The sequence below is a fragment of the Cibotium barometz genome, chromosome 28 (assembly GCF_041138505.1).
Source record: "Cibotium barometz isolate CiBa-2024 chromosome 28, ASM4113850v1, whole genome shotgun sequence".
NCBI lineage: Eukaryota > Viridiplantae > Streptophyta > Polypodiopsida > Cyatheales > Cibotiaceae > Cibotium > Cibotium barometz.
This window is the reverse complement of record NC_141073.1, coordinates 35,468,130-35,540,218: the sequence shown is the minus strand read 5'-3', so window position 1 is coordinate 35,540,218 and position 72,089 is coordinate 35,468,130. Positions and strand designations below refer to the sequence as shown.

Sequence of the window (72,089 nt, the reverse complement as noted above, 5' to 3'; positions counted from 1 at the left end):
CATGGGCGATACCCTATTATAAAGAGAAGCCAAGTAGAGAAGCCAAGTGCTGCCATATGCCTCTGGCCAGCGTCATATGCTTTACATGATTGATTACTTGCGGTGTGCAATTGAGGAAGATAAATGAACAGACCCTAGCGTTGACACGATCCCACAATTGTGCCTGTGCCCCGCGGTCCTTTCTGGTTGACTGTAACTCCCCTTCCTCTGCTTCCGGCCGTGGAACCCCGACAACGATGAAATCAACAAGGTCATATGACTCCAGCACAGATTCCATCATAACCTTCCATATGCCGTAATTGTTTCCGTCCAAATGACGGTCCACCGGGAACGTGGGAAGTGTTGGGATCTTCACATGCTTCTCAGCCATCTCTAACAAATCTGCCATTGCGGGGATGTAACTGAAAAGGGTGGGTGGGTGGGAAAAAAGACTTACACCTGCAAGTGGCTGTCTAGCAAATCAGCCCGCCGTCCTCTTGCTTCTTCTCTTCCCGAACAGTCCTGAACAATCCACCAATCAGCAACGCAACAGTCCCCCTCTTGCTCACACAACTCCCAAGATTTATCAAGAGCCTAGGGCTCTGATACCATGTTAGAATACGCAGCGGAGATGATAACCAAATCTGAGACCGCAAGAGCAAGTAGAGTGCAGAAAATAGACAGCACAAGAGAAGGAGAGAGATAGGCGTGTAACTCTGCTCTATATACACAAGATCCCGGAACGATACAAGATGATATGACAAGGGAGCAATGGGGCCATGCTATATGGCCCCCATACTACAGTCGGCCTGCATCAGAAGCAGCCGGCAGCCCTAAACCTCCATGACTTGCTGAAGGCACCCAGTCGGCCAGCTCATAGGTGAAGTCATGGACCTGATGCAGTAGTCGGCCAGAATCTATGAGCTCCAGCCACCAGAGGGCACCCAAGCCATAGAAAAATGGGAAAAATGGGGAAAAATACGGGGAGTGAGGAAAAATGAGAAAAACACCTACGAGGGCGGGCACACCCATAACAGAGGCCCTGGTGTCTCAATAAAGACAGGAGATGACTTCTAACAGACGAGCCTCTTCACCAAAAATCATGACCCATAGGCCTTTGGCAACCAGCAGAAGGTGCCTCATCATGTATTCCCACAATGGGTAATTTGTCCCATCCAACTTGTCCTCAGCAGCCAACATTGCAAATACATCATTGCCTGCCATAATAACCTGCAAAAAATGATGTGTCCCACACATTGCAAAGCCAATGCCCACTGAGTGCAACCTTGATGGTTGCTAGGTGGCTCAACGATGGTTGAAACTTGCAAAATGTAATAAAAATGCAAGTGTCAAACCCCTAAATCTGTGTGTGCACAGTAGCTTTAATTGTTCAAAAATCGAAAAAGCCCCAATCTGTGTTGAAACCCTAATGTGTGTGCTACATAAATGGTTCAGCAAGTACAAGCGGGTATTGCAAGTACACACGTGTATTAGGCTTAACTAAACTGCACTTAATAACACTTAAGAGATAGACAATGGTGTCAATGCAATGCAATATAATTGTAAGTACAAATAGTATGAATGACAAGTACAACGATTGTAAGGACGTCGTATGGAGATACACGGGCATGTGCAGACGCCACACGTGTACAAACATGTATGGGTGTCGTGCATTTATGAACTGCATGACAGCGGAGAATGTAAGGATGTGGAAAACATTCAGGGCAGAATCAACCTAGAGATCTGATACGGAACGTTGGAACTTGTAGGTTAGGGTTAGTAGCAGCAAGACACTCACAATAGAGCTCAAACAGAGTGAGAGTGAGGCACACAACTCAATGATGATTACCAAGTAGAATGAGTGATACAAGGTACAAAAGATATGTACATGTCACCAGCCTAGACATTTTCCAGTATGAAATGGGTCTGGTGGACTCCAAGACGTCCAAATATTTGGAAAGAACAAGCTTTGGGAATGGGGATTATCTTGGAATACAAAGGATCACACTCCTAAAATTTAGGAGAGTTGCTATTTTTGGCCCGACTCCGATAGAAATTCTGTTCACGTCATTACGTTTGGAATTGAGCGCCAAAGTACCTATGACAAATGGGCTACCAGTTGAGATATTTTTAGAGATAAAGATTATGGGAGAACCTATCTCTTAGATTGGGACATGTATTAGACAAGTGGCCTCATTGTAGACCCTAATCGTACTGTGTACTAGGTGAAAGAAAAGGTTACAATGAATGTGCTTACGTACATAATATTACTCAAAATGAATTTCCTTGATCTCAACCTAACAATGTTGTGAAATCAGCGTAATGTTGACATGCTGTGCGTTTTCTGATGGAGAGATCCTGAATGCATGGACATCTGACAATAATTTGACAATAAACTTAACAACCCTATTTATAGGGGGCTGGGGGGCTGGTCAATCTCCTTCCGCTACCTGGAAAATCCCCTTTATTTCCTTAGTTGTGTTCGTCTATGGCTGCCCAGAACGGCCCACACTTGGGCGCCCAAACTCTGCTGTCCAGGCCGCCCAAACACCTGTTAAACAGGTGGAGCAGTAGGGTAGAGGCAGGTGTATGAGAGAGAGAGAGAGAGAGAGAGATTGATGGGAGTTTGTTGTGCAGGATCGAATCCGAAAAGGCCCCTGCCTCTATTTGAGGTTTTACACAATTGGGATAGCCAATACTCTCTCTGGATCCACACGGTGGGGTCGAAAATTCCCCGTACCTTCTTGCAGGCACTTGAATACTCTGGTGATGGCCTTTTTTGGATCCCTGCAACAGCAGCTATGTGTTGGGCACCAGCTTTTACAGCTCAACCCTTCTTCAAGAGTCTGTTTGTAGGATTTATATTTGACTTGTTTTTCATTGGCACTATCAAGGCTTTGATCCGCAGGCCTCGTCCGGTTTACAACAGAGGGATGTATTTAGTAGTGTCAGTTGATCATTACTCCTTTCCTAGTGGTCACTCATCCCGAGCCTTTCTCATCCTCATTTTTGTATTGGAATATGCTTCTCTTTGGAAAGACACCATCTTTCTAAATTTAAGGCCTTATGTCGAAGCCAAAGTGGGTAATGTGTCGGGGCATTTTGAGATGTTGGGTTACTCATTTATTGCCTTCATGGTTGTTCTTTGGGCAATAGCAACAGCAAGCTCTCGGATCCCTCTTGGAAGGCACTATTTGCTTGATGTTGTGGTAGGATCCTTTCTAGGTATCTTGGAGGGTTTGTTTGTCATTAGAGTCATCCTAGAGCTTCAATTTCTCACAGAAAATCATCAACATTGGCTACTTGAATGCGGGCACAACCTCAAAGAAGCCATTTTGAACCTTCTTTGATTGATTCTATTTTGTATTTGTATGTATGGACATGATTTTTCCAACAACAAAGTCCCAACTGTGGTAAAAGGATGCTCTGCTCTTCAGTCAGCTTTTATTTTTGTATCCTGAAGGTTATTAAATAGGTGAAAGGAAATGTTTGGCCTTGGACGTAGCCTTTTTGTGTGGTGGGTGACCTTAAGTTGAATATACTAGCTGTAGACAATGAAAGTATCTGGTATTGTTGAGAATATGCTGGTTGTGTATGACATCGCAGATGGCTAGCACTGTAAGGCCATAGCCAACGGAAATCGGATATCTCAAAGGATGTTTTCCTGTATGCGCTGGACCTTCAATTAAGGGTGGGTTAACTTTTGTTTAAGAGTGGATGCTTCCTATATTGATGTTGGAAGTCTCGGCATGAACAAATCAACAGGTAATGTATTTTATTGTATCAGCTAGTGTTTCCAATGCTATAGCAGTGTGGAAAGGTGCAGTATAGAGTGTTTTACATCTTGAGAGCGAGGATGTGGCATGTCGTAGTTCGTTGTGCAGTGTACTCTGGGTATCCATCCGGGGTTAAACTGTCCCTTTTGGGAAGCATGGTTTAATAGCCTCTCAGGCAAGGCCCACATTGTATTGTTAGACATGCTTTCCAGCATCTTTGCATGGTGCCACCTCCTTAATTGCAAAGATCTATATTTAACAAATGCCTACCATCCCTTGAAAAACGTTCCCTCTAAATTTAGAATGTGTCCCAACAAGGTCTCTTCAGCCTAAACACCACCTTATTGAATCTTTGCTTAAACTTTCTTAAATAATTGTAACATGACGTCAAAACTTTCATGTCAATGATTTACCATACAAATGATGAAGGGAACCAATGTTATGAAGCCTTTTGCAAGAGCATGATGAACTGTTGCATTGGGAGTTGGTCTAGTCTATGTGCAGGTGGGTTGAACACATAAATACCTCCGTATATACATACATACATGCACGCACACGATATACATGTGTCTTCATGCATGTTCATACTTACATACATATGCTTGCGTATATGTATGTACGTATGTATGTGTATGGAAACACGTGTCTTCATGCTTGCACACACATACATATGTATGTAAGTGTATGTAGACGTATGTAGGTAAGCATATAGATGCTTCTATGTAATTCATAACAAGTTAAAGTAAATTTATTATTATGTGCTATTGTGAAAATACAATCCATAATAAGGATAGATAACTAGATAGGAGAGCTTTTAATTAACAATAGAAGGATTTCTCTACAAGTGTCTACAGGTGTTTGAGACCATGATAATACAATCAAAGTATAGTTACAATACACAAGGTCAAGCTCAAAGATGTCACATACCCTAACAAGCAATGGAAAGGTAGAATCATAGAGTTCAGGAGACGCACAAATGGTATGAGTACAATAATAAAAGCTTTCATTCAACATGTTTATATACACAAAGAGATTTGAGTGCATCATGATAATTTCAGTGAAAGACATAAGCCTAACAATAAGTTTATATCTTTGCGCTTTGTGTTCTTGTGCTTTGAGTCCATTCACTCTGCATGTTATAATACAAGCATGTTTGTTGCTTACAGCTTTATATCCATCCACTCTGTATGAATGATAGAATGTAGAATGTTTTAGTGGAAAGCTAAATGTTTAACATGCAAAGTTAGGTGCCTTGATCTATAACAACAAAAGTGTAAGCGAATTGGCATCTCATAATGTTTACTTTTATGATTCAGTGTATGATATGGAGAGACATAGTTTGGAGTATATTCCACTACCACCGTTGTCTAGCTAAGAATGGTATAATCCTAGCTTAGACATGTCAGAAGCATGTACGGCAAAGATAAAAACTGATGTTCATGCTACCATGAAACCATCCACAGGCTCTAGAGATGTGCATCTAAGTTAGTTTGTACCATTTGGTTTGTTTGCACATTTGTTTGGATTTTGTGAAGTAGTTAAGAAAACTAAGGTTACTTATCAATGCAAGTGCCCATCTGAGGATTGGATGACTCAATTACTCGGTGAGTCATAACATCTCAAGAGAACTCACCACGATGATATCATTGAGTGTAGAATTACTGTGTCAGATATTACCTTTAGGTAAGATTGCTGGCTACCCTGATTGATGCGCCTTGCTCTTGATTTGTGGGATAAGGGGGGTCTCATGGGTACTAAATCCGCTCTTCTCTAATGCCAAACTTTAAAAAAAAAAAGATTGCAGAATTACTGTGTCTGTTTATTGTTGATGGTTTTTATTCATAAGTACTTCATTGTAAGATACTGATTTTGTTGATTGTTGATTTGTTGATTTTATGTTTTTATGTTGGTTGTTTGTTTTTCTTGACAGGTACTTCATTGCAAGACAAACTTTGTGCATTCGCTTCAAGTATAGGAGGTAGCGACTTCTACAAGGAGAGTGGCTCAGCTTGGATCAAGACATGTGAGATGACACACATTCAGCACTCATTGATGTGAATATTCTTTGGGAGGGTCATGACCCTTTTAGCGTTAATGTAGAAAGTCATTGGTCCCTTAGTTTTCTGAGGCTAGAAATTCAACTCATGTCCAATGACCCCCCTTGTAATTTTTATTTTAAGTTGGATGGTAGGAAGGTTGGGAGTCGAAGTGAACATTACAAAACATGCAAATAGTGTGTTGCTTCACACATCCTTGAAATTGTAGAGTCCATGTAATTCTTATTCTTTCAAGTGAATACTAAAAACTATTTCTCTAAAAGTGTTGTAAATTTAATTTTGTTTCATTTTCATAAATTATAGTGGTTTTTTAAAGTCTTCTATGTTTCGAACCCATTAATCTGTAAGAAAATAAAGATAAGTATAAGTAAGTACAATTGTAAATATAAGTATAAATATGTATTTAAGTGTAAACAATAATATAATTAATTATTCTAAAAATATAAATATGGTTTATGATTTCTTATGTTTTAATGAAGTGTCCTTAATTTTAAGTCTATGGATATAAGTATAAAAATAAATATAACTTTAAGTATATATTTAAGTGTAAATAATAATATAAGTAAATTTATAAATAATAAAATATAATAATAATATGTAAAAAGAAATAGAAGTATGATTTATTATTTATTATATTTTATTAAAGTGTCCTTTATTTATAAGTATAAGTAGGGCTTATTTTCATTCACTTCTATTGCATTCTCTATCTCACTTTCTATTCACCTTGCTTGTTGCTCTCTTTACGCCTTCATCATGGCTTCTCATCATGATGCGTTCGCACAGTGGATGAGTGATTACGGTCAGATGTGGGATCATATTTATCTTAGGTTTTGTCAGAGTGTTGAGCTAGAGAATATATTTAGGACTCTAGAGACTCTCTTGGCATGGATAGCTACGGACACTGTGTCACCATATATGTCCACCAAAAAAGCTTCAGCAGCCTCTTGAAGAGCTTCCAAAGCTACTGTTGTCCACATCGTGTGGGAGCGTCACTATTGTCGACCCGACGATGCCATTGAGATAGCCAACTCGTGTTCAAATCATCCATAATCTCCCTAACGAGGCGATGAAGAGGCCTCCTTGGGATCAGAAGGTGTATCGTCTTTTGATACTTTCTGATTTCCCAAAGAGCGATGGTACCGGGTCTCCACAGACATTTGCAATGTGTGGGCGGTGGTGGGGGCCTGACCTTCACGGGATCAACCCCTCTTGGCAGTCTGCTTCGTGCAATGTTCTTGTTGAAGAAGATAAAACAAGAATAGAATGAAAACGAAATACTCTCAACTTGAAAATATAACTTATAAAATATAACTTATAAAATATAACTTATATTTATATTTTTATAGAATAAAAATAAATAACTCTTAAAAGTTACTAAATCTAGATAGTTGAGAGAAACAGTTGATAAGCTAGATGAATATGAAGAAGAGATCTAAAATTTGAAAGCAAATCATGAAGAATATACTCATTTAATGGAAAGCAAAGCTAAAAACTCGCGTAAAAAGATGAGGTTCAGTTATTTGACTATATGGTCAGAGTAATAATCTGGATATAGCAAGATGTAGATTGAAGAAAATCTGAAATCCAACAATCCAAAAAATAAAAAAACTCTAGTTATTTATCTTCTTTAATAGATTTGTATAGGCAAATTCATCCTTTTGCTATTATAGATATTGATTTTTGACAACCATTACATTGATCCATATTAAAATACCATTAGTATGTATATACTTAAAAAATTATAGAATCAAGATTTATTATTACTTATTCAAATAATCCTCATCATCAAGTGGGCTCAACATTTGTCTACGAGGGGCGGACTACCCACCGAGTGTGCCAGGTGTAGCTTAGGAAATAACCCACCTTCGTTTTATTGTTACTTTTACGTTAGCTTAGGGGTAGCTTAGTCTCAACAAGCATGTTAGATCGGAGATAACACTTTGTTTCTCGATCTAGATAATTATTTATATGCTAAAAGCAACATTGATGTATAAATATATGGAGAGATATGTAGAAGAAGAAATATATAGAGTCAATTATGAATCTTTGTTTGTCTTGCAATTCTATGTTCTATAATTTGTGTGATAATCATATGAATGTTCATTAATGTCACAATTCTATTTAATGTTACACTGTGTTGGTTTATTTGCTAACACACATGCTTATAAAGATCCTTTGTCATGTCATTGACAAAGACCTTTCCCCCGATGCCTCACCTAGTTGTCTTGTGATGCCTTGTTCCATTGACACTCCTAAGTCCCAACCCAAACATGAGCCATCCTAGACTCCATATGTTCCTTCCCCAAGGCATGTAGCAGAGGAACCTTCAACCAGCCACTTGCTATTTTAGCCCTAGCCCAATCACACGAGATCAGCCACCTATTACCAGTTCCATTTTCCCAAGTCCACCAAAGAAGAAGAAGCTCCACTTGGATATGCTAGAAATATGATTAAGCCTCATGACTTCTTCACCCCTAACCCACATCTAGGGAGGTATGTGGAGACCAAGTTGTCATGCCCATTAAGAGAGTCACCCCATGACCCACGAGAGTGCTCCCATAACCCTCCCTAAATATGTCACACATTCCCACTTCATTCCAACCTCCACCACATATGCTTTGATTGGCCTTCCAATTGTGGGAAGCATCCCATACCCAAATCTGTGACACCCTCAAGGATGCTATTGATTGGTCTCTCATAGACCATCTCTTTTCCCTGGAACTGACCCAGGATTTTGTAGCTCCCGCAATACTTTTAATGTTGACACCCATCGGTGGGTCGATCTTATTGGCTATGTTATCAAAACCTCTAAGTGTCCTATACTCTGGTAATAATAAGATCTCAAGAGTAGGATGCATACATATAGGAAGAGGGCTTAAAACATAGCAATGCCTAATAACTACTTCAGGCTACCCATGAGAAGAGTACAATGCTTAAAGTCAAACTTTAAAAAGCCATCCATGAAATCCATCAGCTTTAGCATAAACTTGTGGTAGCCAAGCACATGTACAAATGCTCTAGGTATAGAGAAGCTCTACAAGATTAGGAGCTTAATTGGAGTGCAGTGTGTGTGGAGTTGAGCTTAAGAAGGAGTGTTAAGATCTCAAGATTTATTAGTGTGACCTATGCGTGGGTGATAGCTTTTGTACTTATGCCAGTGGCACAATTGGTGAGATTATGATTGATATGCCACCACAATGGATAACAAGATATGTGACAACCATATTTGGTGAGATTATGGTTGATATGCCACGACAATGGATAACAAGATATGTGACAACCATATTTGGATTATTAGAATATGGCATAGTTATAACACTAGCTCATACAGATGGGTTCACACTATGGACTGGCCATTATATATTATAGTAGTAGGAGAGTAATTTCCCTTATAGTATGTACTCTGATCTCTTTAGTTTATGGTTGTAGAGAATAGAAGAATATAGAAGAAAATTCAGCCATCCATCTCTCTCTTGTGGGGGTTTAGATGGTTGAGAAGGTTGAGACTTAGGGTTTTAGTGGTGAAAGAGTAAGGCTGAGACTTAGGGTTTGAGTGGTGATAGAGAAAGGGTCTCTCATGGGGAAGATGTTTCACATTACTTGATGCGGGAGGGTTACGTGTGGGAGTTGGAATTGGTGAAACAGAAAGGGGATCCCATGGAAGATGTTTCATGTTACTTGATGAGGGAGGGTTATGTGTGGGAGTTGGAATTGGGTCAATTAGAGAGGTGGTTAGTAGGCTTGGGTTTGGTTGCTCTACAAGATTTTCTTTGTTATCCATCATCATAGATAAGGGGGCTTGATTGGTTAGGGGGGTTTCTTCACTAGAATACTCATGCTTGCCCTGGGTTCCTTTGTGAGAACTCTTTGAGGTCATCCTCCTCATCTTCATGCATTTGGCTTCAGAAAAAGGTGAGAGCCTCCCATGCCTCATCCATGGAGATATCATACGATAGGTAAGCCACATGGATTATATGAATGGTAGCTTTATCAATGGGCTTAGTCAAGGTAAGAGTAGACTATATGATATAGTTGAAGGAAGACTAGTAGGTTGTACTGATGATTGGGCATGCTACAGAGAGCTAGCAGAAGGTAGACTTCGTTGCATGAAAAACAAGGGTTTTCATGTTGGTTATCATCATGCCCGAGTGAAGTGGGTTTTCATGAATGGGGTAGTTAAGGCTGGGTAGCATCATGATGTTGAGGAAATAGTATATGGAATTGACGAACAAATGACACCATGTGGTGAGGTTAGATAAAAGTGGATGGGACTACATGGAGCATAGTAGTGTAGTATCCCTCAAAAAGATGGATTGGTTAAAGAAGAATAGGGTGATTAGGGTGGGTTGTCATGCGAACTTCCATGCTTGGAAATTCTTATCTAGATTCTCATTCACAATCTGGGATAGACTATTAAAAATCTTACCTGCAACTAGTTCTTATAAATACTTCTTCACTTATAGCAATAGCTTACCACATAGTTCTTACAAATACTTTTCATGTATAAAAATAGCGCTTATAAATACTTCTTCACTTAGAGTAACTTTATAGTGGTACCGCACACTTGTTATGTTGCAATTGTATATGAAATAGTTACATAAATATATATTTAACAGTCACCTATTCTACAACCAAATTTTCATTGTGTAACTTTGCACCAAACCAAAAATTGGGTATACACAATCAAAATCAACACTTTCTTAGAGTGCTACGAAAAATGTGTAGAGCCAAAATGGGACCCAAAACACATCCGAATAGTGTGGGAATACATAAAATTTTAGTTAATAAGGTCAACTCCACACAATAGGGTTGTCTTCTTGGGAGGACACTTCAATCTAGACAATGACTTCCCTATCTATCTGTAGCTCTCATAGTAGCTACCAAAGGTGTTGCTCCAAAATCAAAGAGAGAAAGGGCTTCCTTGCTTATCTTGTTCTTGTATCTTGCTTGCCTCCTTAGCTCTCAGATGAATTGGATCTTTGATAACATAAAGAGAATGTGAGGGAGAGGGAGAGCTTGAGTTCCTTATAAGCAAACACACATATAAGAGAGAACAAGATACGAGAGATATGGATTGTTGAATTTTCTTCTATCCTCTTCTCTTCTCTACAACCATAAACTAAAGTGATAAGAGCACATAATATAAGGGAAAGTTCTCTCCCACTATAACATATAATGGTCGATCTACAATGTGAACATGATAATATGAGCTAGCACTATAACTATGCCATACTATAGTAATCAAAATATAGCTATCACATGTAGCATGTCATCCACCATTGGGTAGCATAAATCAACTATAATCTCATCACCCATGTCATCCACCATTGGGTAGCATAAATCAACTATAATCTCATCACCCGTGTCAATGGCATAAATATGAAAGTTATCACCCAGGCAGGTCATTAATGAGTTGATCTCGATACCTCAACAATCAGTGATCACCAAATGGAGATACGGTGTATGCCACTCAAGTTGGACTCCTATGTGACTTGAACTATGGGTAGTCCTTGGGGAAAAACAAAACGCTAACCTCCTCTCGTGTGTCATTTGCGAGTGGTCAATCTTCCACTTGGAAAATAAAGAGTCCATGTGTTGGTTCACACCAAATGGATTTTGATCATGTCAAAGGGATTTCCATGTGACTATGAAAATTGCCTTAAAATGTGAGATCCTATATAGTTAGTGGGTATGTGAGCTGATGTTCATGGACATGTAAGAATACCCATGAGTCCTTCCCATCATCTTCATTTGGCTTTCCTTATTCTTGTCTCTTGCTTTCCTTCTTAGCTCTCACATGAACTGGAGCTCTGATGACATAAAGAGAATACGAGGGAGAGGGAGAGCTTAAGTTCCTTATAAGCAAACACATACATACAAGAGAGAACAAGACATAAGAAAGTGATAGATGGATGATTGAATTTTCTTCTATTCTCTTATCTTCCCTACAACCATAAACTAAAGAGATAAGAGTATATACTATAAGGGAAAATACTCTCCTATTATAACATATAATGGTCGATCCATAGTGTGAACTTGATAATACAAGCAGGCACTATAACTATGCCATACTTTAGTAAGCCAAATATAGATGTCACAGGCAACTTGTCATCCACCATTGGGTGGTGTATATCAACCATGCCAGTGGCATAAGTATGGAAGTTCTTACCCAGGCAGTTCATCAATAAGTTGATCTCGATACCTCAACAACAAGAGATCTCCATCGTTGAATTACTCTACAAGGGGTTGGATCTCAATAAGGAACCACGGTATACTACTCTAGAAGATGCCAAACAATGAAGATGATGGGAAGGACTCAAGGGTGTCCTTACATGTCCATGAACATTAGCTCACATACCCATTAACTATGTAGAATCTCACATTGTAAGGCAACTTTCATAGTCACATGGAACTCCCTTTGACATGATCAAAATCTATCTGGTGGTGTGAACCAACTCATGGACTCTTTATTGGTCTAGTGGAAGATCAACCACTCGCAAAACAAACATCACATGAGAGAAGGCTAGCGTTTTGCTGACCCCACCCAGAGACTACCCAATTGCAGGTCACATAGGAGTCCCCAACCTAAGTGGTGTACACCCTATCTCCTTTTATAGTGATCACTAAATGTGGTAGGAATATGTGGCTGCACCTAGAGAAATCTACATTAACTCTAAATTCATGCAAATCAAAAGGAGGTGCCCTTGGTGTAGGTTCCTATACATGGAAGGCAGAAAGGACCAGCTTGCAACTTTCCCTGCATTGAAGGCCCCACATCCCTCACCACCATGGAGATGCAGCTCTAAATGAAAAACTTCAGTGACCTCTACTATGCCAAGGTCCGTGACCTCACTATCAATGCCACATGTCAATTCTTTCCAACTCATGGACAAACAATCTTTTAATGAACCCATAATATCACTGATCATAATCCTCTAAGTATCCAGTTGAATCCTAATTTCCAATCATTCCTTCAACGGTGTACCTATGGCATCATTGGCAACCAGAACGCTCACCACCTGTCCACTCATGGGCCTTTTCAATAGTTCCTAGCTCATAGTACCCGCCAATATAATCACATAAGAATATCCAGATGGAATCTCCGTTGAAGATCACCTATCCACTCATGGGCCTTTTCAATAGTTCCCAGCTCATAGTACCCGGTAATATAATCACATAAGAATATCCAAATGGAATCTCCGTTGAAGATCAGCAAGATCAACTAATAGATCCATATAAAAGATCCATGGACTCATCCGTTTAGGACCAGCAAAGTCAATCAACTAGAAACCAGACCCATGCCCGAATTCAGAAAATAACTCTTACTCCTTATTCAATATCTTCCCCGACGTACTTGTGGGTATCTTCGACGACCCAGAGCCCGAGCACCGTATGGTCAGCACCCTCAAGGATCCTTCGCAGGTCACCTAGCGCTTCACTCATAGGCCGCTTCCTTGGTCCCTCATCCACCATACACCATAAGCTCACCATTTAAATCAAGCCGAGGCTGGTCAAGACCTCGGCCGACCTTGCTACGCGAGACGTCCTCCGTTGACTCTCCGTCAGTTGTTGCAACTTTATCAGCTAGGTCTCCCCACGACCTCATTCACAAGACAGTCAAAATGCTTCCCCAGCATTCTTGACATAAAACAGCTCAAATGGTGACCAAACTTTGCAAACTAAGGGTGCGGTTCAAATAGAATCACTTATAAAGTTTAGTCAACCATTGGAGTACATTTGGCTACAATGTGCATGCCAAATGCTTAGTTTTTCAATGTGTTATGGCCTTATAGAGCCTACTCAAAATTATGCCTTTCTTCCACACATTGCAACCAAATGTGCCTTGATGGTGACCAAATGTTTAAGTGTGTATATGAGGTCCACATATGTACACTTGCAAAGTTTGGTCACCATTAGAGCATATTTGGTTACAATGTGTGACCCATTTGCCTAGTTTTTTCAATGTGTCATGGCCTTAGAGAGCCCCCTTAAAATTGGGCCTTTGGTCCGTAGTGTTTGTTTGTTTTTTTTTTGGTGGTTTTTTTGGTTTTTTAAAAGCTTTATAAATAAAGTTTAACATAAGCTTTGAAACAAGCCTTATTAAAGGTTTTTTTTAAACACGTAAGCTGTTCAAATAGTACCAGAAGACAGGTACGAAGGCGGCGAGCAGAGAGAGAGAGAGAGAGAGAGAGAGAGAGAGAGAGAGAGAGAGAGAGAAGGAAAGTAAAGCGGCGCAATAGTGCATGTTTTATATATATATAATTTAAAGCTTTGCTTATACCTTTGTTAAAAAGTATAGGCCTGGTTTTCTACTTGTGCAGTGTGGTCCCAAGAAGAAGGTGATGATTCACTCCCATCCCTTCATCAAACCTTCATCCAAGGGTTCACAAATTTCCCATGAAGCTTCCAATTTATCTCCAAAGGTACTTGAGCCTTTCACTACTCTACCCTTTCGATTTTACTCAGTTTCCTCTATTCTTAAAATCAAAGTATCCCATGCTTTGATACCACTTACCACTGGATCTTTAAATACTTGATGAAGAATAATACAAAACTCAAATCATACAAAGAATATAACGATTATTGAATACAAATCGACTAAAGTGTGCATAAAATAAATTTGCACAACAAGAGATAGAGTAGAAGGTACTTTACTACACAAGAGACCAATGTTGGGTGCCATCTCCCCTCTCAAGCGTGTTGCTCCCACTTCCACGACTTGAGTATTTAGAGAATTGTAATCCATAATAATAGCCCAAGGAGCTAATAATAGTGGTGCGTACAATTTTGGGCTTGCTTTTCCCTCTTTTGGACTTTGCTTTACATATTAATAACCATATCAAGGTTTCTAAGGTTTGTACATATCAAAACCTTTGCCCAAATATAAATACCAATGGGTCTTTACACATGAAATAACCTTGTGCACACTCGCACGTAAAATAACCTTGTGCACACTCGCACGTAAAATAACCTAGTCACATGAAAGGCTATAAATGATTTATGAAATTCTAATACATGATTTAGCAAAATGATCTCCATCTTCATGTCATTGCTCAATCCACCATCCATACGACACCTCAATCGGTACCCTCGCACATCTCATGCCATGCGAGACCTAAATTGGTACCCTCGCTTATCTTGGTACCTATACTCATAGACACAATCCACGTTAGTTAAACAATTAATTGAACACATCAATTAATCCAAATGTCATCATGAGATACAGGCAATCATAAAAATCAAATTACAAGTACTAACATGCACAGCACACAGGAGTATTCTTGATATAAAATAAGAAATATAATTCCCAATAAATAAGAGTAATTCTCATATCAGCCATCTCTAGTGCCGATGTTGCCGACCACACCATCCTTCTCATGCTTGCCAGATCCCGTCGCCTCTACACCACCGATTGCTACATCTGACAGGGCTCATGGCCTCTCCAAGGTGCCTTCATGCTCACGAGAAAGGTTTGTGCTCCCTTTGAATTAAATATCAGTGTGTTCCATGCATGTCCCTTCTAAGCTTATGATCATCATGGATGTGATCATGTGTAACATTTTTGTCATGCATTGCATTTCTACCCATCTACACCTTTTTGAGTAACAATCTAGTCCATATGGGAAATCCAAACCGTTTGCAATCCTCGTACTCTCTGCATGTTACTTACATGCTTCCTATTACTATCCAATATATGACAAAGATTCCCACTAGTACTTCAATGTCTTTAATGGGCCTTATTTGCATTATATGACTTGGGCACATTGGCATGTGTATTGCAAGGAGAGCTCAAGCATTTGGGTGTAGCATATCCTATCATGAGAAGTCACCAAAGCTAGATATGCCTTATGTTTTTTATACCAATGTGGTAGACCTGGATAAAGATTCTGATGTTATTTTGGTGTCTTGTGCTTTAACAAATGAAACGAGGCACTTAATTGACAAGAGAGTCCTAGATGCATTAGGACCACAAGGCACTTTGGTGAATGTAGCCCGTGGAGAGGTAGTAAATGAAGTGGAACTTATTGGCAGCTCTAAAAAAAGGCCGTCTAGGATCTGTTTGTGCGCTTTTACCGCACGAGTTGGAGCTGGGGACTTGCCGAACACCGTATGCGAGCCACGAATGGCTGCAAGCATACAACCAGAAACTAGCAAGCTCAAACAGAAAGCAAAGGTGTGTCACTCACCGCTCAAACCATCGTCGTGAAGGATTCTCACGTCGCAGTAAAGAAGGAGCCGCCATCGCCGCTCTACCGCCTCGCCACCGCCGTGCCGCCACACAGTGCTCAATCGATCTCTCTCTCTCTCTCTCTCTCTCTCTCTCTCTTACACACATGCAGGAGAAGGGGACCGAGAAGATAAGGCAAGAGCACACTTTGTATTCAACACATTGAGAATGAGGGTTTTAGGGTTACATTTGACTCTTATATGAAACCTAGCCATTCACACATGGGCGCCCACACATTGCCGGCCGATCCTAACCCTTATCTTGCTGATATTCAAGGTGCGCCTCTCATCGGTGATCACCCAATCCTTTTATCCTTTACATTTGGTGCCGACAAGCCCGGCCCATGACTCAGAATACTTAAATTAATTACATGACGTAAAACGTAGTACGTCTCAATGTCCGTCACATAGGTTAACATGCCCCCTTTCTTGATGTAGATTCCGTCTCCTCGGAATCTATGGTATGGTAAGCCTGATAGGGTTTGTTGTGGGAGCCTGTCTTGCAAAATGAGGAAGTAGAGTGAAAGTATGCCGGAATTCAAAAGATATAGAGTGTAATAAATTCAAGCATGTTAGACCACAATGGATGTTGCCATGAGAACTTAGTTTAAGGGGTCACATGAATGAGCTAGCATAGCAATTTAACAGGAGCCTTTTACCTTTATTTCTTTATGCACGTGACATTTTTACACACAATGGTGACCTCCCTAAGGCAAAACTAACATCGATCCTGGTACCATGTTTAACACAAGTCATTCTCCAGGAATCTATTAGTTCACCTTAGGCAAGGCTACCCCCTACCAACCCAGGGCATCGGTCTGGAGTAGAATACTCCTCGCCTAAAGTGTCAATAAGGCGATAGGCCAACATTAGAGCACATAATAGACTTGCATTGCCATTCATTGTAGGCTTTTTTTTAAAATTTATTTCTTTTGATCTTCGCTCCTGAATTAGAATGTGTTCTTACATCCTTTCGACAAAGGGATAAAAGCTATGTCCTAGAGGTCAACACACACACAGCCAGGTCGTTCAAACATTAAGATGGTTATAATCCTAGACTTAAGACAACCATATTCCTAGGTTAACTAAAGACCATGCATTCTCAAGAATATATCCAATAAGGTTAAACTCATTAATGATTCGCACTAGCACGTCAGGCAACTTCAAAAACTAAGTAGTGCCTTTACAAGTTCCATGTGGTTAGCATTATAATTCATGCAATTAATTGAACAGTAAAAACAAAAGAGAGCGGGCATGGAAGAATTACACCTGTATTTTGGAGATCTCCTTGATTCGATGAGAAATGCCCGCAATTTGATGAGATATTTATGTATGAATGTTGCGGCTGTCTCAGGACTTGAAAGCGAACCCACCTCAAACTTTTCAACCTGTACAATCAACTAACAAGCACTATACCTCGAGAGGCACATCAGTGTGAAAAATTAAAGACTCGTTTAAGGACTCCAAACTAGAAAAAACTTGAAAACACTAACCTACCTACTAGTCATTACACTACTACTGAGGATATGGTAAGAGGATGTTGTAGAGTCTTGGCTCTAGCCCTAGGGCTAAGCCTCTATCTGCATCATCCAAATAAATAAAGTTAGCCTTGGTAGTGCCATGAGTTTCATCCGTCCATTCATCGTCGTCAGATATATCTTTTTCGTTTTTCCATCCACATAAACTCATCAAGAATGTAACCATGCGAGGATAGTCATCTTGTGGAAAAGGAAAGTCTTGGGCTATCGGGGATATGTCCTCTATGGAGTAGGGGTTAATCATGGTCAATAGGCGAATTAGCCATTCTAATTCCTCAACATTTTCCTCTCTGGCTAGTACATCTATATGATCCAATTCGGTTTTAATTATAGGATAGCACATGTGAAATATCTGAGAAAGGTACAGATGATACCTCTCACCAAAGGTGGAAGTGGATGAAGTGTGTGGTGCATCTGCCATATCTGTAAACACAGATATAACATCAATAGGTTTATGACAGGTCAATCTAGTTCCTGATTGTATACGGATATTTCTCCTCTTAATGTGCTCTTGCTCTTTTTACTATTTTTTGTTTTTCTTTTCTTTTCTTTTTTGTGTATGAAGCTATATATATACATCCCCTTGAATTTGGCAATTACATGGTCAGGGAAGAAGGTTAAGGAGGAAGCAATGGAATGTCGAGCGTGAGTACATGCTCCCCCTTTGCTTGGGTAGACCATATTTTCTGCAATGATGTTGCAGCCTCTTGGAACCAATTTGTCCAGTGGGTCATAGGTGGTGATGTGGGCAGATAGCTTTTTATGACCCTTGTGGCCACATCAAATTGCAGAGATGGTAGTGTATGCTCCCATGAACGAATGGAGGAAATGGTCTCCGACAATACCTTTACAAGGGGAGATGTAGACTCATCGGTCTCTTGTTGGGTGTTGACAAGAGTAGGTGTAGAGCATGAAGAAACTTCTATATCAACGTGTGCCTAGCATGAGGAGCTAGAAGCTTCATGTGGCTCCCCCCTTCCAAAGCTAGGTGGTATTGATCGATATCGTTTGGGAATCCAAACTAGCTCTGGAAGAAGTGGTGCGGAGCACTCTGTTACCTTTCCCTTACCACGGTCTTTAATTGTCGTTGGGGTGGCAACATTTGGTTTGCAAGGTTTTACAGGTGATGTAGAGGGATTCAGCTTATGCTTAGGGACCCAAATCTGGTCATTCCCTTCGTAGTATCCTTGGGCTACTAATAATTTTTTAGGAATCCATCGTGATGTTACATTGCCCTTTCTCGGGCGGCTTTCTCGAGCAGGTAGCTGCTTTCCTTCTACGAGGCTTCTTGTCTGAACGAGATTGAGTAGGGGGCTAGCTGTTAAACGAAGCTTTTGGGACCCATTTGTATGTACTCTTTGGCATAGTAAGCGGAGCCTTGGAGACCACACTGCCTGTTTCCACTCTTGGCATTGAAGCGTTAGAGGGGTGGCAAACAATCAAAGATGGTTTTGCCACTTGACTTTGTGATTTTTCGTTATCTAGGTGCGAAATTTTGAGCGGTGAGACCGAGAGCGGGTTCTTGCGTTGTAACTCGCCTGGTTGCCCAATGAATATTGCACTTGGTGGCTAACATCCATTTGTGCCCTAAGTTTACGGTTCCCTCCATGGTACCAGTAGGCATAACCAAAAAGCTTTGAATTATGGTCCCCTTGTCATAGGCAACCGGAGTGTTCAGAATTCCTGAGACAGGGGTTTTCTTCTTGTTGATACCTTTAACTTGGATAGCACTCTTGGATAAAGGTGGTTTTTCAAGTTGACACCACAAGCCATATAAAGTCAGGACTTTATCCCCAACCTTGATGTCCTTGTCTTTCAGGTGGCGATCAAACCATTTTTTCCTTCTATCCTTCTCCACAAGGGCATCGTACACAGCCAATTGTCTTTCTTCATTTAGCCACTCAAGGATATACAGACGCTCTACTAAGGGATTACCATCCCAACCCTCTTCAGTAGCAACACGAAGACTAGGAATGACGAATTCCCATGGCATGACGCTCTACTAAGGGATTACCATCCCAACCCTCTTGAGTAGCAACACGAAGACTAGGAATGACGAATTCCCATGGCATGACTGCTTCTTGGCCGTATACCATCTTGAATGGTGTGCAGTTAATAGCCACTTTGTACACAGTACGATAGGCGTAAGCTTTAGATCCCAATCTGTGCGATGAGCTTCAACTGTTTTTGTCAAAACAGAGATTAAGGTCTTGTTGGTACTCTCATGAGGGATAGATTTATGATGGGATATCATGAAATTTGTTGTGAGCTCCTTAATCACATCATTTATAAAATGCGTACCATTGTCGCTCACAAGTTCAAAAGGACAACCGAAGCATGTGATTATATTTTCAAAGAGGAACTTGGCTGTTGTCCTTGCATCTACCTTACGTGTCGCTTTCGCTTCAGCCCATTTGGTCATATAGTCAGTGGCCACAATAATATAGCGAGATTGTGTGTTGCGGGCCGCTGGACTAATTAGACCTACAAAGTCTAAACCTCACTTTTCAAATGGTTGGTTTACTTTAATTGGGTGTAGGGGCATCTGATCTTTCTGCTGGGGTTTCTTGTATCGTTGGCATTCATCGCGACCCTTTACAAAAAGTGATGCATCTTGGAACATAGTGGGCCACCAATACCCTGATTGTAAGATCTTTCACACAGTTAAGTCTCCTGAGAAGTGACCACTGGCTATGCCCATATGTGCCTCTTGCAAAATGTATAGATACTCATCCTCTCGGGCACAACGCCTAAGAACGTCATCCTTTCCTCTTTTATAAAGAGTCCTGGCTATCAGGCAATAGGGTTCGCATTCCTTGATCAGCTTTCGCGCTAGATCTTTACGAAGCTCCTTGGGTGGAAAGCCATTAACCAAAAAGTTAACAATCTTCTCACTCCATTCAGGCATTGTCTCCACCATGAGTAGGGAAGTGTCAGGTAAGTCATCATCAACTCCCATAGGAGCCTCACCATTAGGTATGCGAGACAAATGATCAGCCATGACATGTTTTTTGCCAGGTCTCACAACAACAGTGAAATCAAACTCAAGAAGAATCAATAGCCATCGTGTGATTCTTCCTGTGGAGCATGGTTTGTTTACCAGCAGATACAACAATGCTTGATGATCCACATAGAAAACAAACTTGGTGGCAAGGAGGTAATAACAAAATTTCCTTACTGCATATATCATTGCCAACCCTTCTCGCTCCGTAGTGGTGTAGTTCATCTCAGCACGGCTCAACTGGCGCGACTGGCAAAGCTAATGGGGTAGTCTAGTTTGTGTTCTCCAGGTTGAGTTAACACACACACAATAGCAAAGTTTGATGCATCAATATGCACATGGAAGATTAAATCCTAGTTAGGCATTCGTAAGATTGGAGCACTTGCCCAAGGCCTTCTTTAATAGCTCATACGCACGGTCACAATCTTCGGTCCAAATAAACTCGATGAGAAGCTTATACAACGGTCGAGCTAGCTCCGTGAAGAATAGGATAAACCTTCGATAATAACCAACGTGGCCCATAAAGCGTTGGACTCCCTTATAGTTGGTGGGTGGGGGCAATTCCAGAATGACCTTGATTTTACTCTCGTCGGTGGAAATCCCATTTTTGGATACTATATGCCCTAAGATAACTCCGTGTTTAACCCAGAATTGGCATTTGAAAAGGATTCAATGAGATGCGATATAATCTACACCTTTCAAATATTTTTCGTAAACACATCAAGTGCTCGTCCCCAAGAGGAATGAACACAAAGATCATATAAGAAAGCTTCACAAAAGTCCCTTAGATATTCCTTAAAGGCTATGTTTATCAATCGTTGAAATGTTGCAGGTGCATTGGTCAAGCCAAAAGCCATGACGCGAAAGGCAAACACTCCAAACTCCGTGATAAATGATGTTTTAGCTTGGTCCTCTACTGCAATTGTGATCTGATTGTAACCAGAGTACCCATCTAAAAAGCTATATGCCTCCTTGCCTGCAACTCTTTCAAGCACATGTTCAGAATACGGCAAGGGGTAATGATCCCTTCAGGTGGCTGCATTAACCTTTTTGAGATCAACGCACACTCTGAGTTTCCCATTCTTCTTTGGTACGATGACTATCAGAGAAACCCATTCTGAGTGCTCAATAGGGTATATGAATCCACATTTTACAAGATTTTCAATTTCCTCTTGTACAATCTTTACGTACTTAGGATTCATTGGGTAGGGACGTTGCTGGACTAGTTTAACAGTGCTAATCATTGGAATCGTGTGTTGCACCATAGAGGGTGGAACACCCTTCATATCATGATATGTCCAAGCAAATATGTCTTTGAATTCCTTAGGAAGCTTCTTGAGTGTCGCTTCCTCCGTCTGGGTGAGGTCTTGAGCAATAAAAACTGGGTTAGACTCCTCACCTGGATATGCTAGTTCTATCTCCTTAACTATCGCAGGGCCATCGTAGACACCGCTACTTCCATTAGTAGGCGTTCATTGGGCTTTTGTATAGACGACTTTACGTTCCCCTGTGGTAAATGATTTGAAATGCTCCGGTGTGCGGGGTGTAAGTCTACCAGTTCCTGTTGTGCCAGGTTTTTTTCTTTTAATTCCGCATCCTTTTGTTGCTGAGCTAACTCTTGGTTTTGCCGCCTTCTCGCAGTACGACTTAGTTTCGGTTTCTCTTCGATTTCTAATTGGGTGACGTCATGAGGTTGCAGAATACACCACATGACACTTTGGAGGCATTGTCCCCAATTATCCGCTAACTTCCGATGAGCGTCAATAGCTCCTACATAACTAAGCCATTCTGCAGTGGATCTCTCTTTGTTTATTGGAGTTCGTACATTAGCTTGATAGTGTTGTCGCTTATGTCTCGTTTTCTTCTTACCAAGTTTTTGATTTTTGTTTCTATCAGATTCGGACTCACTTGATCGATCTTCACTTGTGTCCCCCTCACTTTCGGATGAACTGCAGGAGGTCACCGTCCTAGGCCTTGAGCACCTTGCTTCCACACTTGGGTGAATATTTGATTCATCCTCCCCATCAGGCTCAGAGTCAGTTTCTTCTTGAGATTCAGAAGACTCAGAGTTGCATTGGTCAGAGTCTTTGCTACTGTCAGTGTCAAGGGAGTTTGCCACTTTCTTGCCATCAGGAGTCAAGTGCATAACACCTATCATGTTTATTGGCACTAACGGTGGCATATCTTGCCCCTCAGGCATTACCCAACTTGTGCCTCTATTTCCCCATGTGTCTATGGTTGCCGCTAGGTGTACCCAATCCACGTTATCCGACTCAGTCATACCCGGTAGGACACCATATAAGGAGAATCTTTCCCATCATCAGTCTCTTTTTTGCATGTATAGCAATACTTTAATGGGGCTGAGTGAATAGTGGTATCCGATCGATTATCGATGATAACCTTGCTTCCTAAAGGATGCGCGCGACTGTTCTCAAGAGATCAACTCGAATGACAGAGTCCTGGAATTGTAGGTAGACATGGTTTTTCGACCAGTTATGCACCATTTGTGCTTCCCTCATGAAAGGACGTCCTAAGATCATTTGATATGACATAGGATGTTTAGAGAAATCCATTACGATGAAGGTATGTTTTACCTTGTATCCCAGAACCTTGATCTTAAGGTCCCTTAACATTCCAATAGGTTTAGCAATAGTTCCGTTTGCCATCTTAACCACTATGTTTGTGACTTCGAGGTGAGGTCTTCCCATAGATTCCCAACAGTTTTTAGTCACAATGCTCACTCTAGCACCACCATCAAGGATTCCCTTTAGAGTTAATCCCTTGGTAGTAATGGGGAGGGTTGCATTAGATTCATCACCTTCAAAGTACTGTCCCAACTTGTTAACAGGTATTTCAACGACCGAGTCTTCATTTAGGTTGGGTTGTAGATCCCAATGTTCCCCTTCATCTTGAAGCATGTCGGGTCTCCATATTTGCAAATTGTGGTAACCCCGCCTTTAGTTCTCCATTGAGAAATGCCCGAAGAGCTAAGAATAGCTTAGGATCTCCATATAACTTGGATATGATCGTAGTTCTGATTTCAGAGGACATGAAATCCATTAGCTTGGACACATTCAACGGTACTTTTTGAGATATTGCCCCTTGACTAGGGACTGGTGAAGATGGAATCACTTCCTCTTCAATGGGGTTAGGCATTCCCTCACTAAACATTCTTTCCAGCAAGAAGGGTGTTCTTCACCAGTCCCTTAACTAGGGACTGGTGAAGATGGAATCACTTCCTCTTCGATGGGGTCAGGCATTCCCTCACTAAACATTCTTTCCAGCTTCCTGATGTCCTATCCTCACTTTTCTTCCCGAATGATACTAGGTATAGCTAATGGTTTATGGCTCCTGTGAGGCTGAACTTGCGTGGGAAACACTGTGTCTGGAATTTTAATTCTTCTAGGGTCTGCTGGCTCCAGTTCTCTTTGTGTTTCTTCCACCAAACCCCTTAAGTGTTGCACTTGCTCAATCTCCTCAACTAGGTTTGGGTAAGTTCCAATCTTTTTCTTGAGGGTTTTTGGCCCACGTGGCTTGTCTTGGGGGGAGTCTCAATCCGTTTGGGTGTCTGAGAGGGCATTAGCTGACTTGGTTGTGGGGCCGGGGGAGTTTCCTTTTGTTTCCCCTGATTTATGTATTCGCTTGATTCTCCTTCATTGAGCTCCCGAGTGGGTTCCTCCCTTAAAGTAGTGGCTTTGGTCCCCATGGTTTCTATTGAATCAGAATCATCTTCAGGATCATTCATATACACGGGGTCGTCTCCTATTCCTATATTAGTCTTTGAACTAGGCTTGGAGCTCGTGGCATTAAGTGATCTCTTCCGCCGCGTTTTCTTTTTCTTTGCTCAAGCAATTGATGCAGTATCCCTCTCTTCGTCGAGAATGTAGTTTTGATTTTGAAGCATTGACCGTGTAACTACATTCGCGGGTACAACATGTGTGGTTCCTCATGCCTGGTTGGTGACCTCAACCAAATTCAATGGCATAATCTTGGGTGCACTAGGATTATGTGGACATTGAGCAATCAAATGATCTATGCCACAACGATTACATGTAAGTACTGGCATTCTCGATGTGCTCCCTTGGTTTGGTTGCATTTGAGTAGCGATCTTCTGTAGCCTATTATGGCACTCCGCTACATGCACTCCACTACACGATGCGGTCCACCACAATTGTAGCATTGAAGAGGTGGTCTCCTCGCCAAGTTATTAAGGTTTTGCCCCCTTGTGGATGGCGAGAGCAACCGCCTGATATACAGGCTTGACTTGCCCGAAATGATCCTCCATGTAGTACTGGGGGAGTCATTTCAAACGTATCAATCCCATATAAAACAGTGGGGTCTATCTCCTCTTCATAATCCCCACACGCACTATGTGACTCACAATCCATCTGGTTTATAGGGGTAATCCTTGGATGTGGAGGTTGTGGTCCTAGCACTGGTAACGGCATAGACTGGACTACATTCGGGTTCCTTGGAACTATGTGCTGTGAGACGGTTGCTCGACAGGTGGTGCAGGCATCAGCGCGGGTACTTGAGGTGTGTTTGACCAGGCTAGTGGTGCCTGATTTGCCAACATACGCTTAAGTACTAGCCAATCCTTAGATTGATGGCCATACTTACCACATGCATTACAATTCCCATTGAATTTGACTCTGAATGTGGGACATTCACTCGTGCTATGTGGTCCTAAGCAAACAGAACACCATTGTTGCTCTCTTGTTGGGTACATATGGCTATTTTGAGGAGCTCGATTACCCCTAAAGTATTCTTGGAGAGCCTTAGTAAGGTCGGTCACAGACATTTCGGATATCTTGGGCTCCTTGGCAATAGGTTTTACCATCATTGGCTCGTGCCCAGATACTTGCGAACTAACGGATTTTGTCTCCGAAGACACCTTTTTTGTCTACAATCATCAAGTTGTCTTCTAATTGGATTGCATTGGCAGTGACTGCTTCCCGCGTCGTAAGACCTCTAATTACTAGGCCATTGTCTATGTCCTCGTGGTGCAATCCTTGGATGAATCTATTGAGCAGTTGGTTGTTATTGAAGCGCTCATCGGGAGCACAGCGAGAATTTAGATGCTTTAATCGACTAATAAAGTCTCTCACTGACTCCCCTTCCTCGCGTTCAGCTTTTTGGAGTTGAGATGCTACTCCTCAAAGCACACCTTCACGTATGTATTCTTTCAAGAACAATCTCTTGAGAGTGGGATAGTGAGTACACTCTTCAACCCTTAAAGTTCGATATACCAATCTCCGGCTTTTCCACTTAAGGTTAAGCCTAAGGCTTTACACTTATGTAGCTCATTGTGCTCTTCCAAGGAATCACACACGTGTTCAAAAACTTCAATGTGCTTCCTAACATCTTCGTTACCCCACTGAAGTTCTAAGTGAGCTTGGCCACTTGTACCGCCTTGCTTCTAGGTTCTCTCTCAGGCATGCCCCGCATGTTTTCCGCAATAGATCGTCCGATCGTCTGAGCAAACGCTGCAAGATCACCTAGGTGAGCAGGCATAGCTGGTGGAGGCACTTCTGGGATAGCCTGGTTGATAGGAGTTGGCGTTTGTCTTGGTATGTATACAGCTGACGTAGGATATGATATGTGACTAGGCCTGGCTCCTCTTGGATAAGGGTTGTGATAAGGCGATCGTGGAGCATACGCCATTGGCATACTATGAGGCATAGGAGCTACATGAGCATGAGTAGCGATAGGTACATATGGTCGATAGGTACTGGCACGCACTGTTGTAGGTACTGTTCCACTAGGTAGCGGTGTCGTACTAACTACAGTGGTAACAGCAGGTGCGCTTTTTATCATGCTCATCATCGGAGTAGGCATTGTGGATTCCCTAATGGAAAGTTGAGCCAAGGTTGGAAAGCTAAAGTTACTGTTCGTGGGCTCAACCTGCATTGAGACTCCAGGCGAAACAACATACGAAGGGTCTATGGGACTCACGGAGGGAGTCTCCAATCGTGACAGGGTTGGTTGTTTGGCCTTGCCCGTATCCAAAAATTTCATAGGGCCAGTGGAAACTAGGTTCACTCGCCTATTTTGCCTCTCGAATTGGATAATTCTATGAATAACCTCACATATCATTTGTTGTTGCTCCTCTAGATTAGTGGCACTAGATGTAGATCGTATGACTTCTAACCAACCTACATGGCATGTGTAACCCATGTATAGGTCAGTCAGAGTCTCCGTGTGTAGATCATATTCCCAATTTTCATTGAGAAATATCCCATCTAGACTTGGAGTGCCAAACGGTTCTCTTGAAGTGGACGCAATGTCACTTCTTATGGATTGACTTCTAGGGACCTCTACTTTAGGAAGCGCGTCAGAAGGTGGTAGCTCAGTAGCGCTGTCATTAAACAAAGTGGGTAGAATATCCACATGGACACTTTTTGGGAGGGTAGGGTCTACATGAGATGTGAATGGCGAATCTACTACCCCTCCTTCGTTTACTTCGCTTGTCGCATGTTCAGAGCATGTAGCTCTACTAAAGGTCTCTATTAGACGACTAAACATGCTAGATCCGGGTTGTGGGACCCAACCTGGCATGTTTTGGCTTGCCTCCTTAGGGTTCTTGGTAGGGTGCCCTTCCATGGCTTCTGAGTCACTAGCCGCTATTCGTGGATCTTGGGTTGCACTTCCTTGGGTTCCAGCTGAAGGCCAAGATGCTAACATGGAGGGATGGTGTGAGCCTGCGTAAACTGAAACACTTTCTAGTGGCTCAGACTCTAGCACCCGACCATAGCGTAGATGCATGTGACGTGGGTACCTTACGGGCGTTGGTAACTACCCTTGAAGCCCACACAAGTGGTTTCTTAGGTGTTTCGTACCCCGTTTTTACTTGTTTTTATATTGTTTTTAACCCCCTTACTTATGGTCAAACCTGGACTAGGGCGTGTGATAGCTCGAGACGAGCGTATCATTTAAAGGATCCTAGCGTGCTTTACAGCACACAGTGTTCGCCTATTCGGAGCTCTTGTGGTCCTCAGAACAGCCTATTTGCTTGTGGGGGAAGGGTGAAGGCTTTATCCCACATGCTCACTCCACTCCTTGGTGGGTGGGCTACATATAGAGCTCCACTTCCCTTAAGCTCTCACTTGAAAGAAAGCTATGGAGGCTCACTCTCCTATATATATATATATATATCAAAAGACTGAGACTGAGGCTGGGGTCAATTGGGGGTTTTTTGCCGGGGTCAATTGGGGGTTTTTTCTTTTCAAAATTTTCGAGGCCAGGGTCAATTGGGGGTTTTTTCTTTTCAAAATTTTCTTCCAAATAAAAAATTTCTCTTTCCGCTCCACGCGGGTTTCAGTTTCCCTTTCTTTTCTTTCTTTTCTTTATTTTTTTATTTTTTTATTTTTTTTGTGTGTTTTTGGGGATTAGGGTTAGGGTTGGCCGCCACAGCGCCTTGCTACTCGCGCACAGCGCTTCGTTTTCACGCACACACACAGCATAGGAAATAAAACACACACACTCTGCACACAGCGCAGGACAGAGCTACAGCCGGGTGGAATAGATCTACAGAAAAAAATTGCTACGAACCAGATTTATAGAAAACAATTTGCAAAAAAATGGACTACGAACCAGATTTACAGAAAACAAATTGCTGAAAATGAAAATGTCAACACTGTACACACATCACACCTCTCTATTCCTTTCCTGCAGTGTTAAATTTCACTTCACGCAGAAGCCCGAGCTGCAAATTGGAGCTTGATGCAGGGCATTTCCCGGGCAGCGACGCCAAAAATGTGCGCTTTTACGGCACGAGTCGGAGCTGGGGACTTGCCGAACACTGTATGCGAGCCACGAATGGCTGCAAGCATACAACCAGAAACTAGCAAGCTCAAACAGAAAGCAAAGGTGTGTCACTCACTGCTCAAATCGCCGTCGTGAAGGATTCTCGTGTCGCAGTGGAGGAGGAGTCGCCGTGGCCGCTCTATTGCCTCGCCACCGCCGTGCCGCCACACAGTGCTCGATCGCTCTCTCTCTCTCTCTCTCTCTCTCTCTCTCTCTCTCTTACACACACGCAGCAGGAGAAGGGGACCGAGAAGATAAGGCAAGAGCACACTTGGTATTCAACACATTGAGAATGAGGGTTTTAGGGTTACATTTGACTCTTATATGAAACCTAGCCGTTCACACATGGGCGCCCACACATGGCCGGCCGATCCTAACCCTTATCCTGCTAATATTCAAGGTGCGCCTCTCATCGGCCGATCACCCAATCCCTTTATCCTACATGTGGTGCCGACAAGCCCGGCCCATGACTCAGAATACTTAAATTAATTACATGATGTAAAACGTAGTACGTCTCAATGTCCGTCATAGGTTAACACTGTTACACTTGATGTCTTTGAAACCGAGTCAAGGATTCCCACGGAGCTGTTGAGTATGGATAATGTTGTGCTTTCTCCACATATTGGAAGTGCAATTACAAAAACTAGAATGGCTATGGGACAACTTCTTGTTGCCAATCTTAAGGTCCATTTTTTTGGGAAACCTTTGGTGACACTTGTAAACTAATTGCTTCGAGGCTTGATTTTCTTGGAGACCTTGTAAATGAATATGTTGGTTGCGACTCTGGGAGGGAAGGTTCCAAATTCAAATACCCACAGGCCCCATTGGAATTTGTGGCTACCTTGCAACCACAAGACCAAGCCTAGGTACCAAATTGCGACTACATTAAGGACTACTATCTACTTAAGGGGAAATAACATTAACACCATTTTAAACTTTTCAAACATTGCAAAGTACAACACATTTTAGTTGTACATCAGCTCATATAGTACATGATGTGAAAGAAACCATGTAATACTTGTTATTTAAAAATTGAACGCTGTTGCATCTAATAGAGTTTTACTGATCTTTGTTGGATGTAAGTTGCCTTCATAGGACATAAACACACATGCATAAAACACTTTTGTTTGGACAAATCTTTAAACTCAAAACTTCATTTTTCAAAAGGATTCTTTTTTATTAAATTTGCAAATTGTCTATACTTATAGATTTGACTACTTCATTTTTCAAAATGATTATTTTCTATTAAATTTGCATTCTAGACACTTAGTTTTCAATGTGTCATGATCTTAGAGAGCCTCCTCGAAGTTGGGTCTTTGGCCTGCACATTGCAACCGATGGCCAAGCTTTACAAGAGTGAGGGTGGGGTCCGCTTATACACAGTTATAAAGTTTGGTCATCAATCGGAGTATATTTGGTTGTAATGTGCATGCCAGACATTTAGTTTTCAATGTGTCATGTGGTCTTCGAAATTGGGTCTTTGGCGTGCACATTGTAAAACCAAATGTGCTCCAATGGTGATCAAACTTTGCAAGAGTGAGGGGATTGGGTCCACATATACACACTTGCAAAGTCTGGATATGCATGCCATTTTCAATGTGTCGTGGCCTTAGATAGTAACTTCAAAATTGGGCCTTTGACCTACACATTACAACCAAATGTGCTTCAATGGTGACCAAACTTTGCAAGAGTGAGGATGGAATCCACATATATACACTTAAAAACTAAGCATCTCGCAATCACATTACAACAAAATGTGTTGCGATGGTGATAAAACTTTACAAGAGTGAGGGTGAGATCGATATACATACTTGCAAAGTTTGGTGACCATCCACATTTGGTTGCAATGTGCATGCCATACACTTAGTTTTCAATGTGTCGTGGGTCTTAGAGAGTCTCCTCAAAATTGGGGCTTTGGCCTACACATTGCAACCAAATGTCCTCTGATGATGATTGAACTTTGTAAAAGTGAGGGTGGTGTCCACATATACACACTCATAAAGTTTGATTACCATTGGAGCACATTTCATTGCAATGTGCTACACACTTGGTTTTCAATGTGTCGTGGTGGAGAGCCTCCTTAAAATTGGGCTTTTGGCTCACACATTACAACCAAATGCACTGTGGTGGGGTGACCAAACTTTGCGAGTGTGAGGGTGGGTGGTTCACATATATACACACTTGTAAAGCTTGTTCTCGCCCATCGGAGCATATTTAGTTACAATGTACATGCCGTCTCCATGGTTGTTGGCCTTAGAGAGATCCCTCGAAATTGGGCCTTTTGGCTTACACATTGTAACCAAATGTCCTCCAATTATGACCGAACTATTCAAGAGTGAGAGTGGTATCTAAATATACACTGGCACATACATCGCAACTAAATATGCTTTGATGGGTGAGCAAACTTTCCAAGTGTGTATATGTGAACCCCATATACTACACACTTGTTGCAAAGTGTGTATATGTGAACCCCATATACTACACACTTGTTGCAAAGTTTGGTCATCCCATTAGAGCACATTTAGTTGCAATGGGCAGGCCAAAGGTTCAATTTCGAGGGGGCTCTCTAAGGCCACGACACATTGAAAACCGGGTAAATGGGTTACACATTGCAACCAAATGTGTTGATGGTTAACCAAACTTTGCAAGTGTGGATATATGGACTTCATATACACTTGCAAAGTTTGATCACCCATCAGAGTACATTTGATTGCAATGTGCATGCCAAAGGCCCAATTTTTAGAGGGCTCTCTAAGGCCACACGACACATTGAAAACGAGGCAAATGGGTCATACATTGTAACCAAATTTGCTCTGATGGTGAGCATATTCTCTCTAAAATGCTATGAAGACTAGATAACAAGATATAATTGAATGAAATGAGAATATAAGTGTGTACATTTGTAGGAAACAACACTCTCTTATATTGCATTGTATTAGATTTTCTAATTCATAAGATAAGATTTTTCTTATTCAATTGGATGATTTTTCTTATTCAATTGGATGATTATGGATTCATAGATATTTTATAAAGTTAAATATACATGATATATTGATTAGATTTTTAAAATGGAGAGAAATTTGATGTAATATATACATTTTAAAATTTTTTTAAAATAGTAATTTTACAAAAATAAATATTTTTTAAAAGAAAAAGATAAATATATTTTATTTAACTATAAAATAATATATTATTTAATTTATATATATTATTTATTTTTAAATTAAAATTTAATTTTAAAAATTAAAAATTATGTCTTTAAATTATATATGTATATTATATAAATTATAAATAGCTATTTTTTAAGAAATTTTTTTAAAAAGTCATATAAATATAGTAATATATTTTTTAATTCATGTATATTTGATTTTAAAATTTTTAAATATTATAAGAGTATTTTACCTGCATATGCATGGATTATCTGTAAATTATAATTATATATATATATATAAATATATATATTACAGATATGTGAAACTATGAATGGAAGCACCTATGCATGGGGTGATGATGACATGAAAACTCGAGTTGATGACATGGTAAGGTGGATTACTGATATGTTAGTGTGACATGTGGCATTAACTCAAGATGATGTGATATATCCATGGTGGATGTTTTGATGACATAGACTAACGATGTGCCAATTTGAGTTAAGCGACAGCTCTCCCTCCTTGATGATGTGTTAATGCATATGACATGGCATCTAATGAGGTGGCATATCATGTCATCAATGATAAGATGGCAAAGTGAGATGATATAGTGAGGTGGCATATCATGTCATCAATGATAAGATGGCAAAGTGAGATGATATAGTGAGGTGGTATGCCATGTCATCAATGATGAGGTGACACATTGAGGTGGAATGCATGTCATGTGTAGGTGACATGTCAAACATGTGGATACATGCATGGCCACCTTAGGAATCTCCACCTAGGCTTGGTACATTACCTAACCTAGGTTACCAAGCCTGGTTAGACTTGGAAGAGAAGAAACTAGAACTATTTTTACATAAAATGAATGAAAATAGACCTTTTCTTACTCACATTAAACCAGGCTTTTTTACATAGGTTCACCATGATTATGACTACTTTTTCACATAAAAGCATTGTATAGTCACATAAAAATAATTTTCTTAACTAATTCACTAATTATGTTCAAATGCTCTAAGACTTTGAAGTAAATTTCCATTAGAGATCTTGGAAAATCTAATCATTAAAAATGAGGTTTGACTATATGTTCACATTTTCCTCATCCTTGGGTCATTTAATTAAATAAAAATACATAACTTTTGTTATAAAGCTATGCTATACAAAAAAAAACTTCTCTTTTTTTAATATCTTTAAAATATATAATAATTAATTTAAAATACATTATATGAAAAATTTATTCTTTTTGTATACCTTCAAAATATATAATAATTAATTTAAAATAGAAATTACATGCAAAAATTACTCAATAAATCAAGTTAAAGTCACCATTACATAGCTTTCTTGCTTGCAAAGTGGAAATAGAATTGGAGTTAAAATAAGGAAGTTATTCACATTTTATGATGATGTTGTCGACTTGTTCGAGTTTGGGACATGCCATATACACTATATTTGTGACATAGGAAATTTGGCATTTGAAATTTTTTATTTTTGATTGAATCATATGTTTAAGTGCATGACTAACGGTGTGATATTTTATTAGAAGAGCTCAATGCTAAATTCCTTTGCCAAGTGGGTAAGATTAGTCATTTTTAGTGAAAAATGATTATTTTTTACTACAAAAAAAATCTTTAAAGGTGAACCAAAGTGAGAGATTGGCCGGGTTGAGCTGGCGAGGGATGCCTTCAAGGGTGTAATGGGGAGTTATACTTGACCAGTAGTAGTACAACCACCCTATGCTTAGTCCAGAGAGTCTTGGTTGTCTCGTAGGCAAAAACATCTAATAAATGAAGCACAAGAAGGTTGTCATTACATAGCAATAAGTAAAGCGCAAAGTGAGATCAATCACCATTGGAAGCTATTCAGCAAAGGATATTGAGCGCTACTTAGCATGAAGCATACCTGATCACAAACGAGAAGGCGGCTTGAAAGAGCATTTTGTAATCTACACAAGCTGTGCATTAATGGTATTCAACACACTTGGCTATTGATAGAAATTAATCACAATACAAAGAGGAGTTAATTGAAATTAATCCAACACAACACAACCTTTGGAGAGAGAGAGAGAGAGAGAGAGAGAGAGAGAGAGAGAGAGAGAGGTTGAGCAAAGAGAGATAGAGGTGGGCCGTGGAGCAAAAGGAAAAGGTGGCAAAGTATGAGTTATTAATGGATGCTATGTGTCTAGAAAACAGCTAGCACAAAATTATGTATATCTCTAAGAGATTAAATATTTCAAAATTATTCCAACCAAGAGAATATAAAAATTTTATACACCATTGGATTCTAAGATTAAAGACCACAATTCCCTTGAACCAAACCAAGAACCCACCTCCCCACAAAGTCCTTAACTCCACAATTTTCAAAGTCCTCCATTAGGTAGCATCAAAAAGGCAAATTTTCAAAGTCCTCCATTAGGTAGCATCAAAAAGGCAAATTTTCTACATTCATCGTAGATAAGTAACACACACACGCACTCTTGACCTCGCTCGCTATTCGCAAGGGCTTACTCAGTAGTTTAGCTATGGCGGACCCGAGCTCGTGCAGCGCGGGCAGTATGAAGCCAGAAAAGCCATGCGTTCTCCTCACGTTCGACACTGCTCGTTTCGAACTGCCACTGGGGTTCCTCGTCTCGTTACAGGAGAGGTTCATGGTCCTGCAACAACATGGTGGCGCACCCTTGGACATGGAAATGGCCGCCCGCGTACAGGCTCTGGTGGGGTCAAGGGCTTCCTCCGACCTCATCGACTCGCTTCCCAACCTGCGCATCATCGCCTGCTTCGCCGCCGGCGTTGACAAAGTTGACATTGCCGCTTGCCGGCGCCGTGGTATCCATGTCACCAATGTGCCCGCCATCTCCAGTGCCGATGTTGCCGACCTCGCCATCCTTCTCATGCTTGCCGCCTCCCGTCGCCTCTGCGCCGCCGATCGCTATATCCGACAGGGCTCATGGCCCCTCCAAGGTGCCTTCATGCTCACGAGAAAGGTTTGTGCTCCCTTTGAGTGAAATATCAGTGTGTTGGTCCTTTCTTAGCTTGAGATCATCATGGATGTGATCGTGTATAACATTTCTGTCATGCATAGCGTGTTTACCCACCTTTCTGAGTAACAACGTAGTCGATATGGCAAACCCTAACCGTTTGCAGCCCTCGTACTCCCTGTCACTGTCCAGACTCCTGAAAAGCATCCAGTACAATTAAATGTCTTTAATGGGCCTCATCTGCCAGTTTGCCTATGTATTCTCTTCCCACCATACCTCCACTGTGAGGTAAAGATGGTCAAAGACAGAGCTTGAACTATTCACTGTGTCAAATCTCCCTGGTGACAAAGGCTGAGAATGACAGTTTTTGCAATCACCAGTGGCCTGAAACCTAGATGAGCTGATCACTCTTCTCAGTGAAAGAGGTTTAAAAACTTGGCAACTTCAATAGGCTGGAAAAAACTGGGGAGCTGGTCGATTTTGACTGGCCAGTTGATGCAGGTTTGTATAAAATGTGTGCATGAAGGATGAACATATGGTGTGCACGTAAGATGAAGATATGCTGGTAGTAATGCCTTAGGGAACCATTGCAAGCTGAGATTCACTTGTTTTGAAAAACTGGAAATAAGCTGAGACTCAGAACTTAAGGAGTACAGTCCTGATTTCTTGTTTTCCGAGGGGCTGTTTGCTGATTCTGCATGGTCAAGGATTTTATCTCTGATTCATCTACTTCCTTGTAGTCTCCTCTGAGTGGATGTGTTCTTGTAGATTGTGGATTTGTGAACTTTTGATCTGTGGGTGCCCAGAGGCAGCTAGATGTCCGGAGGTTGTGACTACTATTTCATCTCTTCCCTTGTAATCTCCTCTGAGTGGATTTGTTCTGTTAGTTGGTGGATTTGTGAACTAGATTCAGTTGGCTGTATGGAGGTCATGACTAGGACCTCTTGTGGTGGTCATCTCTGGAGCCATGTTCTAGTTAGATGTCGTCATTATGTGGTAGTCATCTTTTGAGCACTGGCGTGGATGGGGATGCCATAGCAGACAATTTAGAGCCCATCATGGCCTGCCTTATCTGCATCATCAACATGAATCCAACATTGGGGGCGAATGAGTGTTTGGCAAGGGTTGTCAATCGTAAGGTTCTGTCCTCTTCCCCCCTTCATTTGGGGTTTGCTCTCGGTGGTATCGTTGAAAGAAATGTATGATGTCCCTTTTGTATAGATAATAGGAGACCAATTTTTGATTAGTCAACCTTCTAGCCTTTTATATTCACCAGAGGTGTGGCCCTACTTCTAAAAAAATCCCAGATGACCTGCATGCATTTCTGTATAGATGGTTTCTGTCTGGGTCTAATAGAATGCAATCAGCAGTATACGTATGTCATGGAGCTGACGATTAATACCTTGAGGGTAACCTCTCAAGTTTAGAACTGCACTTTCTTCTGGAGTTTGCAAGTAACATCAGTTTTCCAGTGTGCATGCAAGGGGTGAGTTTGGTATTTTAAGGATCTTTATGTCAATGTGACTTTCAGTCTTCTAGTTATTGGGCATTTCATGCACTTCGTAGCCCTTTTCTTTTCTACGTTATCTTTCTCTGAACCACTCGTTATGGTATATTGTTGAGGTTTCCATGCCTGGTGCTAAAAAGTGTGTGGATGGTGTTTTGACTAGGCAAGTGGAAGGCAAGTGGGCATTGTAGGACTTGGGCACATTGGCAGGTGTATTGCAAGGAGAGCTGAAGCATTTGGGTGCAGCATATCCTATCATGGGAAGTCACCAAAGCCAGACGTGCCTTATGTTTTTTATGCCAGCGTGGTAGACCTGGCTAAAGATTCCGATGTTATTTTGGTCTCTTGTGCTTTAACAAGCGAAACGAGGCACTTGATTGACAGGAGAGTCCTAGATGCATTGGGACCACAAGGCACTTTGGTGAATGTAGCCCGTGGACAGGTAGTAAATGAAGTGGAACTTATTGCAGCTCTAAAAGAAGGCCGTCTAGGATCTGCTGCACTTGATGTGTTTGAAACCGAGCCGAGGATTCCCACGGAGCTGTTGAGTATGGATAATGTTGTGCTTTCTCCACATATTGGAAGTGCAACTACAGAAACTAGAAGGGCTAAGGGACAACTTATTGTTGCCAATCTTGAGGCCCATTTTTCTGGAAAACCCTTGGTGACACCTGTAAACTAATTGCTTCCTGGTCTGATTTTCTCAGAAACCTTGTAAATGAAGATGTTGGAGAGGGGAGGTCCCATTGGCATTGTGGCTGTCTCCCGGCAGGTACCAAATTGCGACTACTCAAGAATATCTACTATCTACCCAAGGGGAAATAACATTAACGAACTTTGCAAACTACAACACATTTTAGTTGTACATCAGCTCGTATAACATATGATGTGAAAGAAACCATGTAATACATGTTCTTGACAAAGATTAATAAAAGTTGAACTGTTCTGCATCTAATAGAGTTTTACTGATCTTTGGTGGACGTAAGTTGCTTTCATAGGACATAAATAAAACACTTTTGTTTGGACATCTTTAAACTCAAGCTTCATTTTTTTGAAAGGATTCTTTTCTATTAAATTTGCAAATTGTCTATATTTATAGATTTAATTAAGAAATCTTCTCAAGTGATGATCAAAGATGCATCGGTAACAGTCACACAAGAGCTTTCAAAGGATGGATGGTTCAACAATGTTCGGGATATACATTTTATTGAGTCGCATTGAAAACATTCTCATTGTAATTTGAAGAGGAAATTGACCATTTTTAGAAGGCATTTCTCTATAAATTTTGCAAAATAAAACTATAACTTAAATTTTTTGAAGAGGATTCTTCTCCTTCTCCCATAAATTTGAGCAAGTTTTGCACAAATTTAAACAAGTTCTCGGCTAAGTTGAACCTGTCTTTTCTCAAACCCTAACCCACATGCTACAAGAGCAAGCAAGCAAGCAAATGATCCCTTTTGAGTGCTTTGAAGTAAGCTTTCTCATTTATAGGTGACAAACCTCCGTCTCATAGAAGCGTAGGGTTTACTACTAAAGACTCTTAGAAACCACCAATTTGAAAAACTTTCAACATATTTTTGAAGTTTGAAGGTCCAATTACATTAGGGCCAAACTAGGCCTAAACCAATGGTTGAGGTTCAAAAGTGAGGGAAACTAGTCTTTGAGCTTGGGGCAGTATGGAGGAGGACCCCTCCTCTTGTCATGGGGAGATTGAAAAGATAATTTCTCGATGAACAGACGATGGAGGAGACAGCAGGCGTCGAGATGAAATTGAAATCATTTGCCAAAGTCGTAGGAGAAAATGAAATGTTGAAGTCGCACATTGTGTGGACCAAGAAGAGGTTGGTTGATTCTCATGCAACTCTTTCTCAAGACTTCGTAAAACAAATTGGTCTATTTGCTTCTTGCGGCATGATTCTTACGTGCACATGTAAGATTGCCATTGAAGAGTGAGGTACAAAGCAACTTAGATATATTATCTTGGAAAGGGTTCTTCAATGTTCTGATATCTATACATGCGTTTGTCACTAAGATCATAGGTATAACCCCTATGTTCTTGATCAAGAATCTGATTCATGTCATTCCCTAAGATCCCATCTTTCCTATAATCTAGAGCCTGTTGCAAGCTTGCAATGTCTGGGTTGAACTCATCAACCTCTCCCCTTTATCCAAGCAGCTAGGACCTGATCCTTTTTCCCTATAAGTAGAGCTTCTAACAAGATTTGTATCTCTTGGAATACCTTCAAGGAAACCCAAAAATCATTGCTGATTGAGCTAGGTGTGGTTGGTAACATAGAAGTAACGCTGGCATGTTCCTAGGGTGGGTGGTTTGGTCACTTTGCAAAACAATGTCAAAGCCTCTTACCAATAGGCTCAAAAGAAACAAAGGATAACAACAATGTACCCAATCTCGCTTTTCAATCAAGCCATAGTAAAGAAAACTTCCACCTATTCTTTATCTTGCATAGGCAATGGGCAAGAAAATAATAGGGAATTCACATAAGCCACATTTTGCATGTCCACACTTCAATTGGCATCCATAAGTATCACTACACCTCCATCGGCATTGATGAAGCCAAGAATGCTTGCAAATGCTTCCAACTTTAGCAAGAAGACCTTCTAATCTTGCCAATCACATGAATGTTCACCAATGCTTGCAAGAAGCATGTTAATGCTATGGATTTTAGAAAAAGAACATGAAATCCATCACATAGTATCAAATCAAGTACTATTCACGCTATTGCTACTCAATCTTGTAAGAGTATTGCCATCACAAGCATGATAACCACTAATTTTACAAAAGCCCTTTGATTAAGCAACCCTCAGGTTAGGGTTTGCTCTCCAAAACACTATAGCCATGAAGCTTGCAAAAAACCCCTAAATCTTTGCCCATTTTTCTCAAGAAGGCATAAAATCCATTAAGAAATGGCTCAAAATGCCTCAAACTTACTTACCAAGGGCTTGTAGAGTCCTAAGTGAAACGGCCATATTTGCTAATAGAATGTGTGAAACTTACTCCCAGTCACACCATGAAATGCTCAAAGAATGGCTCAAGTATGGTCCCTCTTGCTTAGAGAAGCATGGGAGAAGGTTAGGGTTAGATAAAATGGCCCAAATATGATCCACAATTTTTCAAATTTGAGAAAAAACAAAAAAAAATGCATGATTTTTAGGGCCATATATAGCATAACTACCACCACCATTAAAAAACCACCTGCCAACTCTAGTAACTGCAACAAGCATTCGAGAAACCTTTTTGTGCCAAACATACATAGATGACGATTCCTCTTCATTTTTTATCTAAGCCCGAAATTTGAAGAAAATAGCCACACTTTTTAAAAAATTTACATAATTATTTCCTTTTTTGAAATTGGTTCAATTCCTTGCATACCTTTATTATTTCCTTTTTTCAAATCGGTTCAATTCCTTTTAAGCCGAGGCATACCTTTATCGAACATTGAATTATGTATATCTCCAAGAGATTAAATATTTCAAAATTATTCCAATCAAGAAAATATTAAAAAATTATACACCATTGGATTCTAAGAATAAAGACCACCAAAACCCAACCCCCCCCACAAAGTCCTTAACCCCACAATTTTCGAAAGTCCTCTAGTAGGCAGCAACAAAAAGGTAAATTTTCTACATTCATAAATGATAAGCATTATATATATGTTCCCCCCAAGTTTTTGTAGGGAAATCCAGAATTCTTCCATCTCCACCTCTCTCTCTAACCATTTAGCTCTATCAATATTCACCCTCTTATTGACCATGTCAAGTAAGCTCCCCTCTCCTTGATATCTTCTTTGGGAGCTATCATCCTTCAGGCTAAAGGTGGCCCCTAGAAACTCCACCCATTTCTGAGTAAATTATTTGATATCACCAATCACTTGACCCCTCTTATCCCTAATATACCCTATTACTTCCTTGTCCCCTTTCTCTTTAGCTAATCAAAATAAGTACATAGCAGGTTTCCTCCTAGTATTGAAGGCTCTCCACTTATCTCTCTTTTTCCCTTCCTCGGCCAACCTATCATCTTCTCTCTTCAGTTGAGCCTGACACCAAATGTATTGGTTAAACTTAGCTTCAGAAAGGCCTTCCCTTGTAATTGCTCCATCAACTCACTTAATTCCGTCCTCTCTGTCTCTTCTCTTGTGCCCTTAGTTTTTCTAGTCTCTTGATAATTCCTTGCATCTCATTAGCAAACCCTCTCCACGACCCATCTACACTCCCCTTGCCTCTTAGTCTTCTAATTTCCTCTTCAGAGAGGGTGACAAACAGCTCATCCTTCAATAATAGATTGTTCACCCTCACTTTCCTAGCAGGAAATTGTCTTAGGTCATCTTCACCCCATTCAGCCACATGCCAACCCCATTTTAGGGGCATATGATTAGATAAAGCTAAACAAGGATCCACTTTGGTAAAGAAGGTATGAGGTACCCATGTGGCTTGATGACTGAAGAAAACCTTATCAATCCTTGATGATGACCCAAAATATTGAAGGCTAAAGTAAGTATGACCAGGTTTAGATCCCCAAACCCCCAACTCCCTTCCATCAACAAGACCTATCTTTTCTCTAAGTCTTTCCCACTTCCTCTTCTCTTGACCCATGAAAACAATGCTTCCCCCACACATGTCCACTTGTTTCTCTACCATATTAAAGTCTCCCATAAGGATATAGGGGCATTGAATGTCCAACTTTACAATCCATCTCCCCTCTTATCTAATGGTTATGGGCACCATACACATTGACTATCCACACCCTTTCCCCTTCCACATGGATTTCTACCACCAGAATTCTACCATTAGGATGATTGGCTATGATACTAGTAGGCATAAATTCCTTCCTGACTATAGTTGTAACCCCACTAGAACCTGATTTTATTCCCCCATACATAACCATCCAATCCAAGGATCAATCGTTTCTTATGCACTTCAAACCAAAAACATTATGTTCTTGAACAACCATCACTAAAATCCCCCATCCTTTCACTAGTTCCTAGAAAGCTACATGCTTCCTCTTGTCCCTTAGTCTTTTCATATTCCAGGTACACCCCTCACATCGCAGATTCTACTCATTTGAGGGTAGTAATAGGTACCATATCCGCCTCTATCTCAGCCTCCATAGTTAGACCTCCCCCCGGATCCCCAGTCCCCAATTGAATAGCCCTCCAAGGAGTTCCCACCTGCCAGTTGAATCTGCCCCCAATGGAGGAGGTTTCACTATCCTCTACACCTAAAGGGCTATACAGATTAGAATACAGAGAAGGTCTAGACCCCTCCAAGGATTTTCTACTAGTCATTACTCCCTTCCCATTAGATTTGTTATGATTTATTCTTGCCTCCCCTTTTATTTGTCTAAGCCTCACTTTAGTCCATCCGTGCTCCTCAGTGACCAACTTTTCCTTACCTTTTCCTTCCTTTTTGATAGGTTTTTCAGTGGTCCGAGTCTTATTTCCCCCAAAGGATTCACCCTTCTTCCTCTCCTCCCCACCTACTTCCTTATTCTTAGCTTTACCACAATTTCTAGCAATATGACCAAAACCTCCACATCTAAAATAAGCCCTAGGAAAAGCTCCAAATGTCAGCTTCAAATCCATGTTTTAGAACCACCTCTAAAACTTTAGGCATCTCCAGCATAATATTCTAGGTTATACAGATCTTGTTCGAATGTCTCCCATTATCCTCATCTCTTGGAACAAACAAAACTAACACAATTTCCCTTGCTAAATCCCCCATCTTCGGCACCCACACCAAACATGCGTCTCAAAGGCTCTTATTCACATCAAACATGGGATTAAACAGCATAGCATGCACTAGTTTCTGTCCCATAAACAATAGTGCTATGGCAAAGAGATCAACCCCCGTCTTCCCTTTCACAAACAACACATTAAAAAATCCTTTACCTAGGTAAAACACTTGTGACACTACCCTCTCATGAAACACATAATCTTGCAACCACCTCCCTAGCTCTGCCTTACTCGATGGTCTCTCTACACACAACAGGATTGCGCTGCCACACCCAGAGAAAAGTATTATTTTCCTCTTCACAAGGTCAGGTGAGATGTTTGCGCATACCTTCCCTCTAATTGTCCTTCCTTTACTAAGCTTGGTTATTCAGTCTCGAGGAAATCCAATCAAACTGCACTTTCTTTCCTCCCTGTCGCCTCTTCATCTTCTCAAATTCTCTTCATTTCTTCATCAAGGTCCTAGTGCCCCGAGCCACATTCTCTGACAACATCATTATGTTCCCACATCTCGGCCATCCCTCGTCTCTCCCTACCCTTCACGCTTGCATACGGTCAGCCACCTACCCTCATACAATCACATGAAATCCCTTGTACAATCGTATGCAATCCCACGTGCTTACTAGATCTTACTGCACTTTCTTTGCTCCCTGTCGCCTCTTCATCTTCTCAAATTCTCTTCATTTCTTCATCAAGGTCCTAGTGCCCCCAGCCACATTCTCCGACACCATCATTATGTTCCCACATCTCGGCCATCTCTCATCTCTCCCTACCCTTTACGCTTGCATACGGTCAGCCACCTACCCTCATACAATCGCATGAAATCGCTTGTACAATCGCATGGTGTACAATCGCATGCAATCCCACGCGCTTACTAGATCTTATAAGACACTTGTCACTTCGTGGGTGGCTCCTTCCTAACAGGGAGGCTGTTTAGCCATCTTTAAAAGATTTGGTGTGGATCACATGTAGGGAGGCTTTAGCTACAGAGAGGTTGGATAATTATCTGAAGGAGGGGATTGTGAATTTGATTCCTAAGAAAGCAGCTTGTCATCACAGGTTTAACCACTAGAGACATACCACCTTGCTCAATGAGATATATAAGATCCTGGCAAAGGTCATTGTTATGAGGATTAGCCCTGTTCTACAAGAGGTGATTTCCAAGAGGCAATATGGGTTTATTAAAGGAAGGTCCGTCTATGAAAATACATTTTCTTCCTTGATGGATGGGTAAGGAAGTGGCTCAAAGAGCAGGACAGAAGTGTGCAATCCTTCAATTGGGTATGGAGAAAGCTTATGAGACGGGGTACATTGGTCCTTTGTGGCTAGAGTTATGGAGAAGTTGGGATTTGGAAGTAGAATGGCCACTTGTGTTTACACTGTCATTGTAGGGGGCTACTCTGGGGGGGTTTCAAATCAATAGATCTGTAAGACAGGGCCATTGCTTCACATCCTTTGATAGTGGCTCTTGAGGATGCTTGTGAAAAGAGGTTGGTGACAAGTTTGAAGATGAGGAATGGGGAGCGATTGGTGGTACAATGTTTTGCAGATGACTCATTAGTCTTTTCGAAGGCTGATAATGATAATGTAAGACATACTTGGCGTATAGTTCAACTATTGCTGATGCCTCTGGATCTAGATGTAACATTCATAAATCCAGAATTTTTAGCTTGACTAAGGATGATGATTTTGACATAGAAAGATGGGGGTGTGAGGTAATAAGGAAGGGACATATTAATAGGCATTTGGGGATTCCCTTTGGAGTTGGGGTGACTAGTGAGGATGTAACTAATTGGGGAATTGAGAGGTTTTTCAATAAGATGAAGAAATGGGAAGGGATTAGGGTGTCTTTTCATGATAGGGTGGCCATTGTTAATATAGTTTTGAATGCATATATTATGTTCCTATGCCCTGTGGTTGATTTTAGAAAATGTCACCGGAAGAGGATCATGGCTCCATTTAGGAAGTTTATTTGGAAAAACAACAAGGATGACAGGAAGTATTTAGCTTGGTTGGCTTGGGAGAAAGTGAGTTTGCCTAAATGTGTGGGAGGACTTAGAATTCTACACCTGCCCATTCATGCCAAAGCTAGGGTGGCAACTAGCTTACCTAAATGCTTATCGTAGGAGGAAACTTGGTCTATAATGGTTAGAGAGGTGATTGAAGATTCCATTATGCAATGCAAGGGGAGGTGGGTTGGATTGGATTAGAAAACTAAGCTATTCTCTCATGCCCCTTTGAGAATTCAAAGCTCCCACTTTTGTAAGTTTCTTTGTCTTAACGGGAAGGAGGTAATGGGATTGATGAAGTGGGACACATGTACAAGGGCAACATGAAATTCTTTGTTTAGTCTAGGATTATGGTGCTCTCATAAATTCACTCCCCCTTTAGCTTAGTTAGATGTAAGAATATCTAGAAGATTGAATAATAGGGGGCTCAGATGGATGGGAGACTATTGGGATAGCTTTCAGGCTAGGTGGAAAGAGTTGGGATAGATAAGGGATGAGTTTGGGTTACAACAGAGGGACTTGTAGTTGGCAAGACAACTCAGCCTTTCCAAAATCTCCTCAACCCAGCCTTTCCAAAATCTCCTCAAGGGCTCCTTTTAATGAGGCTTGTTGGATGAAGGATTAGACTTGGTTTAATGGGGTCAAGTTGGGGAGGGTTTGTATATGAGGAGATGAGAAAGAGTGAAATTAATGTGATGTATTGTAACAAAATCCAGAGAGTAAGGTGGAGTTCATATACCTGGATGAAGAGGTTAATGGGGTCAAGTTGGGGAGGGTTTGTATATGAGGAGATGAGAAAGAGTAAGGTGGAGTTCATATACCTAGATGAAGAGGTTAATGGGGTCAAGTTGGGGAGGGTTTGTATATGAGGAGATGAGAAAGAGTGATGTGGAGTTCATATACCTGGATGAAGAGGTTAATGGGGTCAAGTTGGGGAGGGTTTGTATATGAGGAGATGAGAAAGAGTGAAATAAATGTGATGTATTGTAACAAAATCTAGAGAGTAAGGTGGAGGACTCCAAGATGGTATCTGAAGGATAAGCAACCGGTTCATACCTTTTTGGCCTTGGTAGAGAATCCTATTGGCATGAGACTTGATGTGAAAGTTTGGACCTAAGACTCCAAGATAGTATTTGAGGGAGAAGCAACCAGTTTATACCTTTTTGGCCTTGGTAGAGAATCCTATTGGCATGAGACTTGATGTGAAGATCCGGACCAAGAAAGAGTTCATGGAGGATCAGACTCCCAAAGGATGTGCTTGTGGCTAGCTTACATCTGGGGTATTATATTTCTTCAGAACACTCATCTTTTGTTTTGGAGGAGGAGGGGTGGGATCAAATTTGTGGCCGCTATAAAAAGTTGGCTATTGTATATGTCTTTGCGCATCGTATAAATATAAGTATAATTATGTTCCCAAGCATTATATATATGTGTGTGTATATATACAGCTGAAAAATAAAAGGCCTACCCTAACCTTCAATTTGAAGGCAATAAACTAGGTTGACCTTCCATATATATATATATGTTTATGTAAAATTTAGAGATAGTGGCCATATGTGGCAATCCTATTTTCTTAAAGGCTTTCTCTAGAAGGTTAAAAGGGCTTTGAAGGCTTCAAATTCGTTGATTCGTTTAGCAAATGGGACTAGCCCACGTGGTTGGTGACGACATTCTTACGTTGGTGCGCTGGACATCTTTTTGCTTGACCAATGTCCGGCTGGCCAACCTAACCATCGTCCGCGGACTGTGTGAATGCAAAAGGTGACGACCACGTTGCTGCGCTGTAGTTTAGCTATGGCGGACCCGAGCTCGTGCAGCGCGGCTGGTATCAAGCCAGGAAAGCCATGCGTTCTCTTCGCGTTCGACCCTGCCCGTTCCTTACAGCCACCTCTCGTCGTCTTGTTACACGAGAGGTTCACGGTCCTGCAACGACATGGTGGCGCACCCTTGGACATGGAAATGGGCGCCCGCGTACAGGCTCTCGTGGCGTCAAGGGCTTCCTCCGACCTCATCGACTCGCTTCCCAACCTGCGCATCATCGCCTGCCCCGACGCCGGCTTTGACAAACTTGACATTGCCGCCTGCCAACGCCGTGGTATCCCTGTCACGAATGTGCCCGCCATCTCCAGTGCCGATGTTGCCGACCACGCCATCCTTCTCATGCTTGCTGCCTCCCGTCGCCTCTTCGCCGCCGATCGCTACATCCGACAGGGCTCCTGGCCTCTCCAAGGTGCCTTCATGCTCACGAGAAAGGTTTGTGCTCCCTTTGAATTAAATATCAGTGTGTTCCATACAGGTCCTTTCTCTTGAGATCATCATGGATGTGATAGTGTGTAACATTTCTGTCATGCATGGCATTTGTACCCATCTACACTTTCCTGAGTAACAACGTAGTCCATATGGCAAATCCAAACCGTTTGCAGCCCTCATACTCCGTGCATGTTACTTGCATGCTTCCTGTTACTGCCCAGTATATGACAAAGATGCCCACTAGTACCTAAATGTCTTTAATGGGCTTTATCTGCCAGTTTGGCTATGTATTCTCTTCCTACCATACCTCCACTGTGAAAGAGGTTTAAAAACAAGCAGCTTCAATAGGCTGGATAAAAACCGGGGAGCTGGTCGATTGTGACTGGCCAGTTGATGCACGTTAGTGTAAACTGTGTGCATGAAGGATGAAGATATTGTGTGCTGATAAGATGAAGATATGGTGGTTGTAATGTCTGAGGGAACCATTGCAAGCTGAGATCCACTTGTTTTGAAAACTGGAAATAAGCTCAGACTCAGCATTTAAAGACTGCGGTCATCTCTGGAGCCATGTTCTAGTTAGATGTTGTCATGATGTGGTGGTCATCTCTCGAGCACTGATGGCGTGAGTGGGGATGCTGTAGCAGACATTTTAGAGCCCATCATGGCCTGCATTATCTGCATCATGAACATGAATCCAACATTGAGGCTGACATTATACGTATGTCATGGAGCTGATGACTAATACCTTGATGATAACCTCTCAAGTTTAGAATTGCACTCTCCTTGAGTTTGCAAGTAACCTGCATGCAAGGGGTGGGTTTGGTATTTTTAAGGATCTTTCTGTTGTGCGACTGTCAGGCTTCTTGTCCCAAGTAGTTATTGGACATTTCATGCACTTCCTAGCCCTTCTCTTTTCTACATTATCTTTCTCTGAACCTGTCTTTATGGTATATTGTTGAGGTTTCAATGCCTCGTGCTAAACAAGTGTGTGGATGGTGTTTATACTAGGCAAGTGGAAGGCGAGTGGGCATTGTAGGACTTGGGCACATTGGCAGGTGTATTGCAAAGAGAGCTGAAGCATTTGGGTGCAGCATATCCTATCATGGGAAGTCACCAAAGCCAGATGTGCCTTATGTTTTTTATGCCAACGTGGTAGACCTGGCTAAAGATTCTGATGTTATTTTGGTTTCTTGTGCTTTAACGAGCGAAACAAGGCACTTGATTGACAGGAGAGTCCTAGATGCATTGGGACCACAAGGCACTTTGGTGAACGTAGCCCGTGGAGAGGTAGTAAATGAAGTGGAACTTATTGCAGCTCTAAAAGAAGGCCGTCTAGGATCTGCTGCACTTGATGTCTTTGAAACCGAGCCGAGGATTCCCACGGAGCTGTTGAGTATGGATAATATTGTGCTTTCTCCACATATTGGAAGTGCAACTACAGAGACTAGAATGGCTATGGGACAACTTCTTGTTGCCAATCTTGAGGCCCATTTTTCTGGGAAACCCTTGGTGACACCTGTAAACTAATTGCTTCCAGACCTGATATTCTTGGAACCTTCCAAATTCAAATACCCACAGGCTCCATTGGCATTGCGGCTGCCTTGCAACCACAAAACCAAGCCGCCTCTGGGCAGGTACCAAATTGCGACTACATAAGGATATCTACTATCTACTCAAGGGGAAATAACATCAACACCATTTTTAACTATCAAACATTGCAAAGTACAACACATTTTAGTTGTACATCAGCTCATATAACATATGATGTGAAGAAAGTTGCTTTCATAGGACATAAACACAGATGCGTAAAACACTTTTGTTTGGACAAATCTTTAAACTCAAACTTCATTTTTCCAAAGGGTTCTTTTCTATTAAATTTGGAAGCTGTCTATACTTCCAGATTTGACTACTTACCGATAAGCGTTAGTAAGATTAAATTAGGAAATCTACTGAAGTAATGATCAGAGATGCATTGGTCACAATCACACGTGTGGCACACGAAATTGCACACAATCGCTCACATGCTACAGGAGCAGCCAACAAATGATCCCTTTTCTTAAGTTTGAAGGTCCAATTACATTAGGGTCAACCTAGGCCTAAACCAACGGTTAAGGTTCATAAGCGATGCCCAAATGCGTCTCTGAGATTGGGTGGAATGGAGGACCCCTCCTCCCCTTCATGGGGAAAGTGGGAAGATAATTTGTCGATGAGGAGATGATGGAGGAGTCAGCACGCATTGGGATGAAATTGAAGTCATTTGCCGAAGTCGTGGGAGAAAATGAAGGTTGAAGCAACAGATTGTGTGGACCAAGAACAGGTTGGTTGATTCTCATCCCCTTCAGAAGCGTTGAGAGTCCTTAGATTCCGAGTCTTGTAAAGTTTCCAATCCCTCTTAGGTACATGTATCATGCGACTCTTACTAAGAAGCGGCACGCAAGCGAGATGGTAAAGATTCTGGCGTAGTTTGGAATCCCAAGTGAAAATGTAGCTTGCCAGTGGTATTGTTTATACATGGCCACCGCGACAGCAATTATATTATCGAAGCCAGCATGACGGCAAGGCTTGAATATATGACCCCACACAAGGCACAAGCCTTACCACTAGGCTGAGAGTTTTTAAACACTACAATAGAATGAGGGTTTAGCAACAAAAATAGTAGCACTTTTATAATTACAAGGGTACGAAGATGTCGGACCCATATCGCTACTAAAAAAAGTGCTATTTTCACTACAACGGGTTCGTTACTTAGCAATGAAAATAGCAACGATATTTCGTTGTACAGCAATGAAATATTGCTACTATATGCGTTGTTGAGCAGCGAATGTACTACATAGTTAAAAAAAGCTGGGGCAGTCTGGAAAGTTTGCACATGATGTAAAGAGTTAAAAAAAGCTGGGGCAGTCTGGAAAGTTTGCACATGATGTAAAGCTTTTATAGCTTTATTAACATGATTAAGACTTAATTAACAAACATAAGACAAATGTTGATAGAAAGATTGAGATTGTTTGCATTGAGATAGGGGCCTTTCTTAAATAGAGGCCGAAAGGGTACAAGTGAAGAGACACATCCCTAGGAAGGGGTGTGGCTCTTGAGTCAATGGTTATGTCCTTTGGACTTAGGGGTGTGCCTTTTAATGAATAGACATGTCCTTTGATAGTGACCCATGTGTAAGGGTGTGACCAAGAAGGTGGTAACTCCAACTTATAACTGAGAGATGAGTTCTTCTTAATAATACGAAAAGGTCCATAATATCTTGGACAAAGCTTTGGGAAAACTGATTTCACTATCTTGTATCGATGAGGGGCAATCTATAATAATACCAAGTCTCCTTCTTGAAATTCAATGTGTCGACGACGCTTATTAGCTGTGCGTTGATATTGCTCTTGGACGCTGATCATCTTATCCTTAATCTGTAATAGAATATCTTGCATTTCCTGAATGAGGTGATATGCTAAAGCCACTTTATGTTGAAGAATAAAGTTGGCAGGAATAAGGAGAGTATGGCCATAAGCTGCTTGAAAAGGTGTCATTCCAATAGCTGAATGATAAGAATTGTTATAAGCAAATTCTACCAACGGTAAATATTCTTCCCATGAAGCTAATCGAGACTGAAGATAATGTTGCAGCATTTCTTCCAGAATCTGATTAACTCGTTCCGTTTGGCCATCTGTCTGAGGATGATAAGCAGAGCTAAAGAGTAAATTTGTACCGAGAGACTTGAATATCGAAGTCCAGAAATGTCCTGTAAACTTTGGATCTCGATCTGAAACTATAGATTTTAGCAATCCATAAAGTTTGAAGATATACTGTATAAACAATACTGCAATATCTGAAGCTTGAGCTGCTTTCTTGCACGGGATGAAATGTGCCATTTTAGAAAATCTATCAACCACCACAAGAATCTGTGTATTGCCTTTAGAAGAACATGGCAATGAAGTGATAAAATCCATACTAACACTTTCCCAGCGTTCATTTGGAACTGGAAGTGGTTGAAGAAGACCAGCTGGAACTTGTCTGCTAGCTTTCATACGTTGGTACGAGAGACACGCTGTAACAAACTTAATAACATCTTGCTTCATTTGAGGCCAATAGTATGTAGCTGTCAAAAGACGATAAGTCTTGTTGATGCCTGGATGTGCAGCATAAGTGACCTCGTGATGTTCTTTCACCAATACTCTTCGAACATGAGTATCATGAGGTACACAAATACGATCCTGATAATATAATAAATCATCCACTATTGTATATGCGCCATAAATCTTTAAGTCGGAAGGAGTTACATTCTGAGAATTGAGAATTCGAAATGCATTTCCAAAATCACGATCTGTTGAATAACTGTTCTTGAAACTTTGAGGTATATCCATTTCAACTGTAGAAATAGCCGAGATCAAAGCTGACAGCATACGACTGAGGGCATCCGCAACCACATTGGTAAGACCAAGAACATACTCAATTGTCATATGAAAATTGGCTAAGAATTCGACCCAACGTGCTTGCCCAGCATTCATAACTGGCTGCGTGAAGATATATTTCAAAGAATGACGATCTGTTTTCACCACTGAATCTGCACCAAGGAGATAATGTATCCATGCTCGATAGGCATGAACAACAGCTAAGAATTCCTTGTCATATACCGGGTATCTTCCTTGAATTGCAGAGTGCTTATGACTGTCAAACGCAATAGCACGTCCTTGTTGCATTAAGACGGCACCAGTGGCAATATCAGAAGCATCCGTGTAAACATCAAAGGGGAGAGTAGGGTCTGGAATAGCCATGACAGGAGTTGTCAAAGCTGTCTTTAAATTTTGAAAAGCTTCTGTTGCGGCTTCAGTCCATTGGAATGCAGGAGCGGACTTTAAAAGTTCAGTGAGAGGAGCAGCTATTTTCGAAAATCGATGAACCTTCGTGTGATAGAAGAAGTTGGCAAGTCCCATAAAAGAACAAACGTCATGGAGGTTTGTGGGAGTTGGCCAATTGATAATAACCTGTATTTTCTTTGGATCCACGAAAATTCCGTCTGCTGAAACAACATGTCCAAGGTATTCCAAGGATGTCTTGAAAAATTCACTTTTGACTGGATTAAAATAAAGAGCATTGTCTCGAAGCACCTGGAAAACGATCTTAAGATGTGCCTTGTGTTCTTCCATATTGTGACTGAACACCAGGATGTCGTCAAGATAAATAATGACGAACTTGTCCAAAAAAGGACGAAAAAGATCGTTCATCAGACTCATAAATGTTGTAGGGGCATTGGTTAACCCGAATGGCATGACCAGGTACTCATAATGACCATATTTTGTGCGAAAAGCTGTCTTATATTCATCATCTTCGCGAATGCGAATTTGATGATATCTAGACTTAAGATCGATTTTGGAGAAGACCTTTGCATGGAGCAATTGATCAAACAATTCATCAATGCGTGGAAGAGGATACTTATTCTTGATAGTTAACTTATTAAGGACACGATAGTCGATGCAAAGACGCATAGACTTATCCTTCTTTTTCACCAAAAGTACTGGAGCTCCAAAAGGGCTTTTACTTGGTTGAATATGTCCTTTCTCCAAAAGCTCAGTAAGTTGTCACTTCATCTCTTGAGATTTCATAAAAGAAACTCGATATGGAGCACGAGTAGGTGGAGCACTACCAGGAAGAATATCAATAGCATGGTCGACGAGGTGGGAGGACCGCAGGAAGCTCCTGAGGAAAAAGATCCAAGTATGGAGCAAAGAAAGGTTGCCTGAGATACATCACCTTTCTATCTATGTCCTCGGGAGGGTCGTTTGCTGAATAGACCATTAAAAGTGCTGAGGAACAACCACTCTTGCGGACCCACCGTTTAGAGCTGAAAGGGTTGGTGTAGAAGGTTGGTCTCTGATTCCTTCAAGAGCCACAAGCATACCATTTTGAGCAAATTGTATAGAATGGTTTCGGAAGCTGATTAGGGGATCATATTGATACAACCATTCTTGACCAAGGATCATATCATAATGTGCCAAATTCATGACTTGGAAATCCAATTTGTCACGATAGTGCTGAATTCGAAAGGAGAGGTTTTTGACAATGGTGTTACACGAGGATGTAGAACCATTGGCAAGCTCTACTTCATAAACAACACTACTTGGAGAAGTTTGAATCTTCAATCTCTGAGTCAAGGTGGTTCCCACAAAATTATGAGAACACCCACTGTCAATGAGCACCTGAATAGGGTGATTGGAAATAGAACCTTGAAGAACCAAAACTTGAGTAGACCGCTGAGGCAACGGTGAAGAGGCAGGTTGTGCTGTAGCAGTAGCGGTGATTACTGAAGCATGTGCAATAGCATGGTGATTAACTGCACTCTTTCCTTTGTCAGCAACTAGGGGTTTCTCCGCAGAAATGGGGGGTTCAGCATTAGAATTCTGTCGATGAGTTGGTCTTTTGGGGCACTCAAACCAACGATGAGGTCCATTACAAATTGTGCATAATCCTGTCTTTTGTTGATCCCATCCAGAAGGAACAGTAGAAGGACGAGGATTGCGAGATTGGTCACGTCGTTGGTCCTGTCCACGATCCAAACTGCGTGGTTGGAAGGAGTTAGGACGTCGGAACCGAAAAGAGGACGATCCTTCTGATCGGCAAGGTTGTTGAGAATTATTCCATTGAGGATTAGGCCGGGAGTTAGAAGAGCCAGATGACTCTCTGCGACTGTCTCGACTCATACAAGATCCATTGGCTTTCTAAAAGTCATTAGTTCGACCGGAAGAGGTCGAATTTCGAGAATTAATGTCTGCAACATGCTCGGCATATCGTATGGCATCGGCAAGATCGACAGGGTTATATTTCTGGACATCGGTTAAGCCCTTCAACGAAGGCATGAAGTTCGTCCGCTGGGGACAAAGAATCAATCTCCAGTATCAAGTTGGTGAACTGGGAGATATAAGAGGCCAAGGAACCAGTTTGGTCCAAATGGCATAAGCGAGTACGGGCTTGACAATCCGCATTGGCAGGTATGAACTGCTTACGGAGGACCCGCTCAAATTTTTTCCACGTTGTAACCGTTTTTCCAGAGTGCTGTTGTCGTTGCCACCATAATAAAGCAGTGTCTTTGAGGAGGGATACCGCAAAAATCACCTTTTTGGAATTAGAAAGGGTCATGGATTCAAAGTATAACTGCAGTTTGTAGAGCCATTGGTCTAAGATGCGCTTATTGCGCTGACCACCATAAGAGTCAGGGGGTTTAATTTCCAATTTCTTTGTTTTACTAGCTTGTAAAAGATGATAAAGAGTTTTAAGGTCATCACCTTCTACCTCGGAAGGAATGACGTCTTCGTCTGCTGGTACTGTTGCTGAAACATCTGCTGCTGGTACAGAACTGGATTGGCGATCCGTGTGAAGCTGCTGGATCTGAGAGGCCAAGGATGCCATAGACTCCTGGAGTTGCTGTTGGAACTGTTGTTGGAGTTGCTGTAAAGCGGACTGCCATTCCAGAGGGACTGGTATGTCCACAGGTTCTGCCATGAGAGGAGATGTTGATGTAGAGGCTTCAGGGTGATGAGACTCTGAGGGTTTTTGTTACTGATGACGCCGCTGGGCTCTAGTAAGAACCATGGACTGGAGGGTGCGGCATCTGTAAATCCCGAGAAGGGAGGCTACGTACTGGTGAAGCAGCTATAGACCATCCAGTATAGTAAGGGCGATCCTCTGGTACTGGGCTCTCACGAGAGTCTGCAACTGGAGAAGAAGGTACAGGAGTAGGGGCAGCTACAGGTGTCAAGGGTGTATACTCCGGTGTAGAGGGGCGCACCGTGAATGAAGATGGATGAATGTCTTCAGAATAAGTGCAATATTCATGAAAGATGATGCTACACTCGGGTAGAATAGCACCCAGATAAGGATGATGCCTGAGCATAAAACAATGATCCAGATCTTGTGCAGAAGTACGAACACGGATAACCCACACGTCGAATTCTCGGAGGTGAGAAGTCGGTGTGGCTATCTGTATTCGGTAATGAGTGGGCTGGAAATAGGGGGCACACTCACTGGAATAGGGGTTGGGGCTGGACCTGGAGAAACACGGGTAGGAGAGGGCACTATGGACTGAGAGGGTGTATCCTGTAAATAACCGAAGTCATAGGTTTCCTCTGCCATAAGCCGTCGGAGAAGAGGGTAGTGTGTGTCCACGTGATCCCTTAAAAAAAAAGGTATTGGCCCCCGAAAGAGTGGAGAGCCCGAAAAGGAATAGATGGCAGGTTGCTGATATGTTAATACTCCACTTTAGGTGAAATATGTATACCCAAGAAAATGGAAAGATCACACCTGACGGTGGTTGCCATAATATTGCTGGAGAAGAAGCACCAAGGTAGCGGTCACACCACGGAGAACACCATCATAGACCGTAAGTGGGTTTTTTTTTTTGAAAATGTGCTGATTGCTGGCCGTGAGGTGCTAATTACTGGCCGTGAGGTGCTTCTTTGATTTTTTTTTAATAATCGCTGGCCGGCGGCTTCACGTCGGGTTCTCCCATTCTTTTTTTTTTGTATGCGCTGGTTGGTCAGTGGCTTGGCTTCCTTACGCTAGCGGGCTTCCTTGCGCTGGTGGGTGGCCGGTCGCTCGCTGGTGGGTGGCCGGTCGCTCGCTGGTGGTTGCCAGCTACTTCACGTGGCTGGTGGAGCCACATGTAATAAGGCTTAGTGTAAGCCTTAAGTCATAAGGCTACTGGGTTTTTTTTTGTTAATGTGAAACGTTACGTTTTTTTTAAAGAAAACGTGAAGCGGCAAGATCGAAAGGTGGCGACCTTGCGTGGAGAGAAATGCACCCCGAAAAGATGCGATGAAGGCCTCCAGTAGAGCACTGCATACTACAAGCACTTAGATGGGTCTCTGATGTGAGTCTCTGCTTCCATCGTTTTTTTTAAAATGAAATTGGGAAAATGCTTAATCAAGCAAAATTGGCAAAATGCTTAATCAAGCAAAATTGGCAAAATTGGGTAGAATTAAATGGGGCATTCTCTCCTGCTCTTCCATTCAACACTTGCTACACCCAATTTTAGGGTTTGGGTGGGCTGATTTTAGGGTTAGGATTTGGACTAATTTTAGGGTTAGGGTTAGGGTTTGGGCATCTCAGAGGGCGGAAAAAAGTTTACTCTGATACCACTGTAAAGCTTTTGTAGCTTTATTAACATGATTAAGACTTAATTAACAAACATAAGACAAATGCTGATAGAAAGATTGAGATTGTTTGCATTGAGACAGGGGCCTTTCTTAAATAGAGGCCGAAAGGTACATCCCTGGGAAGGGGTGTGGCTCTTGAGTCAATGGTTATGTCCTTTGGACTTAGGGGTGTGCCTTTTAATGAATAGACAGGTCCTTTGATAGTGACCCATGTATAAGGGTGTGACCCTTCACAGCAGGTGTCCTTTGATAGTGACCCATGTATAAGGGTGTGACCCTTCACAGCAGGTGTCCTTTGATAGTGACCCATGTATAAGGGTGTGACCCTTCACAGGTGTCCTTTCAGTTAATAAGGGATTAATGAGTAATTAAGGAGAGATTAAGAGAGTTAGTCACAATCGTGACACAGGATCTCCCTAGTTTGTTCCCAGCTCTTTTTTTCTAATGTAGACACAATAAAGCTAACACAACTTTAAGTCCTACTCATCATCATGGACACTTAAGTGTAATGTAAAACTTGATAAATACAAATAAAAGATAATTGCAATTCATGGTTTTAGAAATTTTAAAATTCAATTATAATACTTAGCGAAATTACATAAGTATGATTCCAAAAAGCTCATATACAAGCTAAAGCGTAATGAAAATCTATGCAACTAGGGACTATATTGAGGGCATCTACATCTCATGCATTGCGATTATTATTGTTCCTTGTTGCAGCTCCATCCCCTTTGCTTCTCACATTTCCATTGCTTCTTGCTGCATCACCGTTTTTAGTAACATGATTCTAAAACACAATAAAACTAACACAAGTGAAAATTAGTTTTGCAAAAACAAAAAAGTTTAGGGTTTAGGAATGTACTTACTTGCCATGCTTGCTAAACATGTCCTCCAGTAATGACAATTTTATCTTGCCCCCTTTCAAATAGAGCTTTCAAACCTCATTGTAATGCAAAATTATATTCATCTTGCATAAGGGGCGGTCCATTGCTTCAAGCTATAGACATACAAACAAATGAACATTACAATTATGTTGTTATTTAAGATAACTTTCTTTAATTAAAAGATAAGATATAATTTGAGGCTAATATATACTTACAAATATTGTTGGGATATTGACTTCTCCTTCACTTGTAACATCGTGCCGCAAGTTATTTGCCTAGGTAGCTATTACTGACATGCACTGGAAGCTATCAGCATGTCTAGGTAGCTACCGTCATGCCTAGGTAGCTATCAGCATGCATTGGAAGCTATAGGTATGCCTAGGTAGCTACCAGCATGCATAGATAGCTACCAACATGCATTGGAAGCTACCGACATGCATAAAGCTTATACATATGGCTAATGCATAAGTCTCATGCATGAGGCTAAGGCATATGGCCATCTCTTAAGAGAAGCGTTAATCTTAAAACCCTAAACTTAGAAACCCTATAACATGTAAAAGCATAAGAGAAGAAACATACAAGAAAGAGATCTCTTACCTTGTGAGGCTTGTATGTGTTGAAAACCTATAAAATCAAACCAAATTAAGAAAAAAAAGTATTAATAACAAATCCTAATCTTAAAAGCCCTAAAACTTACAAACCCTATAAACATGTAAAAGCATGAAAAAAGAAACATACAAGAAAGAGATCTCTTGTGAAGCTTGTATGTGTTGAAAACCAAAAAATTAAACCAAGTTAAGAAAAAAAAAGTATTAAGAAAAATCCAGATCTCTTACCATATGAAGCTTTAATGGAGAGCTCTTAATTAGAAAAAAAGAAGAAGAGAAAATGCTTGTAATGGTTAAGCTTCAATAAGAAGGGAAAAAGACGAAAATAAAAACTTAAAAGAGAGGAAAGAGAAAGGAAATACTTGGAAAAATAACCATTCACAAAAGAATTTCGATAAGCCTTATCTCTTTCGAAGCCTGGTCACGTATAGAGAAGTGAGGGAGAGGCACAATGAATCGAAATGTGCTCTCATACCAATGTTACATCACGGTAGCCACCGCCATAACCCAAGAGGGCTCTAAGCTCTAGTCACCACACAACCATAGAGGAATGTGGATAAGTGTAATAGAGTAGATTTGGTTGCACATGCACATGGGGTTTTGGGGAGGCCTTGGGCTATATTAGGCATAAGGCTCATAGGCATTACACCTTTTTGATCATATTCACTCTATAGACATGTGTGTCTTCTTGGTGCTCATGCTCAAGATTTCATGGCCTTCTTGGCTATTACCTTAGGATAGTGATCCACACCCATGTTGTCACTCCATGCTTTGAAAGGCCAACCCTAGTTTCTTGCATTGGTATCAGAGCTCTTGGCTTAGATCCTTGCTTAGAGAGTGATTAGATGATAATTATTTTTAGATTATTATTAATCTAATTTTTAAAATACATTTTCTTGACCTTGATTAGTGATAATCATTTTTGAATTACTGTTAATCTAATTTTTTTAAAATGCATTTTCTTGATCAAGATTAGTGTTAATCATTTTTAAAATTAATTTTTACACAATTTTCAGATTTGCTAATTTTTTATTTTTTGATAAGATTAACAATGAACTTGTGTTAATCATTTTTGAATTTGTATTGATCTCTATTTTCAAAACCCTAATCCACTTTATTGTTTAATTTCTTGAAGTTCTTGGTCTTCTTGATTTCTTGAAATTTTCCTTATTTTTGAACTTAAGGTTTATAAAAATTTTAGCAAAAAGTATTGAGTGATTTCTTGCTTAGGGAGCATGCTTTTTCAAAGATTAATCCTTAGAGCCCTTATTCTTCAAGATTGTAACCCTAGATTGCCAAATCTTTGAGTTCTTAAAGGAATATTGCAAGGAGAAAGCTGTTGTGTAGAATCTTGGTGCACTTTCAAGAACTGTGCAGAAATTTCAGATTGCTGTGCAAGATTTGGTGCAAAAATTTCATATTACTGCTGTGTAGAATCTTCACATTGCTGTGTAGAGTTTTCCACACTGCTGTGTAGAGTTTTTGGAGCAGTTCATAATTTTCAAAGGTTGCTGTGTACAATTTTTAAAGATTTTGTGTGGAACAATGCAGCGTATTGAAGATTGTGCAAAAATCAGTTTATTACAAAGATTTATGTGGAGATTAGTGGAAACACTTAGAAGATAACAAAAAGTGTTGAAGAAAAAAAACAATCTCAGAAAGCATTATGGCCCTTTTACTTCAATTGGATTCTTTATAGGGGACTTTTCCATCTGTGAGAGAAAGCAAAAGACTGCAGCCTTCTGTTGCTAAAGCTCAAGCTCAAACCATCATGATCAGAGAGCAACAGAGCTAGGAAAAGCAAATACGGTGCATCTATACACAAGGGATAATAGAGCGCTTTCTCTCTAGCCAAAAAGGTGGATGCCACCGGTCTTGTCCACTGTCTATTAGTCGATCTACAAGGATCAGTTCATGTTTTGACAGATTTGTTTCATGAGGCATGTCATCAAATTGAAAGGCATAATCGCAATATGAAGCACACTGGTGTGCCTCTTCATCAACCGAAGGGCACTTGGGAGAGGAGGTGAGGGGCAATGGGCAATTTGTGAAGATGACCATAAGCTCCGTGGACCATGCAAAGATGACAGCTCCAAGAAAGCAATGCTCGTTGTGTAGCTGGTTAACACCCCACTAGTTCATGTGGTGCAGGGCATACATTACAAGCAGAGAAGCATTACTCTCGATTTGCATCGCTCTTTTGTTTAGCATTTCTAGCAGTGCACAGCAGACCGCGTAGTAGTGTTTGAGTGAGCAAAGTAGCTTTCATAGCCTTCATAGCATGGACAGCTTTGCTATGCACATCATCGAGTTTCTATTCACGGTTTGAGAAGTATATCACAAGTAGATAGTAGCTGCATCACAGGCATCAGCACGTGAATACATCGGATGGCTTGTGAGGAGGATGAGGGAGTCCTATCATTGTTGTAGGGAGCAAAATTTAAAGCAGAAATTGGATGGCTTGTGATGAGTAGGGTGAGGGAGTCCTATCATTGTCACAGGGAGAAAAATATAAAGCACAGATCTATTGCAGTGTAGGCACACCAACACAGCCAGCCAATAACGTCATCACCTCACTCTGAGGCTCAATTACTTTCAAGCTCATAGAAAGTCAACCACCAAGCACAGAGCATGTGGCGAAGGAAAGGAGGACTAGATTTAAAAAAATGATGAACTATTTCTTTTGGAGAGTCTAGGGTTTTATCATCGTGTGACCTTCCACAATATCTTCTCTCACATTCTTTGTCCTCTCTACCTTTTGGCCAACCCCTTGTCCAAACCATTTCCTTTGGTCCACCCTCCATTCACCCTTTGGGTTTCTTTATTCACAATTACTTCATTCCACACTAGTTACTCATCTACCACATGGATTTGGGTTGTTCTTATGTGATGATTGAGTTCATTCACACGCCTTGAGCCTCGAGGAGGCTATTTGCACACATTTAGCCGATTTGGTGTATTTGGGGAGTGTACATGTGCGCCCTACCTCTAGTTTGGATTTACATGATTTTGGGCACTTGTGTGGTGATTCTTATGTAGTTTTGGATCTTATTTACACACGAGCACATTTGTGTGAGTTGTTCACATGCTTAGGGATTTTGTGGGGCGTGTTCACACACAATAGCATAGTGTGAGTATTATTCACACGCTTGAGTTTGATGGTGCGTTTATTCATGCATGATTGCAGTTTGGGCATTATTTGGGCTTATTCACACATAGTGTGAGTTTGGTGCATTGCTAGCTATACGCCTAGTGTATTGTGGACACGTTTGGGGATTTGCTGAGTTTATTCACACACGCCTCATACTTTGGGTGTTTGTATGGTGCTGATGTGAAACATTATGTATGTATGCCCTGTAGAAGAGCTATATGCATATCATGATTATCATGTGTTTAGCTCAGATGAGTAGGCAACATTATCATGTCATTCTGATGAGCACACGGCTACGCACATGTGTGTGTCTCTCCATTCCTTTTTATGGGATTAGATGAGGAGCTATGTGGCCTACTTGGATTTCATTGATTGATTTGGGACCCTTTGCACATACCAGCACTTCTGGGAGAGTGTGGTATGTGTGCAAGTATGGGTTTGATCCATTTCATTCCATCGAGGATGATGATGATATTCATGCTATGACTATAGATGATTATGTGGGTAATGATGATCATAGTGATCATTCATGATGGGATAAATTTTTTGAGTTATGGAATGACATGATTGGATCCTTGGAGAACATGTATCAAGCATGCTTCCACTTTCGTTGCTATCACAATGGTGTTCGCATGGGCTTTGATAGCTTTTGCGACTCACCCATTACATCGACTAGCCATCATCTCATGATTCTTATTTACTTAGAGTGACTTATTGATTGTATTATGATGGGGATGATGATGTGTTGTACACACATATGATGATATTGATGTATCGCACACACATACACATGATAATAGTGATACACATGCACATGATGCCACTAACACATATGCACATGATGATGATGTATGTGATAGTGATAGTAGCGAGAATGATGTATGGGAGTTAGATCATGTGGGTATGATCTCAAGGGTAGAGATGGCAAACGAGCATACCGAGCATCGACACTTCTATGCCCATTATCTTTCATGTGAATCATGAGGATATTCTAGTTAATCGTGGTGACATTTTAGAGGATTGTGTGCATTTGATTAGTGACGCATCCATTAGTGCATTGGGGATGGACGCATCCATTAGCGCATTGGGGATGGGTGTATCCATTAGCACACTTGAGGATAGTGATACTCGGCATACGAGTCATGGAGACACCTATGAGCATAGGCCTAAGTTACTAGTGTGAGATGCATCAGACTATTCTTTTAGGATTGTTATTTGTGAAGATATTGTTGATAGGACCACTACTCCTGGTATTCATAGCATTCTTGGCAGCGGTCATGTGGATAGAGTTCATGTATTTGAGCGGTCAGGGATAGTCCATGAGAGTAGTGATGATTTTTCTCAAATTAGACCTTGTAGGAGAGGTAGGATTGTGCATATAGATCTAGAGAGCTTTGTATTTGATTTGGGTATTTTCCTAGATCCATTGATTAGAGAGATTGATAGTATCTTTGGATATAGGTTATACATGGATTCCATTGATGGATGTAGACCATGATCATGATCATGATTTTAGAGATTGTGAGGATGACATTGTCAGTGGTGAGGATGACATGGTCAGTGATTTGATGGTTGATGATCATATCCATAGTAGATCATATAATATAGATCTCCAAAGATTTGCATTTGATTTAGACATCTCCTTAGATCCTATACTACTGGAGATAGATTTATCATGGGATTTAGGTCACATAGGAGCATCATTGATGGAGATAGGCCATGTTTATGAGGATGACCTTAGAGGCCTTGGAGATGTCATAGATGATGATTTAGATACCATTTATCTTTCATGTGAGGATACCTCTTTATTTTTTAGTGATGACTATGATGATGTTGATGATTATATGTTGATATCTTGGATGATCATACACACAGAGGGTCTTGCACTGGAGATATTGTGCATGGATCGGATCATACTCATACATACATTAATATAGTAGATCATGCCTTCGACTTTTCGAGTGGTGCTACATGGGATGATGGCATGGGTTTCCATTTGATTCTACATGAGGCCGACCTCAAGAGATGAGTTCATTTGGCTCCCATGGGTGTCTACATGATCCTATGATCTTTGGAGTTGGTATATTCATCTTTGGTTGTATTCTATGCCACTCGAGATATATGGTGGATGATTATGTGGCATGACACTCACAGATGCACCTGCGACACACCTTTGTCTTGGCCTACACGATGATCCTTTTGCACCAGGACCATTTTTTCTGACCATGTGTGATGGTTACATTCGATGGACACTCCACAGATGTCAGATTTACATTATGGTCACATGAGGATAGACTTATGAGCTTTCCTTATGACCAAGGAGCTACTACATCGACATTGGAGGTCCATGATGTGCACCATATCTATCCGTTTAACCCAGGAGGGTTGACCAGCCATGTCATCGACATTGGCTCTTCACATTTTCCATTCGATCCACGTGGTTCAAAGGCCATTTCTTTGGAGTCGACATGGCTTGGATTTCTCTTTTATCTAGGCGGATGCGGTTCTATGGATTATTTCATCTTCGGGGTGACATCTGTATCTTTTCCATTTGACCCTGGAGGATACGCGACTAGACTCATCATGGACAGGAGTCCTTTATCTTTTCCATTTGACCTTGGAGGATACCCGAGTAGCCTTATCATCGCCAAGAGTCCTTTATCTTTTCCATTTGACCCCGGTGGTCATGAGATTCATGTATTGGTATTGGAGCTGTGCGATGGTGACATTTGGTTAATTGTATATAGCCTTTGTATTTGTTTTGTGCATGACCACCCTTCAATTTCGAGGACGAAATCATTGTAGGAGAGGATGGTTTGTAAATGAAGTAGATTTGGTTGCACATGCACATGGGGAATGGAGCCTAGGCACTTAGGCTTAAGGTCATTTACATGTGTACTTTTGGGGGGGGCCTTGGGCTATATTAAGCTTCAGGCTCATAGGCATTGTACCTTTTTTATCATATTCACTATGTAGACATCTATGTCTTCTTGGTGCTCATGCCCAAGCTTTCATGGCCTTCTTGGCGATTGCCTTAAGATGGTGATCCACACCCATGTTGTATGCTTGACACCCGGGAGTGTTAAAACCCTAAGATCTCTCTAGATAATTGTTATGCATAAACATGCATAAATCAGGCATAAACTCAACCACCCAACCACCCCCGAGCCCAAGGGATGCACACATGAATCATAAATGAAATACATCATACCTCTACCTTGATGTCCCATACCATCAAGAGGTATAACTCCAATCCAATAGCATGTAGCTATAGTGTGAAATGGTAGATGAGTAGATATGAACCTCTACACAAGAGAGCATAACATAGCCTTGGCCTCATAAGCCTCCAAGTCCCCTTGAGTGTGCCCCATGCCCCTATTATATAGGAGGACCCTCAAGTGACTCTTGACTTTCCATTCCTCATGTGTGACCCTTGGATGCCTGACCCTAACCTTAACCCTTAAGGTTAGTCCTAACCCATGCTCCACTAGAGCTTGTTCCCATGCTCCCATGCTCACAAGCCTAATGTGGGTTAGCCTCCTAGTATATGCACACATAATGTGTATATAACATAGCACACATAATGTACGTATAACATACTTCCCCTCTCTCAAAACATTGCACTCTTGCAATGAAAAGAAGGAGAACTGCGCTGAACAATCTCAACCGACTCCCAAGTCGAATTCTCAATTTTCCAATCTTTCCACCTAATTTTAACCTCAGGGATTAGTCAACTACAAAGTTTCCTTTCCCTGAATTCAAGTACCTTATCAGGTTCATGTGGAACATAGGATAATTCATCGACTTCAACGAGTTCTTGAGGAGTAACTGTGTCATCCTTACCTCCCAGTTTCCCTTTCAATCTATCGATATGAAAGACTGGATGAACTCTAACAATTGGAGGTAGTTTTAGTTCATACGCAACCGTGCCAATCCGATATATAACTCGAAATGGACCACAATATCTAGGAGATAAATTCGAGCATTTTTCCATTGACAAAGTCTGAGAATCTTTAGGAACATTAAAATAAACCAACGCTCCTGGTTCAAAAGACCGAGATGAGCGTCTCCTATCAGCATAAAACCATGCCCTATCATGAGCACTCCTGATAGAATCCCGAGCTTCGGTCAGCATTTCCTACATTTCATGCAAGAAATCCCTCGATGCATCAAGCTCGATGTCCTTAAGACCGACATCAATAGGTGCCCTGAGTTGATACCCATACATAAGTATGCACGGACTAAAATAATAGCCGTAAATTTAGAACTGTTATAGGCAAATTCCATCATTGGAAGATATTTCCCAATATGATGATTTTCTAGAGACATATGCACAAAGCATATACACTATAATCTGATTCATACACTCTGTTTGCCCATCAGACTGCGGATGATCAGAGTAATTCACATTCAAAGTAACTTTCTCATTGTAAACCATTCGAAATAAAGTAGGAAAGCATGGCATTATAACAGCAGAAACCAGGGATTCATCGGCGCCCCGACATACCCACATCTGCATATAGAATAATCGACGTCTCGAGTTACCCATATCAACATAGAGAATCATCAACGTCTCGATGAGTCACATATATCCATCCGTAAACCTATCAGGTTGATTGTGTAAATCACCTAAAGTACGGAACTAGAGAAAGAAATGCCAACAAAGGAAGAATCCAAATTTCCTTATCCGAACACAACAAGATAAACTTGTTTGAACTCTAAAGAAAGAGATTTCAACAAGTGAAAATGCCGATGAGATTACCCTCATCATAACATGCAGGCTATAGATAAAAGAAGTTTATCTAGAGAATGCCCACACTATAACTTCTAGTGAATTTAGAAAATAAGATTGTCTTTGAATGTTGAGGTCAACATGCTAAGTGATGTAAGCAAAGCAACAATCTTGAGCCCAAATTATCCCATAAGATAATATATGTGAGGGATCACTAGCATCCCATACCACCATGATACCACTCATACATATCTTAACAATTTAAAACTCCTTAGTATGCTGTCTAGGAAATATGAATAAAATCCTGTATAAAAGGAATAAGATGGCCTTATCCAGACTTTCACATACTAAACCTGTCTCTATATACTTGAGACTACATCAAGGAATAAATCCTTCTGAGTACATCATTAGAAAAGAAATTGAATTATTGGCGCCTTTCTAATGATAAACTACCCAAAACACAATAAAGTTGGGGTAGAAAAATAACTCACCTAGATCTATAAGTAACTAGGTATCCGAGTTAGAATATGTACAAGAGTACAAAAAATATACTCCAAAATTACGTGCAAAAAACGAAGGCAAATGCTACCTTCAAAGCACATGTAATTATTCAAAAGATCAAAAGATCCTTATAAAACCATGGATAAAAGCATAGAAGCTCCTTAAATCCATAAAAACCATAGTTGATCATAAGAAATCAATGCATTGGCATCTAATGGACATAAATCATGCCAAAAGAAGCATTAAAATTGGTGGCCAACTCATCAATCCCCGGAGTATATGAACGTTGTGTTGTTCAAATAAAACTCCAAAGTAAGAAAGTGAAACACATGTGTGTAGCACTCAATAAGAAAACCCTAGACACAAGTGATCTAGGCAGAACCTGATGAGTCCATATAAAACTTGGAAAATATCCAATAAAAATCCACCAAAACAAACCGATCAACTAACCCATGATAGAGGCTTAAGAAATTAAGCACAAACCACACTTTAATAAGTGCCAAAATAAATTATCATGAAAAAGTGTCAAAGGTGAAACACACTTTGAACGTAAATTATAGCCATCAAAAGAAATTAAGGAACATGTCCAAAAAGAATGGCTAAATCATGGTAAAAAATCATGAATACATCGTTTAGAATTAATCCAAACATAAATATCCATTAATACGAGATATAATTGTATTAATAATATGCGAATAACACGCATCTATCTAATGTCAGCACGAGAAAACGTACTTCAATATTAAATAATCCTCGAAAATATTAAATTCTCGAGAAAAAAAATTATCATGATTTTTTTTCTAATTTTTCCTAATTTATAGGGCCTCAAAATATAATAATTTTGAATTCCACCAAACCTATCTCATGGCATTCCAAACCTATATTTTTCTAGAAAATTTTTAGCAATTAATTTTGCCAAAATACCATTGATATTTTAAAAAATATCAATTTTTAGGATTTCTAAAAATAATTTCTAGAAATTTCCTAATTTTTTCTGAGAATCCCATTGTTCACGAAATTTCCAATTCCGCCCGACAATTCTCAAATCCAATGAAAATTTTTAATTTTAATGGATTTTTCTAATTTTTTGGATCAAAAAATATATTTTTAAAGGAATTTGAATGGTCATGGACGCCTGGATGGACACACCACATGCCAAACACCAACCCCACATTTTTCCAAAATTTAAAATAACCTTTGTCTAATTTTCCACTAATTTTCAAGAATTTTTTGAAATTTTTAATCAACCCCGAACGCATTTAGAATACGAACGGTCAAAAAATTTCGGAATTCCAACGGTTTTCCCGGAATACGGAAAGCCAAAAGTTTTGGGAAAATGAAAAGACAAAAAAAAAATTCGGAATGTGAAAGGTCAAAAGTTTCCGGAACACGGAAGGTCAAAAGTTTTTCCGGAATTCGGAAAGCCAAAAGGTTTCGGGAAAACGGAAAGCCAAAGGTTTTCCGGAAGATGAAAAGCCAAAAAAATTTCAAAAAGAAATTTTCAAGAATTTTTCAGAGATTTTTTAACCTCAAATTCTAAATTTTTTGAAAATTTTCAGGCTTTTTCTAAGCTTTTTTTTGAAATATATTCAAAAAGCTTTTTTTAAATAAAAAACTCATTTTTTAAAAAAATGAAAAAAAGAATGAAAAATAAGCTTTTTTAAGCTTATAGCTTGATTTTGATTTTTTTTGGGGGGGGGGGGCGATTTTTTCCGCCCGGCTGTAGCGCAGCCCCCCCTCCCTCCCGTCGCCCTGCACATGCAGAATGAGAGAGAGAGAGTGACTCTCTCTTCTCCCCTCTCTCCTCCCTTTCCTCTCCATTTCCATCTCTCCTCCAATCTCCTCTCTCTCTCTCTCTTAATCAGAGAGATTAGCTTGAGATTAACTTAATCTTTGATTAAGATTTTTAATTAAACTCATAATCATAATTAGACATTAATTATGATTAATGTTTAATTTTAAAAAAATCCTTTTTAAGAGATATTTCACGGAAAAAATGAAGGAAATATCGGATTTGAGAGGCGGAGAGGACCCCACACACACGGGAGAGCAATTCATACATCAACACGCTGTCCCCTACTAAACTTCAGTAGAAATTGACAGAAATTTGATCGCATTCCCGCGGAAAAAAACTCGCAAAAATGTATAAAAATACATTTTTAAATCATAAAAATGCTCAAAAAATTCCTAAAAAATTAGGAAAAAATTTCTAAAAATTCTAGAAATTCAGGGAATCCATTCTACAAAAATATCCACCATAAACTTTATGGTATTTTTGTAAAAAAATTCCATTAATGCTTGATTTTAACCATAAAAAATAGGAAAAAATAGCATTAACTCACGGAATTTCCCCGCAACGTCGATTCGTCCATTGAATTGTAGTTACACACGTTCCAATCATCACATCGATGATCCACGTGCAATTCATCAACACAAATCAACAAAAGATAACATTTTATTAGTAAATATTAAAATTTACTTAAAAAAATCAACAATTAAATAGAGATTGCTCTGATACCACTGTTAAAACCCTAAGATCTCTCTAGATAATTGTTATGCATAAACATGCATAAATCAGGCATAAACCCAACCACCCAACCACCCCCGAGCCCAAGGGATGCACACATGAATCATAAATGAAATACATCATACCTCTACCTTGATGTCCCATACCATCAAGAGGTATAACTCCAATCCAATAGCATGTAGCTATAGTGTGAAATGGTAGATGAGTAGATATGAACCTCTACACAAGAGAGCATAACATAGCCTTGGCCTCATAAGCCTCCAAGTCCCCTTGAGTGTGCCCCATACCCCTATTATATAGGAGGACCCTCAAGTGACTCTTGACTTTCCATTCCTCATGTGTGACCCTTGGATGCCTGACCCTAACCTTAACCCTTAAGGTTAGTCCTAACCCATGCTCCACTAGAGCTTGTTCCCATGCTCCCATGCTCCCATGCTCACAAGCCTAATGTGGGTTAGCCTCCTAGTATATGCACACATAGTGTGTATATAACATAGCACACATAATGTACATATAACAGGGCGCCTCACCCCTGAATCCTAGATACACCCGCCACACACTCTCCGACATGTGGACTCTGTGTCGGTTGAGCTATTCTGTTGTGCCGCTAAGTACTACAGGGTGACTCATGCATGCTATTATACAGGCTACATGACACCTTTAAGTATAGATGCATGCTGTATAAGCGTTTGCATTGTTGTGATGACTCTTTGACATTCTAATGTTGGATGCTTAGCCCAAAGAGTCATGGCCGTAGCAAAGACATTGAGCAAAACACAAAGTGAGATCATAAATTCATTCAATTACTATTATTTTATGAAAAATCAAAGGATGCATTTTTTCCTTTGCCTCTAAAGATGGGGTGGTTTTTTCAAAAGTTAAGCATGCTCCAAGATAGAGCGAAACTATCTTTTCTTGAACTTTGATGTTGGGCCATATATAGCACAATTACCACCACCATTAAACACCATGTGCCAACTCTAGTAAATGCAACAAGCATTCGAGAAACCTTTTTGTAAGAAACATACATAGGTGACGATTCCTCTTCATTTTTTATCTAAGCCCGAAATTTAAAGAAAATAGCCATACTTTTTGAAATATTTACACAATTATTTTATTTTTTTTTCCGAATCGGTTCAACTCCTTTTTTAGCCGAGACATATCTTTCCCCAAACATCAAATTATGTATATCTTGAAGCGATTAAATATTTTAAAATTATTCCAATCAAGAAAATATAAAAAAATTATACACCATTGGATTCTAAGAATAAAGACCACCATTCCTTGAACTGAACTAAAAACCCAACTCCCACAAAGTCCTTTACCCCACAATTTTCAAAGTCTACTAGTAGGTAGCAACCGAAAGGTAAACTTTCTACATCCATAAATGATAAGCATTGTGTGTGTGTGTGTGTGTGTGTGTGTGTGTGTAAATATAGTGACTATAACTGGTTAACTTACACACTTGGATATGTTGGCTTACTTCATAAATAGGTGCAGAGTCGAGATTGCAGACTCTTTGATTATCACGTTGGCTTCACGGGTGAAATATAAAAGGCCTACCCTACCCTACCCAATTTGAAGGCAATAAACTAGGTGGACCTTCAATATATATATGTTTGTGTCAATTTTAGAGATAGTGACCTTCTATGGACTTCTTTTGCAATCCTATTTTCTTCTTCTCTAGAAGGTTTGAACGAGTTTGATGCCCTCTAGAGTTTATTATTGTGTAAATTTCAGAGATAGTAACCTTCTATGGACTTCTTTGTTTATTATTGTGTAAATTTCAGAGAGAATGACCTTCTATAGACTTCTTTTGCAATCCTATTTTCTTCTTCTCTAAAGGGTTTGAACGACTCTAGAGTTTATTATTAGCCAAAAGTAACACCACTATTCGTAAAGGGCTTACTCTGTACTTTAGCTATGGCGGACCTGAGCTCGTGCAGCCCGGCCGGTATCAAGCCAGGAAAGCCATACGTTCTCTTCACGTTCGACCCTGCCCATTACTTTCCGCCACCTCTCCTCGTCTCATTACAGGAGAGGTTCACGGTCGTGGAACGACATGGTGGCGCACCCTTGGACATGGAAATGGGCGCCCGCGTACAGGCTCTGGTGGGGGCAAGGGTTTCCTCCGACCTCATCGACTCGCTTCCCAACCTGCGCATCATCGCCTGCCCCGGCGCCGGCTTTGACAAAGTTGACATTGCCACCTGCCGGCGCCGTGGTATCCCTGTCACCAATGTGCCCGCCATCTCCAGTGCCGATGTTGCCGACCACGCCATCCTTCTCATGCTTGCCGCCTCCCGTCGCCTCTGCGCCGCCGATCGCTATATCCGACAGGGCTCATGGCCTCTCCAAGGTGCCTTCATGCTCACGAGAAAGGTTTGTGCTGCCTTTGAATTAAATATCAGTGTGTTCGGTCCTTTCTAAGCTTGAGATCATCATGGATGTGATCGTGTGTAACTTTTCTGTCATGCATAGCATGTTTACCGATTTACACCTTTCTGAGTAACAACGTAGTCCATATGGCAAATCCAAACCGTTTGCAGCTCCCTGCATGTTCCTTGCCTCCTGTATTAGACTCCTGAAAAGCCTCTCTAAATGTCTTTAATGGGCCTTAACTGCCAGTTTGGCTATGTATTCTGTTCCCACCCTACCTCCACTGTGAAAGAGGTTTAAAAGCATGGCAACTTCAGTAGGCTGGAAAAAAACTGGGGAGCTCGTCGATTGTGGCTGGCCAGTTGATGCAGGTTAGTGTAAACCGTGTGCATGAAGGATGAAGATATGCTGTGCACATCAGATGAAGATATCGTGGTTGTAATGTCTGAGGGAACCATTGCAAGCTGAGATCCGCTTGTTTTGAAAACTGGAAATAAGCTCAGACTCAGCATTTAAGGAGTAGATTCCTGATTTCTTGTTTTCCGAGGGGCTGTATGCTGATTCTGCATGGCCAAGGATTTCATCTCTGATTCATCTCCTTCCTTGTAGTCTCCTCTGAGTAGATGTGTTCTTGTAGATTGTGGATTTGTGAACTTATATCCGTCTAGAGGCAGCTAGATGTCTGGAGGTCGTGACTACCATTTTATCGCTTCCCTTGTAATCTCATCTGAGTGGATTTGTTCTGTTAGTTGTGGATTTGTGAACTTCCATCCATTGGTGCCTAGATTCAACTGGCCAATTTGAAGGTCATGACTAGGACCTCTTGTGGTGGTCATCTCTGGAGCCATGTCCTAGTTAGATGTCGTCATGATGTGGTGGTCATCTCTCGAGCACTGATGGCGTGAGTGGGGATGCTGTAGCAGACATTTTAGAGCCCATCATGGCCTGAATTATCTGATTCATGAACAATGGGGCCGACATTATACATATGTCATTGAGCTGATGATTAATACCTTGATGATAACCTCTCAGGTTTAGAATTACACTCTCCTTAAGTTTGCAAGTAACATTAGTTTTCCACTGTGCATGCAAGGGGTGGGTTTGGATCTTTCTGTCGTGTGACTATCAGTCTTCTTCTCCCCAAGTAGTTATTGGACATTTCATGCACTTCCTAGCCCTTCTCTTTTCTACATTATCCTTCTCTGAACTGCTCTTTATGGTATATTTTTATGCCTCGTGCTAAAAAGTGTGGGGATGGTGTTTTGACCAGGCAAGTGGAAGGCGAGTGGGCATTGTAGGACTTGGGCACATTGGCAGGTGTATTAAGGACAGCTGAAGCATTTGGGTGCAGCATATCCTATCATGGGAAGTCACCAAAGCCAGACGTGCCTTATGTTTTTTATGCCAATGTGGTAGACCTGGCTAAAGATTCTGATGTTATTTTAGTCTCTTGTGCTTTAACAAGCGAAACGAGGCATTTGATTAACAGGAGAGTCCTAGATGCATTGGGACCACAAGGCACTTTGGTGAATGTAGCCCGTGGACAGGTAGTAAATGAAGTGGAACTTATTGCAGCTCTAAAAGAAGGCCATCTAGGATCTGCTGGACTTGATGTCTTTGAAACCGAGCCGAGGATTTCCACGGAGCTGTTGAGTATGGATAATGTTGTGCTTTCTCCACATATTGGAAGTGCAACTACAGAAACTAGAAGGGCTATGGGACAACTTTTTATTGCCAACCTCGAGGCCCATTTTTCTGGGAAACCCTTGGTGACACCTGTAAACTAATTGCTTCCAGGCCTGATTTTCTTGGAATGAAGATGTTGGTTGTGACTCTGGGAGAGGAGGTGGGAGGAGAGGTTCCAATTTCAAATACCCACAGGCCCCATTGGCATTGTGGCTGCCTTGCAACCACAAGACCAAACCACATAAGGTTATCTATGTCAGAATACGCAGTGGAGATGATGACCAAATCTGGGAACACGAGAGCAAACGCAATGCAGAAAAACAGCGCAAAAGAGAGAGAGAGAGAGAGAGAGAGAGAGAGAGAGAGAGAGAGAGGGGGGGGGGGGGCGTGTAACTCTGCTCTATATACACAAAGAAGATCCCAAATACAAGACAAGAATGGCAAGGGGCTGT

The 72,089-nt window shown here is 40.9% G+C and overlaps 2 protein-coding genes and 2 pseudogenes across 7 annotated transcripts in view; all 4 read left to right on the top strand.

Annotated features, from left to right (window-relative positions):
* Window positions 1-6,021, top strand: part of LPPBETA (Phosphatidic acid phosphatase (PAP2) family protein) — an 18,653-nt gene extending 12,632 nt beyond the window's left edge. For 2 of the 4 annotated variants that reach the window (XR_015269517.1, XM_086822401.1), the window contains one exon: window positions 5,686-6,021. Coding sequence is in view for 2 of the 4 variants with exons in the window: in XM_086822401.1 (XP_086678527.1) it covers window positions 5,686-5,737 (52 nt within the window). In the remaining 2 variants the exon portion in view is untranslated. Of the gene's footprint in view, window positions 1-2,616; window positions 3,484-5,685 lie in introns of those variants that run through there. The other 2 variants (XR_015269515.1, XM_086822400.1) reach the window with 2 other exon arrangements.
* Window positions 6,022-33,991: 27,970 nt separating this feature from the next.
* On the top strand, window positions 33,992-36,830 carry LOC147622779 (glyoxylate/hydroxypyruvate reductase A HPR2-like). Its single transcript, XM_086822399.1, has 2 exons — window positions 33,992-34,513; window positions 36,178-36,830. Exons 1-2 carry the CDS (start codon window positions 34,052-34,054, stop codon window positions 36,694-36,696), a joined length of 981 nt encoding a protein of 326 aa, XP_086678525.1. The 5' UTR covers window positions 33,992-34,051; the 3' UTR covers window positions 36,697-36,830.
* Window positions 36,831-45,564: 8,734 nt separating this feature from the next.
* Window positions 45,565-47,758, top strand: LOC147622778 (glyoxylate/hydroxypyruvate reductase A HPR2 pseudogene; annotated as a pseudogene). Its single transcript, XR_015269570.1, has 2 exons — window positions 45,565-46,023; window positions 47,029-47,758. The product of XR_015269570.1 is annotated as a glyoxylate/hydroxypyruvate reductase A HPR2 pseudogene (transcript).
* A 21,646-nt stretch (window positions 47,759-69,404) lies between these two features.
* On the top strand, window positions 69,405-71,979 carry LOC147622777 (glyoxylate/hydroxypyruvate reductase A HPR2-like; annotated as a pseudogene). Its single transcript, XR_015269583.1, has 2 exons — window positions 69,405-69,954; window positions 71,222-71,979. The product of XR_015269583.1 is annotated as a glyoxylate/hydroxypyruvate reductase A HPR2-like (transcript).
* Window positions 71,980-72,089: the final 110 nt, after the last annotated feature.

Coding starts and splice junctions, on each gene's coding strand:
- LOC147622779 (XM_086822399.1), top strand. CDS start 34,052: ATGGCGGACCCGAGCTCGTGCAGCGCGGGCAGTATGAAGCCAGAAAAG. Junction 34,514..36,177: donor CCTTCATGCTCACGAGAAAG/GTTTGTGCTCCC, acceptor TGTTTTGACTAG/GCAAGTGGAAGGCAAGTGGG.